General features: G+C 40.9%; 1 protein-coding gene across 3 annotated transcripts; it reads right to left on the minus strand.

Annotated features, from left to right (window-relative positions):
* Window positions 1-5,993: 5,993 nt before the first annotated feature.
* On the minus strand, window positions 5,994-53,612 carry ets1 (ETS proto-oncogene 1, transcription factor). 3 transcript variants are annotated; one of them, XM_084717211.1, is made up of 10 exons: window positions 53,503-53,612; window positions 51,516-51,710; window positions 46,387-46,534; window positions 17,804-17,923; window positions 16,840-17,040; window positions 16,133-16,210; window positions 15,243-15,488; window positions 13,234-13,494; window positions 7,628-7,746; window positions 5,994-6,674 (listed from the first exon to the last, which is right to left on the minus strand). In XM_084717211.1, the coding sequence occupies exons 2-10, from the start codon at window positions 51,582-51,584 to the stop codon at window positions 6,459-6,461; spliced, it is 1,458 nt and encodes a 485-aa protein (XP_084573337.1). In that variant the 5' UTR covers window positions 51,585-51,710; window positions 53,503-53,612; the 3' UTR covers window positions 5,994-6,458. The 3 variants fall into 3 exon arrangements, with proteins under 3 accessions (XP_084573337.1, XP_084573338.1, XP_084573339.1); XM_084717212.1 differs by having other exon boundaries at window positions 51,516-51,617; window positions 53,503-53,520; XM_084717213.1 differs by lacking the exons at window positions 46,387-46,534; window positions 51,516-51,710; window positions 53,503-53,612 and adding an exon at window positions 33,787-34,152.
* Window positions 53,613-61,446: the final 7,834 nt, after the last annotated feature.

Below are 61,446 nucleotides of genomic sequence, written 5' to 3' on the forward strand. Positions count from 1 at the left end.
ACCAATCCAACAATCAAGTTGCAGGAGAGAACCTTGACAAACCAACGCTACATTACTGAGCACCGGCAGGAAAAAATGATACCAAAAATAATTTTGTACAAAACTGTGTACCAAGTTTTAGTATTTATGTTACCTTCATTTAAAAATAAATAATGATGTACAAAAACTATGAGGTGGTCAACAAAAAACAGTTTATTTAAAATGTGTGAGTCAGAGATTAGGCTGGAGACGAAGACGCAACAGCGTTCAGCTTCGTTTGACATTTGCACAAAGCACAATAAGTCATGAGTAATAGTTAGCAAATGAATGATTATCTAACTTTAGCTTGACAGCTAAGTAACTTTTTAATAAATCAATGAGGGTGGAAACTCACTGTTACTATATGACTACTTTGGGACTTGAACTCTAAGTTCAGGAGTTGAGACTTGCCTGTCTTGACTTAGGACTTGCAACTTGAGTGCAACAATTGAGCCTTGGTGCATACACATGCTCCTCAGATGGTTCCACTTCCTGCGATGGAGAGTTATCACTTTGACTTCGGTGTGCTCATGTGTTCTTAAGTTGTAAAAGAAAAACAACACGGATGCTACTGGTTAAATGATAGGTGTTATAGTCCCTGAAGTTTCAGCACTATTGTTAGGTTTTTCTTGGAGGTGACCACCATATGAAGCTGCCAGTACAACACCGCATCAGTTGTGGACCTTTAGTTATGGATTCAGCATAAAACATACTAAGGTATGTTATATGCTAAATCTGTTTATTAGCTACATGATTTGTTACCAGGGATAATGCTGATAAATAACATGTCTAGCTATTTTTGGTCACTCTATATGGACAGCAATGAACAATTGCAGCCTAATTATATGTGACAAATTATGTCAAAAATAATAATTAATAAAAATAGATATGCTGTATGTAAATTCATAAAAAGTTATCAACATTTACTTTCATGTTCCATATTTCTTCTTTCCTGGGTGTTGGTCCTGAGGGGGTATTCACATGAATTTTCCCAGTTGGGACTTAATTTTTTTTAGATTATTCTGATGGCTCATGAATGCAACATTTCAATGCAGGATTATGAAATGTATTTCCCAACCTGTCCTGTAATGATACCATAAACTCCATAGAACTCTATACCTTCGAGAACTGGTATAGCTTTAGATTGGCACTAGAGAAGTAAGTATGAAAAGGAAATGGCTAAAAAAAAAGCATACGCAGTATTATATAGGCTACCCTGCACGCACTGTTCATGTGCAAATGAGTTCTGCTTGTGTGCCAGTGGTGAGAACCTTGACAAACATATGCACACTAAACACAGTCAGTATCATCTGAATGCATTAAATCCTGTACTAGCAAACACATCTTTCCATGTAGCAGACTGGTAAGATGAACCAAGCGGGCAGCTGTGATGACTCACTGATTTCACCTAATAAATTTACTTAAGTTTTTATTGTAATTGTGACCCAAACATGGCCAGTATTTCCAAACTTGATGGTTAAACCAATCTCCCTCCCTGTCTTCCTCACTCATGTTAAGACTACATGCAGGAGACAGATGTAGCTTGGTAAGACCCTTTAGATAAATATTTAGGTTTAAAATCTGACAAACGGGCTGCATTCCAGTGTCAAGAGAGCTGTAAGCTGCTGGCGACAGGAGGTGATACTTTTTGTCAGCAGAGGCAGAAATCATCCGACATCTTTCTGCGACTGCCAGGTGTGACAGTTCTCACTTTTCTGCATAGACTTCCTCTTCTCTTTATGTCTCTCTCCACCGTCTTTCACTTTTAAACACTGCTTTAAATCAGTGGAAGCTTTTTTTTGAATGAGGCACGGAGGGGGAAAAAAAGATGTAAAAGTGTGTCTGCGTAGGCCAGCTTTGTGTCTGGGTTTGGACGTGGAATAAGCAGGTATGAGTGGTATCATAATGGTTTGGATTTTCTTGCAGGTCTGTTGGAACGTGTGCTGGCAGGGCAAGTATTTCAAAACCTGCCTTGCAATCACGTCTGGTCTGTATCATCAGCCCGGTCAGAGCAAGGGAGGTGGAACAGGAGAAGAACCACCTGCGTAACCTCAGCCTGCCCTCTGCCAAGAACACCACCAACAGGTCCAATGCGAGAATATGGGTCTGATTTTGACAGAAGACAGCTTCATTGTGTTTGGATTGACATGTGAAGTAAAATCAGTCATGTATGTATATTCTGTTTCATGTGATTTATACTGTAAGTGTATCTTATAAGATTAGAATCATTGTCATTTTCACATTGCTTTGTACATTATAAAACATTGCATTTGTGGTTATTTAAGTTTCTCCCAAACTCTGTACTTTTCGTGTACATTGCCTTTTATTTCTACATTCAGATTGCAATATTCCTAAACCAAAAAACATCCCACTGGATCTGTATTTTGGCCCTATTGCCAGACTGCTGCAGCAGGGCCAAACAGCTGTGCTGCTCGGGGCTGCAGGCCATGGCCCTGTATGTTTTCTATCTACAGTGGAATTTATATGAGCCTGGAGTTACAAGCACATGAATGGGCCCCAGTGTGCTGGTTCTGTTTTGACGTCACCTCATCAGTGTGCATGGGACACACTTGTTAAAAGTGGGACACACTATGGCCTGCATGTATTTCAAAGGGAACCGAGGCTCCCTTTGAAGGACCAGAGTGGTGATTTGAACAATACACAGATTGGTTTGACTCATTTGTGCCACTGTGAGTTAGGATCTATCAATCTCTCCATCAATCTATCCATCCATCCATCCATCCATATTCACTATATATACTACACTGAAAAAATCATACAGTAATTTAGTTAATATTTTCTGATCATCTTAACATAAATATACAAGTTTATGTAATTAAATTACACTTAGATTTCTGTTTATTTTCAGAACACTTTAGAACTCACAAACCTACAACTTGAAGTCTTTTAACTTGAAATGATGAGTTGAATGTACTGTACTCATTAAATTAACTTTGTAACCTAAGATTGTCAGTATATAAGCAGATATCCCAGCATGCATTGTTTGAGAGTAAAAACTCTCCTGAGACTCATTGTTTTTATAGTTTAAAGAAAACATGAAAACCTGCTGCCCCCTTAAACTAAAACTTTAATAAATTATGATAAATGTTATAAATGACTATCAATATGACTGAACAGTTCTTGGTTGGTATCTATTTATCTATCTATTAAAAAATAAAATTGAATTAATCATTTCCTGTATCTGTTTTAAGTTTACTCTCATGACTCCTGCTGAATCATATTTAACAGCCAATCAACAATCTTTATAATACTTGTAGTATAGCAAAACTAGAACAGTATAATAATAGCATAGTATATTGGTATATATAGTACTATAATAGCACTATGTCAATGTTATGTCACAAAGTGAAATGTACTACTAGGCCCTGTAGGCCTACATGAATAAAAACAGTAACCACAGACAAATATGAAATCTTTGTTCACATATATTTTATAACATTTTGAAGTACATTAAGTACATTTTAGAAATAGAAGCTACAGTTTATAAAACCTTTCCAGCAGAAATCATTGATGGGCCAGCATCAGCCTTTTTTCCTCGAGCAGACAGGTCTATTTTTCTGTATAAAAAAAGAATAAAAATCAAAAAACAAAACAAAAGAAAATCGCTACATTATTTTGTCCTGCGCTACCTTTAAAATCCCATGAAAGCACCAGCTGTCTGCATCTCTTGTCTTTTATAAAATATAAATTATTGAAAAATATTCAAATGTTTGTGAACTAAATACAATAAAAATGATCTCATAACAAAAATACAGAGACACTATAAAATATACAAAAAAACAACATCCAAAATAAAAAAAGGTTTTCCTTCTGAATCCATTCTGAGATATGCATATGCCACAAACTACTGGTGTGTATACATTTGCCCGACTAAGGTTCATTAATACATAAAACCTGCAGTAGATTGTAATCTGTGACACTGAACAATAGTATATTTTCCTGACAAAATAATTTTCAAAATATTAACATTTTAAGGTAACAGAATGTTTTCTTTAGCACATTAATCTTATGAAGCCAACCATACTAATATCATGACCTTGTGTGGGGAAAAATAAGTTCCAGGGCACCGATAACCGTTACAATTATGTTTAAAACTCTGTAAAGCTTTTTCTAACATAAAACACTGACAACAGAAAAGAGACCTGAACAAAAACAAAAAAAAAACAGTGTTTTGAAACTTTTGACATCAACATGCAGAAAAGATTGAGAGTACAGTGCAAGTTATTACTAATGAATTTCTTGTCTCGGTGGCGAGCATGAGTGAGGATTTGTGAGTCAGTGCTTGTTGATGGCGGACGAGCTTCTGTTACTGATTAAACATTATGAACATATACAGCATCTCTTCTCTACACTAAACCCAGCTCAGAAAAGGCGGTTCTGTTTGTCCTAAAGCTGTGTGCTTGCTTTCCGACACATTAACAAAAAGATGAAAGAAAAATCAACACTTTCCAAAAAGATGTGAGAGAACTCTGGTCCCTGTCTTCCAACGTTGTGGACGATACCCGAAGCACCGGTGGCCAAAGACCTCACATGGGTTTTGGTTATTATTCCTGCTTTGTCTCCTGCTTATTTGTGTAATCTGGGTCTCAATAAAGCATTATGAAATACAATCTGTACAAATAGACATCTCAAAAAGCTATTTTCATCCATATGGGTAACATTCAGCCACTGTAAACAATAACATTGTATTCTAAGATGATATTCCACTTTGGCATTTCCCATAAGGCCAGTGTACAGCCACTGTTCCCACTGTTAGGAGGAAACTGCTGCCAATTTGCTCAAACGTAACCAGTGAATCTTTATGCATGTCTTCTGAACAAACTGCACAAGTAAGGGCGGAATCATACATGAGTTACTCACTATGAACTGAACATTATATTGCTCATAGAGAAGTAAGATAAAAAATTAAATACAAATGTCTGCGACTAGTCCTAAATGTCTTTAAGCTGCGTCCAGCTGCGGTGGAAAACACACAACCTCCAAGCAGTGCCAACTTGCACCATTTCTATCACCTCACAAGTGATCCACAGATTCCTTTCAGTCACCTTCATCCATCCTGCACAACTTCCAATTCTCTCTGGTCAACATTTTTCTATTGCCTGTCCCTTTTTCCGACCGTTACCTACACTCAATGCTGCAGCCGCTTCCTTACCGTGACCAAAATATACTGCATAACAAATGAAAAAAATTTGACATTCTTAGGACTTTGTAAATTTACTCTCTCAACTATTTTATGTGTGATTTTATTGTACAGACAGACGGACAGACAGACAAGACTACTCAAACACTTCTAAAGCAACACAAACATGGACAGTGAACCGACAAATTATGCATCTAATCTGCACATTGAACAACTCTTCTTACCAAAGACTCCTGAATTTCCCCACATAAGATTGTCTACAGTTTGCTAATACTGGTGGTACACTATATGCAAAAATGCATAAGTTTCAGTCACAATATGCGTCTCTCTAACAAGGTGGCAAACATGTAAGTAAAGGTGAAAGCGTCAGTTTCAAAAGCAACGGCTACTTTCAGTTGTCTGTCTATCAGACACTCTTGGTATGAGTAACTTCAGCAGGTCCTCACACCCTACAGAGCACAGGGCCGGCGTCTATAGTGTTGTCTGATAACCAATCAGCACATTTCAGTTAAAGGCTCCTTGAGAACAGAATGGTTCGACTTGGCAGCGAATGTTTGGTTCCACTGTAACACCTTCATTGACAACACAAGACACATTTCCAATATATGCCTGGTAGGTTTACATTGGCTGCTCTGAACATCAATAATTATAATACTGGCACAAGGATACGCTCCTCAAACAACAAATTAGAAACAACACTTTTTGGTCCAAGCTGAAAACTCAGTGAGCATGTATGTAAATAGGACATTATACCTTCCTTTGTTTGGTTTTTACATTTTGGCAACCTTTTTTTTTTTTTTTTCTTAGCAGGAACTTTCTGTCCGCTATCTCTTTACCCCGACAATGAAATAAATCATTTTTATTTTGCTCTTTTACTCGCTTCTCTCAGACTTTCGGTCTTGGTCCTCTTGTCTCCCCACTATGCTACTTAGGCAGGCAGAAGTGAACCTGAACTCTACCCGATGGCGCTCCATCTGCCTCGAGCTGCTAAATAATACCGGCAGATATCACACACACGCACGCTCACACACACACATCTCAAATGCAACAAGGTATGAATACAGGCTTCTTTTGGCTTGTGCCTTCTTTTTAAAACGTGGTCCGCGAGACAGGAGCTTGAAGTTGACAAAAAAGACCACAATTCGTCATTAAAAACATTTTTGGTCCCCAAAAAAACGGTTTACCGACTCTATCAAACAGTTAAGACCACTTTATGATGAGCCACAGTCCATGTGGCTCCTTAACTTTTGTCTTCACTTCCTTGCTTGTTCTTGGTTTTTCACTCGTCTGTATCGGGCTTTACGTCCAACATTGCGTGGAGCTCCTCGGGTGTGTAGCCCAGCAGGCTTTTTAAGTCACAGACAAAACGGTAGACATAGCGTTTCCCTGATGTCTTGTGGATGATATTCTTGTCATAGTAGTAGCGTAGGCCACGGCTCAACTTTTCATAGTTCATCTTGGGCTTATTTTTCCTCTTGCCCCACCTCCGTGCAACCTGAAACAACACAGGGAAGAAACCAGTCAAGATGATTCATAAACAGGAGAAATATGTGAAAACCTAGCATTCAAAAATGAACACTGCAGCCAAATAGTGAATTGAAGCCATACACGTCATATTTAATATACAATCTATGTGTGAAGTGAGTTGTTTCCACCCCCAGCTCCCTCCTCTCAGTTTCAAAGGTCAGGTCAGATGAGTGGTTGTACAATAACAAGCGATGATGAGTCCTACACTGTACATCTATCAGCTGTTTATAACTTTGTCAGTTGTCTGTCAAGGTAAAATTGAACCGATAACCCACTGCTCTGAAAATACACACTCTGGAGATGGACTTCAGCGACAGCCTCCTTACGGCCTGCCAGACCCCATTAACATATTGCTCAATTTAATAGTTAAAAAAAAAAAATATATTATAAAATAATTTCTTATGACTCATAAACAAGCATTTACTCATTCAGCGAACATTAGCGAGCATTAATTTTAACTCCAATAGACATGAAACAGGCAAAAGACAGTTGTTCTGACACAGAAGAGAAATTTCACATAACATGCTGTCTGTACCGTTGCTGTGGAAATATATATAACTTTGCATGTTTCCTTAATGTCTAGTTATATAGTATCATTCTCATTTTATGATTTTGTACAATAAATAAATGTTTTCTGTCAAATAAATATTTTTTTAAATGAGTAACAAAATAGTGCAGTTGCAAATTAAAACCATTTGTTTAAAATCTGGTAATCATCATGAGAATGTAATCGCCCACATTTTGAAATGAAACACTATTAATGCAAAACCAGCCAAGTTAACATTTCCAAAAAGAATGATGGAGCCAAACATGGCATGCAAATGTTTTTTAACAGAGTCAGGAGACATCTTGTTCATCTGGCTAACTACTTAGGACCTCCCAGCACGTGTACCAGTGACCAGCGGGGTCACGACCTCTCACCTCATCTGGGTCAGAAAGCTTGAACTCCCAGCCGTCGCCTGTCCAGCTGATGAAGGACTGGCAAGACTTGTCGGTCAGCAGCTCCAGAAGAAACTGCCACAGCTGGATGGGGCCGCTGCCTGTTGAACAGATGGGAGAGAAGGTGTTAATAAAAAAAAAAAAAAAACTATTTACTGAGAGGACACAATGTTGGTTGTGTAGACACTGCACAGTGTGTGGATTTAATTCAGTTTGTGTGAGCGTGGTTCAAAATAAAGTTCTGCAGTTCTATTATTAGTTGAATGTCACTATGTGCTGTCTTAAATATAATATATTCCATCTATGGTATGCTGATGCTAAATGAAACCCAGCAGTGGTAAAACACATTTCTGGGAAGAGGAAAATCGCCAAAATAAGACAAAAGTGAGACACATTGTACATAAAATCTATATACTGTCAATGCACTGCAGGGTTTCTGTATCCTTTATCAAGTTCATTTTAAGATGTTAAGACCTTTTTAAGACCATTATGAATGCAATGTAATATGAAAATACTGGTTCTGTTAGTTTCATTTTGTAGTTGCTACGGTGTGAGCAATATAATTTTTTTCCTAAAATATTTAAAAGCAAGACTTAAGTTAATGCAACATTATATCTAATGTTAAATTCATAATCCATTCAATTTTTGAGGCCTGTCAAAATTATAGTGAAGACATTCTACAAGATTTTAAAGCCTAAAACTCAGACTATTAGAATTTAGACTTTTTAAGGATCCATGGACACTCTCACACAGGCTCTGAAAGTCTCTGAATAGTGAGAGAAGTACAATCCAGGTCAAAAAGAGGAGTATTTTGTATATTTCTGCTATGTATGAAAAGTGTTGAATATTCATAGCAATTATTCACTTCTGTCTGAAGAGGGACAAAGTAAACCTTCTAATCTGGGTCAGACTGAAGTACAGCAGTGGAACTAAATGTCCTCCTAAATACAACAGTCCCATTCATCATGTATTCCCTTGTCTGCCAGTTGCCCTGTGCAGTATGTGAATCTAGAGTCTGTGTCTGTATGAGTTCCATACTGATGAAATCACTAGTTTAAAATAAGAGGCGCTGCCTTTAGGCTTCACCAGCACGTCTTAGAGGCTTGAATACAGACTGTGTGTGTGTGTGTGAGAAAGACAGCGGTTGCTAAGTCATCTGTAATGTTATAATGGATTGCATTTTTTATGAATAAAGAGTAATACAATAACCTGTTAAAACCAAACTCCAACGCTATAACAACAGCTTATTACATGTCGTGGAAAAAAACGAGGGAAAACAGAACAAAGACAGCCAAAAAAAGGCTGGTCTTGTCTCTGAACTAGATTCACTGCAGCACACTTTGATCTTGTGGTTTTTCGGCACATACACGAACCCACCCACTTTTGAGGCTCGCATGTAGAAATCACACCTGCCTATGCAGCACACCGCCTCAGCAAAACTGAAGCTAAGCAAAAGTCACCTCTCTCGAGTGCCTCTGAAAACCAAATGTACCCTTATACAACACAAACAAAAGCTTTCAGGGAAACAGACGTGTGGGTTGAGCGCTTGAAATGGTGCTTGCGAGCCCTCTTTTTGCTCCCGCTAGGATTGGAGAAGGTGCATGACAACAGCCACCCCGACTTTGGAAAATAGTGCAACACTGGGTCTCTTTCAGACAGAAAGCTTTGACTCACATTCCAAAAAGTCTGCTACTGTAACAGCGAGCCCACATAAGGGTGATACAGTGCCCGTTTACCAGCCCCCTGTGCTCTCACGCCAGAATGCAGGCGACCCTTTGACAAAAAAAAATTTCCAAAAATATGTTACAAGTCTCCGTGCACAATGGGCCTCATTGAAAAAGCATACAGTGTGGCAAAAGGGTGGGTGGGGTGGGGGCTTGCATTCACAGCAGAGTTAAGTGTCTGACCCTCGGCACGCTACATGAGTCTTGAGCATGTGCAGCTATAGCAAGGAAGCTGGGTGGTGGTTGTGGCTGTAGCTGAAGATTCATTTCTAATGATAATTACACCAAAAGTAAATAATCACAACTCAAATATATTTGGATCAGGATTGTAATATTTGAAAAGGTGGAACCAGCTAATATGTAATGTTTTAACTCAGTAACATGACAAAAACAGAGGTGGCAAATATACACACATTCTTTACTCTAGTAGAAGTACAGATACTTAAAAAAGACTGGAAAAGTAAAAGAAGTACTGATTCCACTTCCTTGCTTGAGTTAAAGTTAAAAAGTACAAGCTCTGCAATGTGTTCAGAGTACGAGAGTAACAGGGAGGCCTGTGAAGGACAATTTTACAGCCTATTCCTGTTCCTGAAAAGCTAACTGAACTTCCTACAATTCAAAGACTATTAAAGCATTCTAACTTCAAATAAAATGTGAATAAAATCTTGCTGAGTTGTGTACCTGTCTCTAAATGTTTCCAACAATATTAAACACAGAGAAATCCATAATTCATTCAAGGTAATGGTGCGTTTGTTGCTAGCTTGTTGCTGGATGCTATGACTTCTGGGAAAACATAGGATATGAGGGAGAAAGGAAGACCGTGAACATGACTAAACCTGCTAGAAACTAGCTAGCAGAAAATGCTTTGAATAAATTACGGATTTCTTTGCATTTGAACACTGTTGAAAACATTTGGAATAATGTAAATACAGAACTCTTAAACTCGAATACTTAAGTAATTAAGTATTTGTACTTAGTTACTTGCCACCTCTGGATATAAACAAAGTATCATCAATACAGCTAATTTTTTACACTTGACTAAATCTAGTGGGGATGCAAATAAAGCACCTCTGTGTGCATTTGTACACACAGAGTATAAGAGTATCAGAGATTAAAGGTTCACCATGTTGTCAGGCTGCCTGATGATAATGTAGACAGAAGTGTAAATGGCAAATTGTCACAGGAAACCACAGACATGACAACTGGAGCCTCACTTATCTCTCTGCAGCCTTATCAGGCTCCCTGTCCTCGCTACAAGTGTCACCTGTCACCTTGTGACTGCTGCAAGCTGTCATAAACATCGATTTGGAATTTTTCAAAAGTCTGTCTCTTTATTTTGAGGTTTGATTTTTTTTTTTTTGGGTTGAGGTTTCTCTCTCTCTCTCTTTTGCACTCCCTGTCTTCATCCACCCACACACATATGCACATGGGCATGCACACAAATGCATGCACAAAAAATGCTTCCATCTCTGAAGGACTACACTCTCCTTACGCTGCTCCAAATAACAGCTAGGACCAGAGCCGGCTGCTTGACATTTTTCCCTTTCAGGAAAATGGGGGTATTTTAGCATGATTTTTTTTTCCATCTTGCCCTTTTCCCATTGTGTAAAAACTCCGAGGAGCACACTCTCCTCAGTGAGAAGACATTACTATGCATTAGGCAGGAAACACTCGGCAGGCTTTCACACATGAGCTCTTTGGACTCGTCTATCCTGCTGTAACAACTGATACATGTCAGACATCGAGAGTGAAGCGGTAAATTGAGTCAGAATGTTGCAAAGATATTTCCACATGCTTAGTTTTACATTTTGATTTAGTCTGGATTTTTGTCAAAGCATACTTCAGAAAAATGTAGATTCAGCCATAAAACTCCTGCCTCAAACTAAAACTTGCATGAATCTGAGAAGATGTAAAAATACTTATTCTATTTACATCAGCGTATGCATCATATTTATTTTCATCCATTTATTTTTAGTTTCTTGGGTCAGTCCACTTTTCCTCAAATGCAGTGCAGGGAGCAACACAGCGTCTAATGGTTACTAGAGGGGCTTTCAGACCGTCTTGCTCCTCATTATTTGATTATACGTACATTATGACATCTTTCCAGCATCATTACGAATGAATGACTCATTGTTCTATAAGCGGCTTTTGAACTAATAACCATACGGATGACCAATTAACTTGTGCATACCAACTTTGGGGCAGTCTGTTGATATCTGATGTATGCATTGTTAATGACGTTGAGAAATTTGCTTGGATTTCCCCTTTTCCAATGCTGGCAATCGAGTAGCCTTGTGACTATAATTTAAACATGACTGAAAAAGTCCCAAACACTTTTGTGTTAAGAGGCAATCCAGTGTCTAACAATCCAGTTTTGAAAAGGAAATGTACGTCAAAAAGACTCAACTCAAACTAAACGCTCTCCTCATGACTACATAGGTTTAAAATGTATTTTGCTATGCAACACATGAGTTAGACAGTACCATTTTCATGTATTAATGCAACATTATGAGGTTTAAGTTTCCTATGTTCCTAGGTTAATTTAATTATAGACACAGCATTTAAGACTGTGTCAACATACATATTCTGGTAAACTGTTTAAAGTAGCAACAGTGGTAGTTTTTTATGCACCGTTTTTAGACCAAAAGCCATGACAGATGCTAAAATAGTGCATATGCTTTAGAAGAGCTTGCAGATATCTCCACATCTTATCGAACCTGGAGAACATACATAAACCAGCTCTTTGAGCTTGTATGGGTATGAAGATGCCTCATGAGATGAGAAGATAATTTTACTCTAGTGTTATATGCAGGGGCAGACAGAATTTCTATATTTCACCAGCGTTGCTAGGACGACCTGGAAAAAAATAGGTTGAGATGCGGGCTGGAGATAACAAGGAGGTAGATGAGAAGTGAAGACAGAACAAAAGAGTATGAGAGATATAGAGAGAGAAAACAAGAGGAGAAGAAGAAGGTACGAGTGAAATCTATTCTGTTTCCTGTAATGTGCATGACTCGGGTTGCTGGGGTAAAAAGGTGTCGTTTTTTTGTTTTGTGTTTTTTCTTTTGGTCTAAAAGTGGTGCATTAAGGCACCTCCACATCTGGAGCTTTTGCAGAGCATAAACAAGTGTGTTGCTGCACTGAATTTTTTTTTCCTATAGAAAGGGTGGCAGGAACAATTCTGCACCCTTTGAGAATATTTTAGACAATATACAAGAAAGAACAAATACTATTTTTACTACAAATACTAGTTCTATTTGCACAAATGCATTCTATGAAATTCTATGGATTATTGAAATGAATTCTGCAGTCTATTAAGTCTTCAAGACCATGGGATTTTTTTCCCCACAATGTAGAGAAGTGAATGTCAACAAACAGGATATTAAAGATTTGACTTCTTACCTCGTTTGAGCTCACTTGCATATTCATAATTGTATTCAACATTGATTGTTGATTGTTATTCAAAGTTAAAACAAAACAAATAAGATAATAAATAATAAATAAGATTGAAATAAAACATTATTTTCTGATTGTTTCACAGTGGTTACGTTCTACAGCACAAATAAACGTGCGTGTGTATCTGTGTGTGTGTAAATCTCTTTCTGCAGCTCTCACAGACGGAGAACACAGGAATGACGCAGAGAATGTGATGTAATCTTTGTTGGCTACATTTCTACAGTTTATAAATGAAATAAAATACATTTACATTTTGTCACTGGCACACCTTAATGGAACAGAGCGATGATTAATGTTGCTTTGACATTTTTAAGAAAATCTGCTGTGAAAAAGGTCTCTAAAATGCTTTTCAGGGTGGGACTCTCTACAATATTATAATATATAAACCATGACTTCTGGACATCGTACCTGTGTATCCTGCCAGTGCTGCTGCTGGGATGACGGGTTTATCCTTGCTGAGGTCTGAGCGCTCCCTCACATAGTCTTTGAAAGTGCCCTTGGGCTTGTGGCCATGCAAGGCGGTGGGATAGTCTTCAGAGTCAAAGCTGTCGTATGAAGGTACCCGCTGCAGGCTGCTGAATGAAGACTGGCTGCTCCATGACTGGGTCAATCGGTCGCAGCTCTCGAAGCTCTCGATGCTCTCGAAGGAGTCCTGGCCACCGAGCTTACCTGTGAGGGACGGACGAAGAGAAATGGGGAGAGAGAGAAAGAAAGTTGTTACAAAATCACAAAATTTTATAGCATATTGTATTTTAATTTTCGAATAAAGCCTGAATTTGTATCATGTCTGACTCTGACTGTCTGTAACACTTTATCATAACTGTCAAAGTAAATGGTAAAGTGATAGTGGATTAAACTTAATAGTTTATTTTATTTATTATATATGCTTTATAAACCATTTATTAAGCAACTGTAGTTTTAAAAACATCTAATGCAACTTTGTAAAGGCCTTGTAAATAATATTTATAGATGCACAACACAGTCTTTATTAATCATTTAATAATTAATCAATTAATTAAGTTTTGTTAACATCAGTTGCAACCATCCAGATAGACAACACATTCTCTCTATGTGATTTTTTCTTAAAGGTTTACAAATCATTTAGTTATCTTTAACAAATTCTCAATATTGTTTGATAACAGGAAAATAACAATTAACTATAATTTAATTAACTATCAATTTACAATTTATTTATTATAAAGCATTAAATGACTCTGATTTTCCTTTAAAAAAAACATACCTAAGATTGGATGTGCACCTATTTTTCAATGTGATATTTCAATGCATAAGAATGTTAATTGTTATTATAAGAGCAATGTTTACAAAAGTGGCATGAACAACACCTTAGCAGTAAACTATGTTCCTGCTCACTAAGCTATATTGTCCTGTATGGTGCCACGTCTCTCTCCATTTCACACCTCATTTCCCTTTTACAACCACCATTTGGACTTGATTTTAAATGGAAGACAATCACACAAATTGCCTTGCTATTTTTGACCTTGGGAAAGATAAGAGGAGGCTTTCAATGGTGAGCCATTATCAAATGACAGATAATGCAGCGCCTCCATTGATGCTGAAATCTTCAACTGCTGAAATTGAAGCCACATGTGGATATCAGTCGTGCTACGAAATACTTTCCCACGTTGGGGAGAGCACAACACAACCCTCACAAGCTTGGTATGTTGTCATGCATGGGGATTGGACCTCATACCTTACAGGCAAATGCTTAAAGCACTGGGAGGGAGGCTTGTATAGTGTACATGACACATGCTATTCATTTATACAGCTGTGGATTTGTGAGAAGAAAATCCTGGCTTTATGGCTATAAATGTAAACCATGCTGCTAATTCCTCTGTAAACTATCACTGGGAGAGAAAACAAGCCTGCGCATTCAGAAAAGCAAACAGTTTCATGAGAAAACCCGACGCTCGCTAACCAAGGATGACACCTCTATCTCCTTACCCAGAAAGTTGAGTTGAGGAAAAAAAAATTCTTGAAGGTTACACCACTTGAACTGTTTTACATAAAGGCCGGGCGGCAAGAGAACACGTTGTGGCTTTGGTTCGTGTATCACTCTGACAAAAACAATAGAGTTTTCTTTTTTTTTCCCAACACAGTCTAGAGTGTACGAGACGGGTTTGTTTGAACCGCAAACCAGCCAGAGAGCCTGCTTTTCTTCTCTTCTAATACATGCACGCTGATGTGGCATGACAAGATTCTGGTAGCTTCAGCACAATCACACACACACACACATGCACACACCCACGCAAACACTCAACGTTTCACATGCACTCACACATGCATGCACATGTGGACACACTTATCTAACGATCCAAACAAACTGTTGATTAAAAAAGAAGTGCAGCACTTTCATCACTGCGGTGCTTAAATCTCATATCCAGCGTGTGACCCCTCACCTCTGCTGAGGCGTCCCACACACATGTTGTCAGGGGATACCACCTCCTGCTTGACAGAGAAGTAGTCCCCCTGCAGCGGGTTGAGGGGCGTGTCTCGCAGGATGACAGCAGGGTATTCACTCTCATACTTGAGCGTCAGCAATTCCTCTGAGCTGATGGGATGAAGCGTCTGGTAGGACTCTGTGATAAAGCCGGGCTCTGAGTATTCAGAAGGAGGGACACACTGAGCATGCTCAACACCGTAGCCTGGAGACACAAAAGGACAATGAGTGGAGATGGAAAGCAGAGAAGGAGAGCAAGGAGCAAAGCAGAAAAGAAAGATCAATCTTAGAAGAGCAGAGTCATTATCGGTCGTGTGCTGAAGTGTTGCCCAATTGCTTAGTGTGACAATAGTCCAGAAAAAAAAACACACACACAGTGCTGACTGCATAAGATGAATGTTGTAGATTTGAGGCAGAAGTATTGATCAGACATGTGGCTAACTTTAGCAAAACTTACAGTGATGTCCTATTCTCTTCTATGATATGAGGTCAATATAGACCCATAGCTCCAGGTTTCTTCCTGGCATCCATATCCAAAACGTTAACAGTCAACAACAAGTTTTTTTTTAGGTGGACCTTTCTTAAGCGTCCCATCCCAAGCAGTACATTGCTTAGGTTCTATGCTGGTGCCTCTCATGACTGGGGGCGTGCCGGCTGCCATTTACTATAGCTAATACACTGATGATCAATAAATGTCTCATACAACTCCACTCCAAATGATTCAAACTATCCCTTCAATCTTTTATTCACAACATTAAACCACTCCCCCTTTATCATTTCCATTCATATCTTAGGCACGCATCCCATGCCATTACACAGAATGATGACTTGAGTGTGATGAGTACTTACTGACAAAGTAGTCTGAGGTATAACGTGATTCCTGGAAGTTGGAGGTCAGTCCATTGATGGGGTAATGCTTTGTATCCTCTTCATGAAAAATAGATAGAGAATGAGCATCAGTGACCTCGTCATTGATTTCATGTATCATGTAACTGCATCCAGCATTATCAAAAATTAATGACCTGAGCTAAATTGTGTCTTCCTGTTTGGTTCCTGTTACTATAACAAATGCCAGCAGGGTCCTACATTGGTGCAAGCAGTGATTTCACTCTGTATGGTGAGTATTTCTCACATACTGTATGTGAGATAAAGAGTCTCTGAGACTGGGTTGCACTAACAATTGCATTAATGAAGATAAATTTAATCTAAAATTAGTTCTAAAGAGAGTTCAGCAAAACTAGATTTGAATTGAGTCAATCCAGATTTGAAATTAAGCAGAGCTCAGTTAAAAGCTAATCTCAGTGTGACGTTCATTCATGTAAACCAACATTAAATAGTTTAATCAATATGGAAATAAATAAATGAGTAAATAAAATAAATTTGAGCGCTCTCAGGACCTGGTAAGTATAAAAGATGGGGGCAAACCATTAACTTTTAGCTGCTCTAAAGGCAGCCATTTCAAAAGCTAATACTGGATCATAGTTTAAACTAGAGTTTGATGCAACATAATTTAAATCATTATTTAATGAATCAGAAAACCCGTATGGCGGGCTTACCTTTCTGAAGCATCTCTAAATGCTCCCACAGGATGTCGCCCACGAAGTCAGGTGCTAAGTCGAGGAAACGATCCTTCCCCATCGCACACAGGGTGGCTCCATTCATGCAGAATTTGTCAAAGTCAACATTCTTCAGGCTGAACTCATTCACTGTCCATGTTAGCCACTCAGCCACATGGTTTTCTGTCCACTGTCTGGGATCTGAAGAGGATCACGATTGTTACACGCAATATTTATAAAAACAGATGTGCATTCAGACTGAGATGCACATAAAACACACACAGAGTCACTCAAACATTAATCCTAACCTGTGACTGATATGACAATACAGATCACTGTCATACAGACAGTGAACTGCAGCACATTCTGTATTATGTTTTCACTGTGAGAAAACTAACTCTAGCTCTTCCGTTATGCTGCCAGCTATCACACCGACACTGTGGTAAATATATCTGCCCATAACAAGTCAATCAACAACAAACAGGGAGGGAGGCAGCGGTGGATGTAAACAGCAGTGGTAATGACAAGCCAAAACCAGAGTTTGCAGATATAGTATGATTACACAGACACATACCGAAAGTCCTGCTGTTTCCAAACAGCATGAAGAGGCTCTGCGGTCATCCTCCATTTAGGAAGCTAACTCATTATTTCACTGTCTGTCTCTGTGTCTACATTCTCTGGATGCTGCAGTCAGTCAGTCTGCCTGGAGTGACATGCATGTAATGTAGAGTCACTGCTGGAATAACTGGGTGTCTCCTGGTTTTTTTTCTGAACCCTTCAAAGAGATGCCTTCCCTGGATGATCTACAGCAGGCTATGATGTGCTGTGATCTAATGAACGTGCATGCCTGATGTGTGACACGTCGAGGTGGTTTTGAGGGCCCATGCTTTGCTGACAAGACTTCATTTGCCAGATGAAAATGTTAACAGGGACCAATAAGAACACAAGTAGCTGACAGTCTTACCTTTGGGAATACCGAGTCGCTGCTGTTCCTTTGTGAAGCCACTGAAGGTGGCCTTCAGAGCCTGGGACATCATCTCTTTACTTCCTGGAGTTAGCAGGGGGACATCTCCACACTCCGGATCTGCCAATCACAAATTACATCGATCATGATATTATTTTGTGTAACATCAATGTCTATTTCTTTTGGGACTGCAATTACTAATATGCTAATATTATATACCGCTTTAATTATTATCGACAACACAAGCTACAACAATGCATCCTGTATTGTGTTTCATGCCGATGAAGCTTCCTGAATGGAAAATTGAATTGAGACAGAGAGAGGGCGGGAAAGAGACTTGTGAATGTGGTTCAGTTAGATATCCCCACACACACACACACACACACACACACACAAACAAAATCAACAGTTGTATCTGACCGTGATCAACAACATGGCTCAACAATTACAACCCGTCTAGACAGACACTGTCTCCGTATCAGAGCCAATTTAAAGAAGAGCTGTCACACCGTCCCACCTCAATTGTTTAAAAACAGAGGTGGCACTGACTGCATGTGGATTTTTTCTGCAGAGTGATACACGTTTCAGTGGGCTGAATAGGGCATAGTGGAAATGATTATTGGCAGTCTATAAATTACTCAGAATTAGTCAGAAATGTAATACAAGCACATTTTCACCATATCTACAGTTTCTGCTATTTCAGGCAGGGTCTTGGTACAACCAGTACTGGAGTTCTGAGAGTAACTCTGATACTGGTATACAATACAATTCCAAAAGAGTTGCTGTACAAAACACACGTTAAAACACAAGTTAAAATTGATTTGCAAATCCTTTTCAATTTATATGCAATTGAGTACAACACAAAGACATAAGAAATAAAGATATTTAATGCTCAAACTGATGAACTTAATTGTTTTTTGAAAATACACACTGAACTTGATGACTGCCACAGGGGACAGGGGAATGTTTACCACTGTGACACATCACATTTTCATTTAACACTCAAAAAGCTTTGAGAATTGAGGAAAGTCATGAAAGTGAAATTGTTTCTCATTCTTGCTTGATATACAACTTCAGTGGCTCAGCGGTCCAGGGTCTCTGTTGTCGTATTTTTTGCTTCGTAATGTGCCACACATTTTCAGTGGGAGACAAGTCTGTACTGCAGGCAGGTCAGTATAGTATCTGCACACTTCTACCATGAAGCCACGCTTTAGTAACATGTGCAGAATGTGTCTTGGCACTGACTTGCTGAAATAAGCAGGGACATCCCTGAAAAAGAGCTTGTCTGGATGTCAGCATATGTCGCTACAAAACCTGTATGCGCCTCTCAGCATTAATGGGGCCTTCACAGATGTGACAGTTAGCCACGATAGCATGAGCACTAACACATGCCCATACCATCACAGATGCTGGCTTCTGAAGTTAGCCCTCTTTAGCCCTGCTACTGATTTGGGATCAGTGTTGTGAATCATCTGATATTCTTTATACAATAATTCTTTATAATGTAAAATACAGAATATCTATCTCTAAATGACACACATTTTTTTTTTTTTTTGCAATTATTCCAAGTGATTAACTATTGTGTTTTGGAGGCAGGATTTTGTAGCTTAACGCTGGTATTTTAAGAATTATAAATACTATAAAGAAAACTATATGTATATATCAAACCTGAATTAAGAAAAAAGAGTTATTATACATAAAATGCTGCTATAAAGCTAACAAAAACAAAGAAAAAAAGTTTTCATGTAGGTGCACGTTGCACAACTACATGCCGATACAGTTATAGAGTGGTATCTGTCGGGCTCTAGGCTCTCTTTAGGCATATCCAACTCATCTGGCACTGCATTAAAATAAACACACAAGTTTATTTGCACATACCACAAACACTAACCTCTCTCCTGCCTGCACATTCTAGGTGGGAGAGCAGCGCCTGGTGCCCATCACTGACACCATGACCCCTGCTAGCCCTCCTACCATGCTGCCCCTGCACAGTGGGCCTACTGTCACCGGACCAAGCATGGGGTCAACCATTCTGAGAGGTCAGGGGTCGGGGGATGAGGTGATGATGTCACCGTGGCTACTGGCGGGTGGCTTGGAGAGTCAGGGGGTGGGCTGTCTCGAGGGTCCCGGTCACACACTGGGGTTACTGTTCTCTGCTCACAGCCAGTGGGCACCCAGTGTGGAACAGAGCTCCCTTTGATGGCTTTAAACAGTGCCTGATGACTCGCACTCATCTAATTAGATTGACCAGGCTGCAGAAGTATGGGATGAAGGGGGAAAGCAAGGGCGATGACAGGGGGAGAAGGGGAAAGACCCCCAGGCCACAAACACTAGAACAGACTGCTGAAGATTATACCAGCCAAGACTCAACAAATGACTTGTAAATAGACACAAAAAGGCCCTGCAGAGTTCCAATTAACTGACGTGCCTTTATCATTCAATCTGCAAAACACCCACACCCATTTACACAACAAAGACAGACATATATCATGATCGGGTAGAGACTGCAGTATGAGATAACTGTATGGTCTTGTCTGATCAACCTGGGGGGTTAAGTGTGTGAGGCAAAACTTCAGTAGACCACAACAGGGCATCTTGAGGCTTTGACAGGGTATGGTGCACACAAAAATCATTTTTTTTGTTTGCCACAGTGAAAACTGTTTTATTTATTAGTGGTTATGAAATAAGCAAAGAAAGTTAAAGCTACGCCTCTATATGACCTACATAAGCAAACAAGACCATCAGATTTTTTGTATTTCTATATAGTTACTCTTAATGCCTGCCACTGGTTCAGATTCTCTTTGAAATCAGATAAGTTGTGTTTACATTTTATCAGGCAAAGTTATAGTGAGTTGTACATTAGACAGCTAAAAAAAGTGGTGGAGATATTTGTGTACCTGATTTTATTTTTGATGTTACATTTTGTGGAGATGCTGTTGTTCACAGGGGAATCCAAAATCAACAAAATGTGAAAGTTCTAGCTTTAAATGCCATGTTTAATCTAGGGCTGCAACACCTATAAAATGTCAGGAAATAGTGGAAAATGTGCATCTTAGTTTGTCAAAGTCCAAGATGATGTCTTTAATTGTGTCACTTTGATAGTCTAAACTCCAAATATATTCAGTTTAATACGACAGAAATGTCTGTACTTGAACGTCTCACAGCATTTTCAGCCATCTTTGCATCAATTAGGGTAGAAAATGTTTAGTGTTACCAAACATAAGTAACTTGACTTTTCGGTTCAAACAGGACTTGCAGATGTTACTCATCTGCAATAATCAAAATAGTTAAATGGTTTGATTCTTTTTGCTAGATTTATTGTCCCAGTATGGCATTTAACTTGCTTCGGGCAAGCAGGCAATCCTTATTGTTGAGCCCTGGACTTTTTCTCTCTCTCTTTAGCTCATCCTGGTTGTCTGTCTCCATTGCATGTCAATTAAAATGGTCAAAAACCAGATCACAAAAGGCTTGAAGGCAAGCTAGCGCTGAGGAAAAGTAGTGTCACTCCTCTCACAGCACCGCCATTCGTTGAACCCAGATGTTCTGGCATCTCCTCTGGCTGGTGGTTTCATCTGCCAGCAGTACACTGGGGCAACATACAGTTCATGCTTGTTTTCACCACTCGCTGATGTCTCGACCTCGTCTGGAATGCACAGCAGCTGTCCCTCCTTCGCCCATGTAACCAGTGTCTGTCTGGCTGTTTGTAAAATTAGGTCTTCCAGTTTCTTTTTTCTGTCTTTGGCTCATTTTTTTCTCCCCCTCTAAAGAAAGAAACCTCGCAATGGGCCCTAGACAGAAGACAGACAAGAGCTCTTTGCTTCTTCACATAATTCAATTAGGCCTGTAATAATATATTGGTCTCCGTTACACTGGTGAACAAACAGAAAGTTATTCATTCAAGTCAAAAGTAAAAGCAAGGTAGAGGAGCTGAGAATAAACCCTGTTTTACTGTCTCACAGTTAAACTATTGTCAGACGCAACTCACATCAAAATAAACTGTGCAGTTTCACAATGAAAATACGACCCGGGGGTGAGCGAGCCGTCTCTGTGTACATGTTATCCCGGACAGTGAGGTTGCCTGGGCCTCTGCTGAGCCCTTTTTTTTTCTTCCAAGCAGCGTTGGTAGTGCAAAAACGTATGTGTTGCAAACGGCTGCAAACTGAGATGGGACTGGGGCTCAGACAGTCTGCGCTTTGATGTGAAGGCAAGGGGCGAAATGTGGCAGTTTATTTAAGCTGGATCGAGTGGAGTTTGTCTGCCCTTTCGAACCGTTTACGCCCCTCCCTCCCCATCTCCATCGCTTTTATCAGCCCAGCCCCAGCCTGTATTTGCCCACACAGACTTGAACCCACTTAAGCACTAAATCCTGCATCAAAGACACTCAACACCATCATGCATGAGAACTACCATTAGACGCTCTGAAGAGAGAAATATGTGAGCCATGATTATAGAGCAAATAAAAATGTGAACTGCAATTTGTGTGATTTCTTTTGTTTTGATTTTGAATACCCCTGTTTAAAATGAGTTTGAAGTGGGGAATTTGTTTACTGTCTTGCAGCAATTCAAAGCACAACAAGTGTCTGCTAAGTAAATTGCTCTCTCAGCAAAAGATTTTACTTTCTTAAAGGAGAACTCTGTGCTGTAAGTTAACATAAAATGACCAGGATATGCCATCAGAGATTGAGGAAACCTGCTAAATTGAAATACTCACTTCTCTGACAACAACACAGCTGTGGTGTCCTTTGTAATTTCTAATCTGGGCCCAAATAGCTGTTTTTAGCCTGTATGTTTCATGTTAATTACAGTTAAAAATAATGTTCAGCGGAAGAGTAAGTGTCCATTTATGAGTCATAAAAAATCATTCATAATCTTGCAGAAAGCACTGGTATTTATAAAGGTTAAAGAGGGCAAAATGAGTTTGGCAGGCAGTAAGACAGGCAGTCACTGAACTCCAACTCTGGAGTGTGCATTTTCAGAGCAGAAGGCTTTTGTTTTCAGCATAACATTCTTAACTTCACATTGACAGACAACTGACAGTTAAAAACAGCTGGTCAACTTACAGTGTAGGATACATCATCGCTTGTTATATTTGTAATGTCGCGCTCATCTTGCGCTTATGCAGTGTTCCTATCGCCTGCCTGAGCTTCATCGAGTCTGGGGAGGAGTCGGCAGAGGAAAACAACTCGCTTCATCCATACATTGTATATTAAATAGAGATTCAAGATTTAATATAACGTCTGTGGCTCCAACTTGCTATTTGGACTGAAGCACTAATTTTTGAACACACTATTGGTATGGTTTATGTATTTGGTGTAGTCTGAAGTTACATAAAACAACAATATTAGGCTTTCTTGGCTCAACTGTGGCGTGTCTATGAAATCAAATAATATAATCATGATACCATAGACATCCAGGAACTAAGCAAAACTAAACAAGTAAACTAAGCAAAGGCCCATTCTTAAAAACATGAAGCAGAACACACTGCAAGGTTGAAGGCAAACAACAGACCTAAAAGTGCACTGATAATAGAGCAGGCTCCATGGTAGATGATCCATATGAAAGTTATCTGCGGCAGAGCTAATGTACAGTGCGCATCCATTAGTGTGAGAGGCGAGCTCAGATCTAGACAATCTCTAGTAAATGATGAAGTCCTGATAGGATTTCAATGCCTGCGAGTCCCATTAGATGCAGTATGGTCAGTATGTACTGAGAGTTAGAGCATCCACAAGTCATCACTTTCCACATTAGATGGTGTGGGTCTATCCGCAAAATGAGTCCCATCCACTTAGCTCACGATATGTGGGAGTGGGTGTAAATCACAGGCAACATTATGGCATTTCACTAACAAGACAGAGTAAAAAGAGCATCTGGAGTGAAAAGTATGGAATGAAACTAACTTCTTCTAATGACGCAGAAGAATAATAAGTCAATTTATTCTAAGAATCATTTGGTGAAGTGAGACTGATGTTTTGTACAGTAAAAAGGTATTGATTAGCCACTCCCTTCTTACCATGATATGAGTAATGGACAGGCTGCTGAGTGTGACAATAATATCTTCCCCCAGGGATTCTCACTGACAGGCTGTGTGCACCTTTGCTGCCCTGCCCTTGCGACCAAGCCCCAACCCAACCTTAGACGGAGGGTCTGTTAAGCTGACACACATAAACACACACACACACACATGAACTAAATTAGCAGCCTTCTTCGCCTGTGCGCCGGAGCGAGGGCGTGAAATTGGGATTTTTGCGACTTGGGCCAAAGTCTGCGGGGCTGGAACAGGCAGGGCTGGGCAGGGCAGGACAGGGCTGGGGAAGATAGCAAGGGAGCATCTCGGGTGGGTGAGGGGAGGCTGAGCAGGGGGGTCGATGAGTCACCAGCCTGTAATATGAGCCCATCACAGGACAAGTGAACCGGGGGTGGGCACAGCAGAGAGAGAAGAATGAATGGGAGGTCTCATAAAGCTCCCTCTCTTCTCCTTGTCTCTGGAGTGACATCACAGTGGGATCAGTGCCATCTCCCAGTCTCTGGCGGAGACTCAGTTCATTCATAAAGCCTGGACTCCTGCCTCCACTCAGAATGATGCAACGATACAAGCAGAGCAGGCAACCAGACCCAACAAATAAGGGACAATATGCTTTCTATCATGCTATCGAGCTATAAATAGCCCTATAGAGTTCATCCAATGAGTGGGTGTGTGTTGGGGCGAGGAAAAGAGAGTCGGCTAAGAGAAAAAAAGTGAGGATGACATCTAAAAGGCTATTCAAAGCTGGGCTTTTGAAAAATGAAATAAGTTAGGGTCAAAGAGGCATTTATTTATATCAGTGTCAAAGCATGTGGTAATCCATGTCTCCCTCTCTATGGCCTTCTGTAGCTAAGTGTATGCATGGTGGGCTTTTTTTAAATCAGCAAAAGAGTCAATTTCCTGTGGCTAAGTTGCCACTTCCTGTGGGAAGTGAGGTGAGATGTGGGTTCAGGTGAGGGTCAAACATTTCAGAGCTACCACCACGGCCTCACACCTTTCCTGAATATCCCTACATGCATACAGGTATGTATCAGCGGGGTCAGGACATGGCGCAGGGAAAAATAGATGAGGTCTTGGCTACTTGCCAAGGGGCTTATAATCGGCTCTTTAAGGCAGACCAGTCTGCCCACAGCAGACCAGAGGTGACACTGGTATCTGAGAGAGCCTTTGATGGAGATCAGTATCTAGACCCCTGGTCTGAGAACGCGGGGTCATAAACTCGACCGACATGAAGGGGGCCCATTCAGCGCCACAGGGTGATAAAGTGGTGGCTGAGGGCTGCAGTGGAGCGAGAGGAGGAGGACGGGTGGCAGTCTGGTTTTGAGAGGGCTGCTTGTTCAGCCAGCCACTCCGCTGTTTAGATTTCCATCTCAATGCCAAGCACCAGGAATAGAAGTGTAGGCCTGGTGCCTCAAGCCAGAGTGAAGAAGCCAGACCAGACCTAGAACAGTGTTAACCTAAAGAGATCCAGCGCACAAACCAGCACCATTCCACCATCATGGACAGCAGTGCTGAAACACTACTTTTATTCTTAGTTCTCCACCACTGGCTTCTGGCTGCCCTCTGGAAGCACAAGCCTGTGGTGGTGTAAAGCAGCTGTATGGGACGAGGCCACTACTGCTGACATCTGTCTTTGGCCATGAAACTAGAGTTGTCCAGGATCATCATCACCACCACAGACATACCGGCTACTGAAGCAGACTGTAAGTGAGACTAATACCCCATAGCAGCCTTGCTGCCTTTCTTTCTTCGACTCACTCCATCTCTGAAATCATATTAGCTCATGATGTGAAAGTGCATTAACTCTACTGTTTATGCCAAAGTCTCAGCGCTTGATACGACATTACCTCTGAGCTTGAAATGATACGCGCCATCGCCAACAGACGCTAAACATATTTTTGCTAAAACCTTGATGGTTCCAGAAAAACGAGGGGAACAGAGACAAGGCGCTCTGAGCATGATTTGGCACTGTGTTGCTTATTTAACTGGCTACAAGTTTTGTTGTTCTGTGATCTCCAACAGCATGTAAAGGCCTGGTTTTTAGGTATGCCTCAAGTATTAGAGGTTGAGCAACCATTATGTACTTCTCTCAACAGCCTGTTGCACAACCTCCAAGTTCTCTGTTACTTTGAAAGGGCAGGCAAATAATATTGGGAAGAAGTTAAAGCCCAAACTACACAAACAGAAGAGATCTGACAAATCTCACAGAACTCGAAGGTTTTCCGTGACCTCTATATGTGTTAAATATTTAGAATGAAAGCACTACTTAGTCTATAACGATTTGGCGGTCTTGTTTTATCCATCAGTGCTAGGAATAGTGGCGAGGAAAGGGAACTGACAGGCGAGCGCTGAACTGAAGAGTCCAGGTGGTGCTAGCCTAGCCGTATCCATGCTAGCTGCCCTCCCAGGCTCCATCCCTGTTGTAAACAGACAGGGGATGCTCTGGGGGAACTGTTTAGGCGTTAAACCAAACACACGACATATCTGACAAACAGTTTACTCTCCGTGTTGCATTTTTTCCACAAAACATGGTGCCTGCCCCATTTTTAGTCCAAACTGATACATTCCACAATCAGGTTCCTGATATAAGCGTGAATTATGTGGGACAGCACACAGACATATATTCACACACGTCGATGGATTTGTTTGCGACTCAAGCGTTCTTTCGGGCACGTACGTACATACGCATGTAAGCGTTGTAGTGGCTGGGTCTAATTATACATCACACATAATATATAAAAGCTTGTTGCTTGTTTGAAGGCAAGCTATGGGCGACAGATGGATACTTGATAAATAAATTCCCCCCAGACCGCAGTGTTTTCATGTTGCGTGCCTCACATTCCACCTCTGTTTTACAATCGCTAATGTGCTTCTCACAGCTTTCTTGTTTTCCTCTAATGTGACCAAAAAATGACTTGTGGTCCAAGTGGCAAAATGGTTTCAGCTCAAGATGATGAATTACCCTTCTATTTTAAGCCCAGTGTAGGCTCCATGGCTAATAGCAGCATAAAACATCAAACATCTGGCCACATCTCTCTTCCTTTATCTTATTTAAGATATGTGAGTTATTTTTCATGACGATGTGAAACACCTCAGCTTCGGATGGCTGGCTCGGCTGATTAGAAGATGGAAACCACAATTTGATAACTGGAAAGTTACAACTCAGGGTTTTGCAAGAGATGGAAGTGATTTCCAACACATGCGTATATCATTGCAAATGTGTAAACTCATGCTTACCTCTTCTTTATCTCTCTCTCTCTCTCTCTCTCTCTCTCTCTCTCTCTTAGGCACATGCGTGCGTGTGCGCGCGCACACACACACACACACACACACGCACACACACAGGCCATGACTCATTCCATCAAAGAATGACTGGACTTCAGGGGATATCGTGCCTGTTCACTTGACAGTGTGACTGGTCATGATGAAAGCAGTGACCGTATCTTGTAAAATTCCTGCTTAATGACTCAGACTTTGTCACTCTTAGTTGAAAATGCATAAAACAAACACATGTTTAGGAGAGCAAACAGAGACTCTCAAATGAGAATTTTTGACAAAATCATTTCATCAAAAGACTCATTCAGGCATTACTGAAACCAAATATTGTCAAAGTCAAGTTCTCATTATGTTCTGGATGTGTGGACAGCAGACATGCCAGGACAGGCCAGTGGTTTTCAAACTGGGGTCCAAGGACCAACACGTGGGTGGAGGGGATCCCCAGCAAAAGGAAGAACAGAGTATTTTAACTCTTATCACATTTTTAGAAGTTTAGAAGAATTAGCATTAGCTGTTTTGATAGACTGATTGACTTATAGTGTTCCTAGTTTTATGATTTTTTGAATATGAAGACTTTCTTATCTTCAAGTCCTGGGTGCAATTAAGTTTTTGGTCCACCAGCCAAATGCCTCATGAATGTTAAAATGTTAACCAGCCACTCAATGGATTACCATTGTTTTTTTTTTACTGGTGATTAAAGGTTTACCCAGAGGGGAAAACAAAATTCTCTCTTCTCTTCTTAACGTGAATAAATCTGGGAGTCCCTGTTCTAGGCAGACGAAGAGATTCAGTTGCTTTTACCTTCATAGCTTAACTCCAAAGGTAGTCGAAAAACATACATGAGTCCCATTCCTCGACCTCCTCCTTGGCTGCCAGGTTACACATGTGCCTCCCATTTGACTGCGTCACTGAGGCCATCTCATCATGAACACCAGAGTCACTCCTACACAGCGGAGCAGCCAGCCACCCACGCAAACACACCCATCTTTATCATTCTTTGTGTTGGCAGACCAACCAGTCAACACAACTCTGATGCTGTAGGTCTGATGCACACAATGTCTGCGGCTGTACCCCATTTGTTCACCTGATTACAAAAGCAGCATGCAATGCGTGTTGACTCCAAAAACAGGTGGCGTGCAGCAAATGTAGACAAAGGAGAAAACAAGGGAAGAAAATCTGGAACATGCGCTGAACAAAATGAGCGACATGGCCTCGTTGAGGACAGCCAAACATCCGTGGTGGAACAGACACACTGCTTTTCAGGACAGTGGACTGATTCTCAAAGCAGGCGTGTTTCTAAACTAGCCCAGTTTCCATTCCATTATAGGAAACATGGCTCCTAAATGTGGAACTATAAAACAGAAACAGCACCAAAGCAAGAGGACAAAAAAAATTATATAGCACTCAGTACGATGCTGAGATGAGTGGGTGGTTGTGGAGCCATTTTGGGGCAGTGTCAGGCCAGTTAGGGTTCACATCGAACTGTTGATGTAGGGAGGAGAAAGGCCTGTGGTAGCAGAGCCAAGCAGACACACAGTCGGACAGCCAGTGGCGTGTGGTGCAGGAGGCGTCTATTGCCATGACTCAGGGATTACAAGCAAGGAATGACTGGGGATGGTACAAAGTGCACTCACCAGGAACTCACTATACACCACATCAAGGCGTCATGAGAGAAACTCATGTGGCTGACAGAAAGACATTGGAAACAAGAGGAAGAAAGGGAAAGGAGGGGGAGGAACACTTAAGGAGGAATTGTACGAGTGGGTGGGTGATTGAAAAGAGCCGTCTGTTACAAAAAAAGCTCGTCAGTGCTTTATTTTCCCAGCCAAGGAACATATTTTCCTTTGTTTTGGTTGTTGGCTTTTTGTAGAATGTGAGTAAAACAAGAAGCTGTTGAAGATTGATTGCACCATAATCATTTTGATCTCATATTATATTTTAGCATAGTGACAATTCACAACAATTCACTATCATCATATCAACCACACCTCAGAAGGTTTCTCTTTCTCCATCCCTCGAACAACCCCCCACCCCCCTCTTTCACCATATGCTTACTATTTAACAGACTGTATCTGGTGCTAACACGCCTTACTTTATGACTAAGCTTTATAAGCAAAGATTAAGGCGTGTAGTCACCAGGGAAGCGCAGAGATAGGACCTACAGAGTATAATGGTTTCATATTTATATGGGCAAAACAGCACATGATGAGCTGAATAAACAAGCAATAAATGAAACGTCGACTTAATGGGGGGAATAACCCATTTTATGTAACGCAAACAAGAAAGACTAGGTCACTGTGGGAACTCACAGACAGCTACTTCACTAGTGTCCATGACGGCTGTGACGATACCAGAATTTTAAACCTTGATACAATACTAATTAAAAGGTACTCAATGCCTCTTTCAATACTACAGAAAAAAGTCCTGGACTTTTCTGTATCCTGCACACAGTCCTGATACAAAAAAATGTTTGCCTGGTTTTGATAAGATACATGCAAAATTTCAGGTAGAGAATGAACCGAAATTAGGTCTTGAATGAACGTTTGCATAATTTTTTTTTATACCTTCAGTACTTTTGACACTATCAAATGTTAGAATTGTATTGTTTTAAAACATTTGGTGATGCAAAAGTATTAACCTGCTGACTGACAACTTTGACAACCTTAGAATCCACCCAGTTTGTTGGCAAGTATGACCAGTACAGGCAGGCCCATTGAGAAAGCTGGTATCTGTTACCCTCTAGGCACAGACATGGTCTAGTCAAACACCACCTAATGACATATCGGTGATGCTCCAAAGTGGACTGACTAATCAAGTCTCGATCAGGAAAACCATATTGTCCTCAGTTTGACATGGCCCACATTAGATGAAAAAAAAAACAAAAAAAAAAAACGGGCCGGTTTGCTCTGTTTGGCCCAATTCATTGACAGACCACATCAAGAGAAGCCTGGATCACCCAAACAGTGTTTGCACAGCTGCCAGGCAGCCACGCACACTCAAACATTGGCATATATTACAGTGCGCTACTGAAGGAGTGCTGACACAAACACACCGAAGCAAAAAACCTGAGGCTTATGTAACACCTTCTGTTCTAACACAAACTACCCCTCTCCGTGCCATACCAACGTGAGAGGCACCTTAGAAACGAAAGCCAGTGAGGCCTTTCTAAGAGTCATTTGTGTGGCATGGCTTGTGTGTGCTTGTGTGCGCTTAGTACTGTATGTGGCGGGCGTGGAACGGGATGCCTTATAAGGGCTCACAGCAGAAGCATCAGGCATGCCAGTTACAACAAACAACAGCGTTTTGATCAGATAAAAGTGGGCCTCCCACTCATGCTCGCTCTATGCCTCCATGCATGCCACCCAGCAGGGCATGCTCACAAACATTCCTGTCAGTCACTGAACCCTGACAGGGAAGGAAAGTAAAAGAGGGTCGACTTACTCAGGTCTAAAACAGACAACTCTGTGTTGTAAATGATTGACAACTCTTGAGTTTTACATGTATACTTTTGCGCATTTCCACTGCAGGAACTTTTCCCAGGTTCTAGGAACCTTTGAAGGAACTCCATGTTTCCACCACAAGGACCAGGATTTAAATTATGTTCCAGGAACAATATTTTACCCCCCCCCGAAAAGTCACTTACCCATTGGGTAGTTCTTTCCAAATGTACAACAACTGATTGGTCAACTACTCACAGCCTTTAATTTGAGCCATCTTTTTTTTAAGAAATGGAGCCACAAACCAGTTTGTTTTTTGTTCATTGTGCTTTGACACATCAACATGAATTTATACGAGAAAGTATGTAACAGATGGATCAATTTCAAAGTCCAGACCTTACTCATTATTTAGGCTGAAAATTAAATCAAGTGGGAACTATAAACAGCAACCTGTAATTATAAGGTTTACACTGCTTTATATGGCATCATCGTGGCTGTTTAGTCGTAAAAAAAAGTCAGGCTAATTTGCCTAGTCTTCACAGAATTTAGACAGTGGTGGAAAAGTAGGGAAAAATCAGCTAACTAAACCTTTTAGTTCCTTGAAAAGAAGTTCCTAAGAACATACGTTCTAGGTAAGATGGGTGGAAACAAGGCTTTTGATAACACAGCGCAATGTTATGAACTTCAACAAGAAGAACAAGAGTAAAATAAACATGAGCCACTTGTCTTTTGATGTCTGTAATTTCACAATCCAAGACAAGCAACGCCCTCCCCTATCTTTCAAACCCATCTCTGTAGAGCTGACAGTTTTGTTATGGTTACATGATGCTTTCAGTAATAAGCTACCACGATCTATATTTCACTGAAGTAACTGTACCATGTCAGGAATTGGCTACTATAACTGAACAGAGGAATAAAAGCTTTGTGGAACCTTAGATGCCTTGTTTGGGTGCACCTCTGACCCTGGCAGTGTGTGAGCACTTTAAGAGGAATTACCTCCACTGGAGAGCGCGGGATAGAGAGGACAGGCCTTGGGAAAGCTGACACTAGCCTCACTTCTGTCTCAAAGAAAAACAAACGATATAGTAAGGTGGGCTGTGGACCACTTAAGCGTGTTAGTGGGGTATGTATGTATGTACAGTATGTAGCTGCAGGTGTTTGGAGCATCTGTAGCTCTCACAATGCCATAGCCTTGTCCACTGGGACAGCTGCTACTTTCACAATGCACCAAATCAACAAATGTATTCAGGCTTTGTATGGAGCACTTATCTCTATCAGCGAGTTGCCTGTCGTGATGCTTTTACATGCCTGTAACACAGAACATTGCTGTTATGTCTTCTTAGGATCAAGAACAGTCTTGGAACTTGCTGGTACATTTACCTCGTAAGCATGAGAGCACTGAGGAATAAAGAGAACGGTGTGCGTCTGAGAGCCGTGGAGAAAAGACGTGTTTGTGTGAAGTTGTGAACTGCTCCTTGGCAGCCTCAGCTTGACCCGAGTGCACCCAAGTGAGCGTAAGCAGGAGCGAGCATTGCGAAACGGTTTTGCAAGATAGCGCTACGCTTTGGCAACTTAACTGCAGCTGTCAGCACTTTTTCTTGTGCTTTTGTGAGATGTGTATGTGTGAATCTATGCTCTGCAGGTATTGACAGTGAGGAGAAGGCGGTTAATGTGGTGATTCACAGCCCCGTAGTGGGTCAACACTAGCAATTAGTATCAAATTTCCATGATGCATCAATGCTGCTGCTAACAGGCTCAACGCCACCTGAGCTGCAAAAGCACAGGGGGATTAGTTTGTGTAAAAACCTGCTAAATGCAAATGATCCTAACATGCCACCATGTGTAACATCATTCTGTGCAAAAAGGGAGAAGTGAAACCACACAAAAGCCAAACACAAACACAGCTCACAGTCATGGGCTTCCCTCTATGTGCCCTGGACTACCCCTGGAGCACGCCAAGTCTTCCAGGCAGCGGGGTCAGAGAGGCAAGCCTCAGCACTGCAGATTCATCACCTCAGCCTGCCTCTCCTTCCCTCTGGAAAGTCAGTCTCAACCACTGCGGAGGAGGGGGGCAAAGTAGAGAAGAAGGGAAGGGAGGGAGGTGGAGGAGACAGTGGGGCTGCTGGTGGGGAGGGGAGTGATTAGGCACTACTGCCTGTCTCCCATGCTGGCTGGGCAGAATGCCCTGGCTCTCCCAGTGTGGCACTGGATGTAGGGTCAGAGATGGGTGCTTAGATGGAAGAAAAAGAGGAGATGGAGACAGATCCCCGGTGAGATCAAAGCAGGATGAAAGAGAGGGGTGTCACTTGTACATCAGAGCTACAACGCATGTATTAATGTGAGCAACACAGATCCAAAACAAAACGGGATAACATTACACACAGATACATGTAAAAGCAAAAAGTAATTAGTTATGACCAAGGCTACAAAACTCATTATAGTTCATGGGCTGAAGTGGTCTGGACCAGTAAAACCATTGCATAATAACCTATAAATAACAATAACTCCAATTTTCCCTCTTTTTGGTATAAAGTACCATTTCAGCAATATAAGTCAGGGATAGCAGTGCATTGTATTGAAAAATCTCTGCAACTGTCAGACTTTGCAACGTCATGTAGTGGGATGAACTGGAACCATTGGCGGCTGGTTCTGGCCCACGGGCCATATGTTTGACAGCCCTGGTTAGATTACTTGAAAACATGCCTTGTGTCTGGAAGTGTCAGCAATACAAAATAATAGCATGACACTAGAAATGTAACAGTAACGTCTGTATGAGCTAAAACACTGTGCAACTACACTGTGTGACAATTTATTTTGCCTACATTACGTCTTGTTTTGTTAAATTTGAGTCCACATGTGTAAGGAATAACTTTTTCATAATGGTACTTATTTCACAAACAACATTATGCTGTAGATTACACAAAGACACACAAGTCAGAGCCTCATTCATTCAATCAAAATAAGTAACACACTGGTTGTACATCTTATCATGAGTTTATAGCCTCCGGCGTGATTCCATTTGTCTCAAGTGTTGCGTGTTGTCCACTATTGAGCAACCAACAGTGGTTTTACACTGAAACACGCTCAGGACGTTTTGTCCCTCTCAGCGCATCTAATTACCGAGAATGATCAGTGTCTGTGGTTAACATCAACGCTATGTACCAGCTGCTGGTTACGTTACAAGGAAACGTTTAGCAGTAACATTAGTCTCGTGTTAGCTGTCACAGAAGAGTTGTAGTATTACTCACCGTCCATCTTTTCAGCCTTTATGATTGTTAACGTCGGTTTCATATCGACAGCTGCCGTCATGATCATCAGATCAGCGTGACTTAATAACGCCGCGTCCCCCTTTTTATTCTAACAGCTCCAAAAACACAAAATATAAGGGGAAAATCTTCTTTTCCTCTGGCGCCCCGCTCAGTTCTTCTGACCGATTTTTACCTCTTCTCTCACTCTAATGAAAAAAAAAAAAATCAGTTTCTTTTACTCCTAACTTATCTTTGTCTTTCTCCCTCTCCGGGTACATGTACACACACTCCCTCTTTTCCTCGTTCTTTCTTACTCACTCATACACTCACTCACTCCTTCCTCTCTATCTCTGGCTGACTATGGGCGTTGCATTGCACGGAGCCGGAGCGCGACGACAGCTGAAGGGGGCGGTGTTTGGGCTGACTTGCCAGTTGATTCACAATTCAATTACAATGCCCCCCCTCCCACACACACACACACACACACACACGCACGCTTTACTACCAGCTCCCCTGTGAGAACCCACTTCGTACTAAGACCCTTCACGTCATCAGACGCAGTTGGGAATCAACATGTTCCCGCAAATTACTCGAGTTTTACAGGGATGGGAAACACTCTGGAGATGTGAGAGCTGAGTGGACCCAGAACGAACTGAATGGTGCTGGACCCCAATTCAAACAGTTCATATAACAACTCTGCAATATCATCTTTCATGACAAAAACCAAAAAAAAGAACAAGTTTTAACAATTTTCTAAAATTACAAATGAATCCATTTGGGTCCCTATGGACTTGTATGGTGATGTTACAGGCATAATAAAGGGGACAAAAACATGGAGTGTAGGGGAACACCAGGTTGGTTGTAACCAGGCACTTTTCCACCACATAAGCTCTGGTTCTTTAGCAGTTCCATTAAATACTCTCTGACCCTTAGTGCTATATAGTGAACCAGGATCTTGCACAATGCACAATGACTTGTATAATATGACACACCCATTTCGGTTCCCAATGAAAATGAGCTATTTTTTTGGCTCCAGCTTGGAACCAAAATTAGGTGTTTGAACCAGAACAGGGCCGGTTCCATGTTGGTGGAAAAGGCCTAATTCTGTCACTTTGACCAATCAGAAAAGAGCTGCTGCAAAGTCATCGATCTCGTTCACTCCCATCTCCTTTTTGAACTCACAGGAGGAGTGGCATGTCTCATGTCTCATGATGGAAAAAATGATTTTCAGATAAGAAAGTAAAATTTTTTTATCAAGATTAATTTTGCCTGTTGTTCTTTTTATGCTTTGCATTCACCTGCAGGTCCATATGCTAAAATATATAGCTATATCATGGCTGGTGGGAGTGGGAACAGTTAGCAGTTCATTAACATTTTGAAGATTTCTGCATGGTGTGCATAGAACACTTCACAATTCAAGACCGAAAAAAGTATGTGTCAAGTCTGTACACTGTCAATTCTGGGCCCACAAAGCCTGCATCCCAGGGATAACTATCTTCATTTGCCACAACTGTGACAATGTGACCATCCAGAAGTATAGACAACGAATACATATAAAGTGTCCCTTTGTCACTTAAATCATCCACTTTATTCAAAACAGTTTATTCCTCTCTAAAGTTATTTCATATATTGGATAATGTGCCTCTTAATTTAGCAAATTACCTCTCATTGTTACATCTGTCCCCAGTGTTACAACTTACCCATGCAGTAGGAATAAGCTGTAACAACAGAACTGCTTGTAATTGACTTTAACTCACATTATCTGTGATTATGTAGTAAACACAGTAGTCCAAGTGAGTTTTTGTTTGTGACAGACAAATATCGGTGCCATGTATGAAAGTTTGAGAGATTTAGCATGAACACTCACTGACTTACTAATGCTTGAACAGAAAGTGTTACTACAATCCCGGGTCTCCCCCACTGGAATGTTACAGGCACACTAAAGGAGACAAAAACAGCATGGAGCACAATATAGTTGCCATATTTGACACACTGTAAGCCCTTATAGGAACATATTAGCCACAGTATTGTCATACATGAGTGTAAGTTATTAAACAATCTGTCTTTGGAGATGGTTTTAGATCCTAAAATAGCTGTATAACACATTTTGCTGTGGTTAATGTGTGAAGACCCGTAAACTGAGCTAATAGGAGAGTCAGGGACTGTCTGCATCCTATATTCTGCAGGTCCAGGCTACCTCATAACTTGTAGCTCACCCTCATAAACACCTCAGAGTATTTCCTGTTCACCTTGTGCTGATCAATAAAAAAAACAACCATGTCTTTTTTTTTCTTCTCAGCTGCATCAGGAAGGTACATCTTTGCAAATAGGTCAGGGCTGGGCAATATGCCACTATTATACCAATACAGAGATATGAGACTATATACAGATTTTGGACATTGTTATATTGTGATATGGCATAGATGTTGTCTTTCCCTAGTTTTAAAGGTTTTAATTGATAAAATGTTCTGCATTCATCAGACTTTTGTAGCTGTTTTATTATTTGCCTTTAGCCACTTAGTCATAATACCCACATTACTGATAATTATTTGTCAAAAGTTTTATCGTTCATTCATTCATTCATTCATTGTGTTAATATTCTGTGAAAACCCCAACAGTCATCCCCACAATATTGTTGCAATATGGATATTGGTATTTTGTCAAACATATTGTGGTATTTGATTTTGTCCACATCATCCCACCATGCATCATCATCTATACAATCATCTCCATTTGAGAATTTATGATCTGTCATTTTCTATAAGCTATATCACCAGCTTTACAATATGAACGATATTATCTAGACAAATGAAAATCAATCACTGGTTCTTCTATCACCAAGACCATCAATGAAAACTCAGTTTGAACAGGGCAAACTGCCAATTCTAATTCCCAGTTTGCATTGCTTTTTTTGTGCTTTCTTATCTGCAGTAATCAGGAACAATGACCATGCCTTACTGGAAATTTAATCAAGAATTTGTTCTGCCACTGGAAAAGAACAAAGACAGAAGTACCCAGCCACAGTAAGGCTCCACTCTGAACAAACCACTGCCATTAGGGAACACCTCCCATGGCAACGGAAACAGTAATAACAGATTATAATAAGTAAAAGTGATTCTCACACAAATTCCACTGGAACCTATTGCTTTTAACAAAAGTGAGAAAATTAAGCTCCTACAAGGACAATTAAGAATTATTTTATTCACAAATTAAACATTGTAAAAGGTTTTGTAAAATACTTCAGCCCTCCTTTCTATACATCCAACCTCATCATGAGCAACCTTGTTAGAGTGAGTCATATGGCACAACCTACGACGCACGTCAATATGATACTTGTGCATGTACTGTATGCACGTGTGTATGGAGGCAGGGGAGCCAGGGATATTGATCACACATGGATTTTCAAACCGGTGGTACTTCACCGGCTCCATTAGCCACCCCCGGATCAGGTTTCATTGGCCTGATAGGAGCCTCGTCTGGGAAGAGTGCTGGTGGGTTCTGCGGTGAGAGGAGCTGCCTCACCAGGGGCAAAGTGGAGGGGGTGATGGAGGAGAAGAATGGAAGAGGGGGGGAACAGTACCTCTCACTTCATCTTAGTCAGTCAGTCTCTCAATCTCTGTGACTGGACCTCTTTGTTTTCTGTTAATGAACTCCCTCGTATCTGTTCTTAAAAGGACAGCGCGGGTCCTTTCGTGCCTGAGGGCGGTCATTAGGGCTTTAATGGTGTTGCTGACTAATATCTGGGCTGGCGTCACTGTAGCTTATTGCAATTTGGGTTTTCTTCTGCCTGTCTTCACTTCTTTACATCAGATTTTTAAGTACTATGAAAAAGCATTTCGATTGTATTATCTATTAGTTTTCAGAATGTATACTAAAACTGATATGATGTATGATGTAAGATGTAGTTTGATGACATCGTGCAGTAGTGTAGGGTCATGAGAGTTGTTAAAATCACTATTTAATTCATCTTATGCTTAGTCACGCTCACCGATTTCCTTCTTCACTCTCTGATGTATCCAACACAGCCCATGTTTTCCCAGAAGTTCTAGCAACTATCTAGCGATGACTAGCAGCAAACTGGATTTTCTTACATTGGAATGTCAGTACACAACTCAACAAAATATATTTCAAAACATATTTCTTTCATTTTCAGATATTTTAACGTAGAAATGTGGGACACTATAGCTTTAAAGTGAAATTGTAACAGAGAACAAGTAAACAAGCAGTTTGTTGACAAAGTGAATACAAAAAGCATTGTTGCTTTAAATTCCTGTTGCTGGGAAACATCTGAACATATTTCTATCCTTGTATCTCACAACAGTATGTTAAGGATCTGTTTCTCAGAGCAATGACCATTTCTATTGCTTAGACAGCCTGCTGTACAATGACCCTGAAGACAGACAAACACATTTTTATGAACAGCACATGACATGAGGAATTATTTCCATAAAAAAGCAACGGTTAAACACTAAACATTTGGTTAATCTGGATAGAGATCTCTATATCAACTGAACTGCTTGTGTCAAAGTTTTGCACAATATGAAATGAAAAAAGCAGCTATTGTTGAAACAAAGTGTGTAATTTCCTATTTACACAGAGGGATTGTTAATTGTCTCACACTCATGAAACAGCCAGGCAGTGTATGTAATGTACCAGTACACTTGAGGACACATGTCCCAGATCAAACAAGTTTTGGTTTCAGAGTCTCTTTTTCTTCACCTGGCAAATGCTGTTGCCATGGTTTTGACAGTTAGCCGGCTTCACTCATTTGCGTCGCAGTATAGCAGCACCCCTAGCTAAAGCAGCTTTCTCTCTCCTGCCCGCCGTCTGTCTCGCGCTGGCACATCTGTGCTGCCTGCCTGTCTATAATCCTTAGATGTAACCGTTGCACCTGCTACTTTTCACAGAGTTAACTGAAAGGTTATTCGATTTGGAGCAATCCATACAGCTGTCAAGAGATATTTGTCTGCAGCAAGTCACAAGAGTTTTTATATTTCCAATGCTACACTTTCTTTCACATTTACAGACAAATCATCTGAAATGATGAGCTCAGACAATGGATGTGGCCTGACAGGTTTGGTATGTTGTGTGAATGGATGCATTTAGCATGTAATCAATCAGCCACTCATTCACAGACACACAGACATAGAGAGCAGGCAGTAAAACAGTGGGGTCCTTGTGGCCTCTGTCTAGTAGCACAGTCTCAGCTCTATCTGTGGTGGATACTGTCTGAAGGTGCCACAGGCTGGATGCACTCCTGCTGAGATCAGAGGGTTAGCTGGGACAGGAGCACTGTATCTGTGTGTCTGTGTGTGTGTCTCTGTGTGTGTGTGTGTACATCTTTCTCTTGTGCCTCACATTCCAAAATCTCCTCTGAGAGCGTGTGTGTGTGTGTGTGTGTGCCTGCGAGTGCGTGTGTGTCTGTGTGTGTGTGCCCTGCTAAATCGTGTGCATGTAAGTGCACTGGGAAAGTAGCAGGGCCTCCCTGAACAAAGGCTCAGCTCTTTTCTGAACAATTAGCTTCGCTAAAAAGGACATCTCTTCCTCCATTAGCGGCACCACGTGCCCCCCATCACTCCATTGTGCAGATAATTCAATTATCCCCACCCCCCTCCGAGTCTCTTTGCCTCCCAGACCTCCCTCTTCTCGTCTTGCCCTCCCTCCTCTCTGTTACCACCGCACGAACAGATAAAGCTCCGCTATAGTCCACAAAGCTAAAGGGAAAATACATCAGTCTGTGGTTTTAATTTGTTTCTCATCGAATAAACGAAGGATGTATATTCCTATAAGTACTGGAGCAACACTCAACACTTTTACCATCACCGGTGTACACTCATTGTAGTTAACAGTCTGTGAATATTGCTAGGATCATGATATAAACATTAAAACAATGGGAGGTCTCTCTCAGGGGTCATTAAAGCGCCACCTTTCCTGATGAGCTGGCATCTGTTGCATCATCACCCGTCAGTGATTGCATGCGTTTCAGAACTGCATGTTCTCCAACTGAAGTGGTTTGTAATTAGTCACCGCGCTATCAAGAGGAACTTACCACAGTAACACTTCCTAGAAATAAAACTTGTACAACTCTGGGAAAGAGAAGTTTAAAAAACTAGATGCTTGGCTGATGCTTTAGAGCTGGGGTCCTCAACCTACTGGAACTTAAAGGGATAGTTCACCCCAAAATTAAAATTCAGTCATTATCTACTCACCCGCATGCAAGATCAAGGTCGAGTTTAGTTTTTTAGTCCATAACACTGCTGGAGTTCCACAGGAAAACAGCGTTGCAGAACCTCCCATACAATTTGAGTGAATGGTGACCAGCTTTCAAATGTAAAAAAAACAACTGGGGAAAAAAAGAAAACACAAAAATGCCTCCATACTACTCGTCTGGCATAATCGGCATAATCCAAGACACATGCATGTACATGTGAACATGGCTCCAAGTTAAGGATCTACAGTGAATATTTAGGCTAAAAACACGGTGTAAATTATGTCTTTCAAGTCAACTTGGCATGTCAAGGCTTTAGGAGACTTGGATTTCACCAGACAAGCAGTATGGAGACATTTTATCTGTTTTTGTTGTTGTTGTTGTTGCTGTTGTTTTTTTTACATTTGAAAACTGGTCAGCATTCACTTAAATTGTTTTGGAGATTCTGCCATGCTGCTTTCCTGTTACTCCAGCAGTGTTTTGTGGCCTAAAAAAAATAAATTCGACCTTCAGCCAGCATGAGTGTGAGTAGATAATGACTGAATTTTCAATTTTCTCTTTAAGCCTACCCTCTAACATTTCTGATGGCCATGAAAATTATGAAAATTAAAACTGTGGAAAGTATGCATTTTAACTGGACACTTTTGATTTTTGTGAATTCTTGAGCACATTTGGATATAAAAATAAAAAGGTTTAGAAATTACCAAGGAGCTCTTGTTCATTTCAGTCTAACCATTTGGTAGTGCCACTGCCTCTGGGGCCCACGAGATGGCGTCCTGAAGCCCACCAGTGGGCAGCAGCCCAGTGGTTGAAAATGGCTACTTTAGAGCAGAGCATCTCTTTGAAATGCAAACAGGACAGTGGACAAAAAACATTAACACTGTGTATCATCTGGCTTTAGTCATCAGTGGGAAAGGGTGCAATTGGCATTTACTCTCAGGTCAAATGACTGCAGTGGTCGCAGATATTTATCGACTCCTGCTCCGATCAGCAGTGATGTAAACATGACATCCAGGTGGACGTGCACATTTTCATACCTTTTCCAGCAGCAATGGAGGCTTGTTGCCACCTCTGTGACTCTTTTGGCTCTTGTACATACATGCTGGCATAACTTGACCTGGTTTGACAGTGCATTTTTTAAATGGTATGCACTCATCTTTACTCAAGCAACTGTAAAACGGCAGATGAACACATTTCATTTCCTATAAATTCTTCATAATAAAGGTCTATTTTGTTTCCTAAAAGTTTTTAATTATGAAGCAGTAAAAAAAAGTATATGTTGGGGTTTCATCAGCAGTGACAGCTCCTATGAAACAGGAAAATAAGGCAGATATATGAAAGTAAAACCAGGGAACAGAAGAGAAACTACACTTCAAACCACAGAGATTCGATTAGAAGCTACAAAAGTACCAAGAGCTGAACATACAGACACTTTCTCTCTGGTCTCCTCCACAGACGTGCTGAAAATCAGATTTCGAGGGAAAAAAAGAAGGAAAAAAAACAGAAAGGCAAACTTGTCAACTGGCAATGGGAAAGGAGGCAATCTCCTATTTTTAGCAGGTTTAACCTTGTTTTTAAAAAATGCTTGTACACACTCATTTTGATATAATAACAGATTAAGAGGTCTTTCTTTAAGAAGGGGGCATGGCAGGGCCAATAGATTTTAGTGCAGGACAGAGAAAGACATTTCTTAAGGTCAAGAGTTTTTATTTAGAGAAACACTCACATTAATGGCCTCTCAAAATAAAAAGTATATTCACCAGAAATTATTCTTTGTGATGGTTTCCTTGTAGTTCATCAAAGCAGTACTTTGAGTTATGGGGTAGAAATTCCAGAGAGACTTTCCTGTTAATGCCTGATTTTCAATGCACAATGTAACCACTTCTCAGAAGTCTAATGTGGAAACTCAAATAATTCAGGTTTCGTATTCTCTTTGAAAACTTCAAAACCTACAAATGTACAGTGTAGAAGTAACATATTGCTTCTTTCCTCAGAACTATCATCACACTATACAGTTCCAGTCTAGGACCATGGCAACAGCATAGCCCATTCCTCCACAGTTGTCTGTCGCTTTTCCGTGTTTCCACTCTTGTTTTGTTTTATTGTTGGAGGGGGAAGTGTGTGCCGGCCTGATTAGCATCACTGTTTCCTCCTTTCCCATAACCCCCCAGACCCCCGCAGGCTGCCTGTTTACTTTTAGAAATAAAAAATGGGCCTGCGCCCGTGAGGACGTGCCCCTCATCAGAGGCGAAAGCCCCCCTGTCTCCCCCCCTCATCTTAGATCCTCCTCCCCTCATCTCCTCTCCTCCAACCAACACCAGTCCCAGTCCTGTGACTTATCCCTCTCCTTATCCGTCTTCTCTCCTCAAACTGTATTCCGCCCACTCTCCTTTGCTTTCCACCCCGATCCCCTCCTCTTCCAACTGTCCAGCTGTCAAATCACATCAAATAAAACAGGCCAATGGTCCCTGAGTGCCAGATCACAGCTGTGTCTGCGTGTACTAAATGGGAGGGCATGTTTAAATGTACAGTGAACTCATGAGTGCCTGGGAGTGGATCTGTGTGTGTGCGCGTGTGTGTGTGTGTACGTGTGTGTGTGTGTCTACTTTACTGAATGGGAGGATGCAGTAATACAATACACACCAGAGTGCAGGGTGTGAATTTAATGAATGAATATGTGGAGTGTGCATCACTGCAGGATGTTGGTGGAGTGTGTATGCGTGTGTGAGATATCTGTGCCTGGATTTCAATGAGATCCCACAGAAGTACGCACTCACACATTTTTTCTACGCACTCACACACACAAACACACACACAGTGAATTTCCACAATGGGAATTTACAGCAGGCCCTCTGGTGTGAGGGTTGGATAGTGAAGAGTAGAGCTGGGTTAGTGTAAACATCACCATGGCATGGCTGTTGTCAGGAAGCAGTGTGTGTGACATTGGGCTCCGGGCCAAACATGCGATGGTCCTTTAACATCCAACATCCCCGCCTCACATCTGCTCTGTACTCTTTCTTTCTCACACTCACACATTTCATTTTAACAGCACCCAATCCATTCACAAAGACGTGACTCGAGCTCAGTAACTTTCAAAGTTAAATAAGATATATGACAGTGGGTTTAGTTTGTGAGATAGTTAGGAATGTTGTCAACTAAGGACTTACCTTGAACTACTGCATCAGCAAATTATTTTGAAATGGCTGATTTATCTTTTGAGAATTTCAATCTAGTTTCAACATTTTCAACATTCAAATGTAGAGAGATGCAGAATTTATTCAAGGTAACAAGTTCAACTTTATCTGCTGTTCTCAAGTGGTCAAAAAGTAATTTAGTAAGTGTACTACTGGAATAAAATAATGTACTGTTGCTAATGACACTTTTACACACCTGAATCAAACAGAATAAACTCATTACTCTCCAGAGAATCTTCAGTTAATCCTGATTAAACAACCAGTGTGTAGGATTTAGTGGCATTTAGTGGTGAGCTTGCAGATTGCAAAAGCCTCATCTAACTCCCCACTGACACAATTGTGTTACCTGATTAAGTGGACAGTCACTTTATGCAACAGACATTTATCAAAATCTTTATTACTTTAAATAAAAACTTTGTTACTGTTAATGTGGTTAAAAGGATGAATGTTATGCAACATGACTTCAAAGTAGAAATCTCTGAGGTGCCAAATCACAGGAAGGTGAAGTCAGTTGTACTGTACCACCATTTCTAATTATACAACTCCAGACTAATTGAATAAGAAGGTTTTGAAATAGGAAGTGAAAAAAAAGAGGTGACCGTATTTTCAGTTTGAGAGAAATGAGAAATGAGTCAAAGCAACGGCTGCAGGGTGTGGAGTCTGTCAGAGGTTACTGAACTGCTTTTGAGGTTAGCACAGACTCATAACACCATATGCTGATAGCACAAAACCTTCAGCAGCTCTTTATGACACCACCAACAAGAGCTAAAATGACTGTAACAACATCTCCAGGTGGCTCTGATACTCTTAGACCTGTGCTCTACATAGTGTAAGATTTAGGAGAAGGATGAGAAGAAAAAAAAAGGTCAGTGCTCGGTCATTTTTTTCCACTCAACAATGTTTATGTCAACGGTTTAGCGCTGGGAGCAATGAAGTGAGGGCTCCAAAGGAGTGTGTCTCTGGCAACAAACATCAGCAAATCCCATCAAATCCTGACTCCCTCTCGTACACACAGACACACAGATACACACACACATGCACACTCAGCCCCCCTCCACCTCTCCAGAGACCAAACCAGAGGCTTGGGAAAAAGATGGCCGCCCTTTGGCCCCCTGCCTTGCCCCCTGCATCCAGCTCAGGGAGGTGACGGAAGAAAGCTTGTGCCCCCCAGCACCCCTACCCTACTCCCGTGGCGTGCGTCCCAGTCCACCGGTATCAATCACTTTTGAGGACGAGTGAAGGCCAGAGTCAAACGCAGGCAAATGCACTGGAAAGAATGTTCCAGTTTAAAATAAGACTCATTGAAAAAAAAAAAAAAAAGAAACAGAGAAAAAACAAGAGGAAAGAGGAATGGAAGCAACAAAATGCAGGGCATCTGGTTATCCCCAGAAGAAAAGACAGAGAGAGATGGAGAGTAAAAGAGAGAGGGAGGTGGGGTATCTGGTAGAGCCATTGCCCTCAGGGTCAACATCACCAACATCAGCCAACGGGCCAAGCCAAAAATGTGTGTGTGTCTCTTCTAAAAACTAAATGAGGGAGTTTAAATGTGTGTGTCAAGATCACAGACAACATGTGTGCCAGAGTGTGATTGAATGCCCATTTAGCATTCCAGTTAACACAAAGTCTTTTGTTTGCTCAAAGTCGTTTATTCACAATGAACTGTTAATTAATTCTTCATCATTATGAAACAGTTTGAGTAAAAAATAAGGTGAAGCTGGGCATACACTGTATGATTTTATTAATCTTATTGTCTAATTCCAACTCCTACTCTAAAAGTAAATCATCTGCAATGTATGTGCTCATGCTCATCTGGTATCCGTTCCAAAACATCTAAAAACTAGAATCGCCGCCCTTTAGTGGTATACTGCCACAAACCACTCAAGTTCCAGTTTACATCCATGTTTGTCTAGACACATATGAAGATTCTGAAGGAATTTAATTAAATGTATTAAGTTTATTTTTTTGGCCGAATGGAAGTTATGACTATTTTGACATGTGTGATGCCAGTGAATAATTTCCAGTGAGAAACATGCTGTCTTCACTAGAGACTGTTTCTACAGAGAAATACAGAGGACTGACAGAGAGCTGAACACAAGAATGTCACAGTGAAGTTCACCTTTGATCATTCAGATCTAAAATGTCATTGTTTCATAATGTTATCCTGTAAGATATTTGTGTGAAATTATGTCAAAATAGCACATGAATCGTTGAGTTATTTCCAAAAGCATATTTTGTGAGGTCACAAGGACATTGACCTTTGACCTCTTTGATCAATCATCACTCCCCCCCTGTACACTGCATGGCAAAAGACACCTGACAAAGTGGAAATTTACACTGACTCTAAAATGAGTCATGCAGCTCAAAAGTTGCGTCAGAACGAACAGTGTATGCCCAGCTTAAAGCTATAACAAGGAGCTTTTAACAACTAATGTTGATAACAAACAACTATCTATTTAGCCTGAAATCACCAGGAATTTGTCAGCTCTTTTTCCACCCCTGAACCTACAACCAATCAGAGCAATGAAATGTCTGAGGTAGCGCTGAGCAACTCATGCAGGCAGCAATTTGCCATTATAACATCTAGTCTGAAGAAGAAGAAGAACAATCTATGCAAGATGGGGTGGTGCCTGGTCTGTATTCAAGTAGGAAATAATGGCAGTGTGATCACAACAGTACACTAAAATTTGTTTCTGCTACCAATTGAGGCAGGAAATAGGCAAGGCAGTCACATAATCTTGATTTTATCAGCACTGCCTAGTTTGACAGCTTTATCTGAGATTCTTCAGCCTGGTGCATTGCACCTGGAAACATGTGACTTTGCAGATGTGGGCCAGTGATGCTCCTCCGCCAGCCATCAAATGAAACTTGCCCCATATTAAATAAATGGTTGTGACTGGCCTGAAACAAGTCAGAGAGATTGGAAATCAGTTTGAACAGGAGGGTGGCCAGACATATCGGCTAGAGGAAATGAAACATAAGCAGATTTGTCTGGTTCCCAGGGTGCTATCTATTAGGACTGATGAAAAATGATTTATCATTAAATTTAATCCAAAAATACCATTACATTTCAATGTGTTGTACAGTTATGGGTGATCAAAATCAACTAACAAATACAGTATACTTGTAAAATTTGAGCATGACTGAATGTGCATTTCTTCTTCTAGTACCATGTTTAAGGTCAGACTGTCCATTTCTTACCTGTTGGGCACATGTCATGTCCGTTGGGTACCTCCTGCAAGGGTATATCCTGGATGTAAAGGGGCTGTGATGGGTAGTACTGCTGCTGAGGGTGTACCACACCTGGGAACTGGGCGTGAGGGCCTACTGCCACCCCTCCACTCTGCCTCTGGAGACAAATAAAATACAGAATACTTCAGCTACAGTTAACTGAGAAAGACAATCCAGTTGATTTATTTCTGTACGGTTAGAGGTGCGGCTGAAGAGCACCTCATAGATATGAAGCTAAAATGCGAACTTGAATTAAAACACTTTAGCCTTGAATAGGGATCTGTTATAGGGGAGACTTGGAAAGGTTGCAACACTTTTTGCATTTCTCTCAATAACTCAGAGACTATTTGTATTAGACCAACCACATTTCTATACATTAAACTTAACTCTATCTGCTAATTTCCCATACCATGATTGCATCTGGCATATCAGTTGCAATATTTATTTGAAAGGAAGAATTCAGATGTTCCAACTCACCCCAACCCTGGTGACAGTTGCTACACAATAAGGGGATGTTTGCTACATATTAAAATACATTAAATTTCACTAATTAACTAACATTTGCTTTTTGTCTTAATAGGTATTGTGTCCTGAAAATATACGTTTTACTGTAATATTATATTATTTATTTATTTTGTAATATTTATCATATAACAGCTATTGTTTTATGATAGAATAGGTCTAGGGTGAACTATGCTTTCATCTTGCTCATGATGACTTCTTGAAAAATACTGTTGTGCGGTGTGTTTTGGTATGGCTGCTTAGCTTGGGGACAACATGACCAAAACACATGCTGTACAAGACACTTGAAAGTCAAAAACATAATGTTAACAACTAAGTAAGTTTTCATGAATTCATACAAAAGGTCAGTCCCCAGTGTGTCCCCAGCTATTAGCTCAGTAAAAGGTTTATATCTTTATATATAAAAGTTTACATAATGTAACAAATAAGTTTAACCAGAGTTTTATTTGTTAACCACTGAAAAAAACATTATTCGTGTGCCTGATGTAGAGAAAGATCAAGCTGGAAACAACTGGCTTGGACCAACAGGGTAACCTTGGGTTTTGAAAACAATTTTTTCATTGTTTTCCTGCACAGATAACCCTTGCAGCTAAATTTGACTCATTCAGTTTATCTTTGCTGTGTTGTTTTATCCTGCTTATCACAGAAATGTTCACGTAAGAGGCTGCACTGGGGGGAAGTCTAAAGTCAGCACTTGACATGGGAGCTAAGAGAGATACGAAATTCTATGTGGATACAAGAGATAGTAGGGAAGAAGATAGCCACTTGGCCATTTTTAGCATATCAAAACCTCCATTTGACAACAAACAAAAAGCTCAATAGATATTGTTGAACATTTCTGTTTAGACGTGATGTGAACGGGGAAAGAGAATTTTCTCACAAGAATGAGTCTAACTAGATTAAATACAGAGTATTATCTTCATTTCAGAAAAGATTTGTCATTACAGGAATTGATCATTTCATATTTGTAACACACAGAAAGAGATTTAGAAGCAATGTATCAGTTAGTGTAAACTACAATAAGAGGGGTGTTAGACTGTCATAATGTTATACAGTATATCATATGTAACTGACAGACTGTCTGACAGAGTGACTGCCCATCTGATAAGCAGGCCCTCTTTAAGCACAGCAGCATTTATCAGTAGCCTGCCAGCTTTATGGATGGCAAACATGACCAGAGGATCAGGGAGGCAAGTTTATGAGGTCCTTCAGAGGTTTGAGTGGGACGCTGCCTTCTCCTATCAGTCCCCTCAGCAAGGGGGGGGGAAAGTTAGATAGGCATGGATTATTTATGGATTAGACAGACAGACTGCTGTAGATAACAGCAGACACTATACCATCAACACTGTCATATTCTTCGATCAGTTCAAGTGTAGAATAACTTTCGGTGCGAGGTCAGTCTACAATTTGGAAAACGAACATGGAAATCTGACAACAAGCTTGAAGGAGCCTCATATGCTTTTCTAATTTAAACTAATTAACACTGACTACTGTAGCATACATTTTCATATGTATCTCCAGTCCCCAAATTAACATCTTAAAGTTTGTATGTACATCAGTTACAAGTCATGCGAAAATTAAAATCTGACCCTCACCTGTCGCATCCTGACCAGGGCCGTGTATGTTATTTGATTTTATTGGCCTGCTTTTTTTCTTTTCTTGTTGTTTGTGTGTTTCTATATCCTGTAGTGTCAGAGCAAAAAAAACTTATAACACTATATCACAAAAAGACTTTGCAAACATACACACGATGATTAGAGGGGAAAATGTCCTGCAGGCCAAACATTGGTGACAAGTGCATAGTGTGAACAAACACAGAATAAGACTAACTGCCACCAAAATCTCAGATGTAAATTTTCACTCCTGTGACTGACAGCACGCACGCATTTTTCTCAGTGTGGTGATCCAGTCCTCTCTTGTGCAAGTTCAAATGACTGACTGATCTGAGCATGTATAAACAGATCTGTGTATTTGATGTTGTGGCTCCTGCCAGAGCTTTTAAAGCCTTTTTGAGAATTGAGTGCCGTAATAGATTTGCTAGTTTGTGCACGGTTGATTGTTAACATGTTTTTCGTCACCCCCACTTAACCCATGGAAAAGTTGAACATATATGTCCAAGGGTCATTTCATTTTTGTCACAATTCTGACATTTGTGGTTGTATACTGTACAGTACTTAAAACATAGTAATTACTTCATTAATTCCCTCATTATCACGTGTGTCTGCCTCCCAGTGGTTCTAAGAGGGAACTGCAGTTAACAGACGCTCCTGCATGCTAACAAGAAAGCACTGATAATAGATGGCAATAACTAGCAGAGCACCTTCCGCCAAGGCCAATCGTCCAGTCATTTATGACAGGGGTTTTCAAAGTCTTAGACTGTGGGCCTTGGAAAAAAGGTGACCCAATTTTGTTTACTTGCTTAGTTTCACTCAATTTCTGGATGTCTGCGGGATCATGATGTTATTTGACAGCCAGTCAACAATTGTGCCGAGATAGCCTAATGCTGTAGTTTCACATAATTTCAGACCACACGAAATACATAAAAAAAAAGGTCTGTCCAAATGCATTTATTAGTTTCCTTGTTGAAGTGTCATTACCTCAGCTGTAGTGTATCCATCATGTTTCATGACAATCACACCTGTACAAATTCCTGCTGACAAACACTCTGAACTGAAAACATAACCTCCTTGGGGGACGTAATATTAGAAGTGCATGTTGGCCCACTAAAGCAGTTTACAATCTTCATGTAATTGAGTTGGCATTAATGGTATTAGTGATTTCTGGAGATCATCATCTAACACACTATATCCACTATCTAGTATTTTATTATATGCAAATTCTGAGTGTGAGGTTTACGCACCATACAGTGCACTCGAAAATTCACACAAAAAGAAGTGCTGATTCCATGAACATTACTTTCTGCTACAAATGCAATGTGTCAGATTTTATAGATGCAAAAATTACAGTCACAACAACAGTCAGTGATGACTTCATGAATGTCTCTCTCAAATCAAACGTACATATTTTTAGTCTAACCTGTAGTGCTGTTTATTTGCCGAGGTTGTTTTGGTGTGAGTTACATGAAACTACTCACAACGGGTTGTAGATTATCGTGAGTAACCGGGTCATGATTTCTGGAAAGAGACATTGCTGTTGAACTGTTTTTATGTTTCTTTTTAGGCACTTTGTGCCCCACAAGCTGCTATCTAGTCCATTATATTGGAGAGAAGTCAGACATCTCTATGGTTTATGTCTCCATAACTCTGCAACTCACACCAAAACTGACCAGCACTACAAATAAGAGGGAAAACACACATTTTTGATTTTGGGGGGAATGGTACCTTTAAAATGTCTATATTGTAAAGAATGATGAATCAGTGAACAAAGGACTGATTTGAACTATTTTTGTGGAGAAAACTAAATCAGAAGGTCGACTGCACAAAGAAGAGAGCTAGAAGTGTTGCTTATGTTACATGCACAACAAGCTTCACACTTTTTTATAAACTAAGTGCAGTGTAGTGAGGTGACTTCTGGCATTTTCTAATTGCTACTGGCTGCTTGGAAGCCCAAATTTTTTCCATTGTTCTCTGCACACAGTCTTTGTGAAGCATATAAAACACTGACAGTCACTAAAGTGTAAACACATCAGACCCTACTGCTTTTTGCTGATAATTCATGTAAATTTGAGAGAATAGAGCCACCGAGGTGACCCAGGTTCACCTTTTGACCAAGTCTGCCCTGGTATACAGTAGTCTCAATTTCAAAGGCAAGCCCCACCACCTGAGCCAATTAGGAGCAGGGGAGCTGTATCCTTCTACGTTTTGTATCAGGCCAGGGTGGGGTTGCCATTTGCATATAACCTCAGTCTCTTATCCTAATGTGCCGGCGCTCTGCATACAAATGGAGGCATTTATTTTGCCGCTCCTTGGCCTTCACCCTTCAAATGCTCATCTGACAGGAATCCCAATGTTCCTGGCTGCCACTGTCTCTGACTCTGTATTCAGCTCTCTCATTTGGAAAGCGTTAAGAGCCTTGGTGTTCTTGCAAACAGACTGCTGCAAAGCACTGTGAGGCTAGCTGAGAAAAGTGTTATTCAGTAGTGATGGTCTGACTCTAATTTGATTGGTTAGTGGCAAGGTTGGAGGCCCACAGGTCTCAATATTTACAACATTACTTGCTAAAGAGAAGTGCATCTCGGCGCAGGGTGGTTGTGCAACACAGAGGGGTTCATAAAAGCAGTTTCGCAGCCTTGTAAAAAATCTTCTTGTTCAACAGCTCTGTTTCCTAACTTTTGACGAAATCATGAGGAACAGCATGTACACACACACGATTAGTACAACTACGGTGGACTAAAATGGACAGGAAAACTGTTAAGATAGAGTGTGTTCCTGTGAAGTGATGGGATCCAGAGTTGCTCACACACATACGCGCCTCCTGCACACATTCCTGTGCTGCCATGTGGCTAAACAGCTAACACACACGTATACACACACTCAGACCCTCACACTCCTGGCCGGCTGTGTGGCAGGTAGCTGAGGCAGCCTTAACACTGAGATAATTTACGAGGGAGGTCTTACCATTGCGCCCAGACGGTCACAGGGGTGAAGGGCCGGGTAGGAAGAAACTGGATCCATGTAGTAACTCATCACGGACGCTGTGGACAGGAGGAGCAGGGCCTGCTGAAGGGATCAACACACAAACAGACGAGGCAGGGTGGAGTGACCTATCTATCACTCGCTGTTTACGCTCTGTGTGCAAGAGTGCGGTATATGCTGTGTATGTGTGTGGGTGTGGGTGTGTGTGTGTGTGTGTGCGTGTGTGTGTATGTAGGTGTGTGGGAGAGGAGGGAGAGAGGGAGTGAGAGGGAAAGGGGTTACAAAAAAGAGAAAAAAGAGGGAAGAGTAAGAAATTTGAGCTGGGTTTCAATAACCTGCAACTACAACCCGACTAATTTATCAGTCAGGGGATATACTGGCCTGATTTGAGCCTATTACATACATATCAGCATCAGCGTATATGTTTACTGATATGTACTGATATGAAAACTTTTTTTAACATATACGCAGAAAATGATGCTTGAGGTGATTTAGATTTAGCACACTGGGCAACATTTATGAGGACAAGAGAAGCTGGCAGGTGTAGATACTGACTAAATACTTCAAATATTCAGAAACTCACTGATACTGAACAGCACTGATGTTTATTTAGGTATTTATTTTATTTTTATTTATTCTTTATTTCTTAGTGACCCTTTCTGGTTGAACAGTTGTTAGATTATTTAAACCGTTGCATAGTCGGTGTAAAATCAGTGCACAATCTACATAGAAATGTCTATTTTTATTCCAGCTCAGAATTTCACTATGTATCGGCCGTCATAGCAGTAATCTGCAAATTTTTGCCGTCTAAAATCGATATCATCTCAAAAATCCCATATCGGCCGGGCTCTACCTGCAACGTCATCTCCACAGTTAAACCAGTGGTTTGTGACATTTTACACACAATATCACATTCAGTCTTTGTTTTAATTAGGTTATTGGGCTCATGGGAGTGGCTTGATGCATTTCTTTCAAAGTAAACACTTGTTTTCATCTGGAAAAAAAAGCATTTCACCTAAAGCAACCCATCCATCCAGAAGCTTGTCAACCTAACATTTCCATCGCTTCTCTCTATCACTCTCTTCTCCTTCTCTCTCCCCTCATCTGCCTCACCTCTTCCTCCTCCTCTTTCTCCTCCTTCTCCTCTTCTCCTTCCTCTTCCTCCCCTCCTGCACACTTTGCTTATCACTTAACATTGTTTACTTGAAGCAGCATCAACAAAAGAGGCTGCAAACTGAGCTGAAGGGTTACATTAGAGGAGGAATGGTGTATATGGGCAGTGGCAGGTCCCATCCTCCTCACATTCATATGTTAAGCAATTTGGCATATCTAGTTTGTGGCAGCTGCTGACAGACTGAGGGAAGATGCGCCACTGCTCAATGCTTGCAGATGTTCAGATTCAGATGCTCTTGTTTCAGAGAAAAAGTACCCATACACAAAGTGAATAATGTGCAAATCAACTCTGTCATTCAGATGCATGCACCACCTTTAGGCTTTTACTTAAATGTGATTTAATGGGGCAAAAACAGGAAATAAAAGAAATTATTCATATAGCTCTAATTATACATTTTGTATAGACATAGATCCTGTTTATGCATTGTGTATTTTGATGGCTCTATTTCAGTTTCAAGCCCACAGAGTGAAGAAAAATGAAGGTGAAGTTCATTTCAAAAAGAGGAAAAATGTGCATGCAACTTTATTTTGCTTTTTTTTAATATGACGTTTTGAACGCTGCGGAAAGGTCGCAAAAATAAGCAGAGATGAAACAGGTCGAAAGAAGCGCATCTCAATTAAAAAAGCGCGCTGCACGCTTTATGAGAATTCCTGACGGGAAAAGAAGTACAAAGTTTAAAGCCAACACTTTCACCCTGATGCATCAAAGCAGCGCCGAGCAGCGATAATATCACACGCCCTCTCATCCTATCAACGGATTTCTAGTTAATTTGGTACAATAAAACTTTACACTTACCGACTGTCTGCGGTGGGAGAAGTTTCCTGTAAACTGGGAGCGCTGGGCAGCTGAGTGTGACAGCTGAGCGGTGGACTGCACAGATGCTGTACCTGCTTGCAGCGAGTCCCACAGAGGAAGAAGGAATATTATGCACACTTTTAGTCCCTCCCTCCCTCAATCACACGGTGATCCTCTCCAAAAAATCTGCTTTCCTTTGTGTGTAGACTTTGGACTTCACATGCAGCCACAGCACAGGTGTAAACTTGCAGAGAGCCTGTGGTAGCCAATAATGGATTTAGTGTGACCTAACTTTTCCAGTCTAATATCCCTCTAATATCCACTGTACTGCAAAATTATTAAATCCTGTGGATGAATTATATTCATCCAACATCAAGTCAGGTAGGAAGTTTTTTAATGTTTTGCAGGAAAGTCAAACAATGAAGTTCAGATGAGAACTGATGTGTCATTTTAGACTCATTCCTTAAAAAAAAACAAAAAAAAAAACAGTTCTCTATTCTGTCCTAGTTTTGTCAATGAGATGATCTGTTTTAAATCAAGCTGAATTTGAGTGAAGTTTGGTTTATTTGTTTGTTTGTTTTCGTCTCACAGAAAGCCAGAAGTCTTACTGGGGAAAATAGCAGGAAAGAGGCAGGAAAACATCACAGGGAGTGGGGGTGTGATGATAATGACAATGGCTGATCTTCCTGTGATGTTGTCATCTGGAAAAAAAAACAACAAAAAAAAACGTGTATGTGTGAGGTTTGTTTAAAATGGCAATCTGCCATTTTTTTTTACTTTTGTGTCCCTTTTTCAATCAAACTTTAAGCAGCAATATATTGCTGCCCAAAACAGATAACTGCGATCAAAGATGGTGTATTAAATGAATCCCTATTTAATACACAATCTATGGTTGAAGTAAGTTGTTTCCCCCTGCTCCCTCCTCCCCAGACTTCAAACTCAGATAGGTTGCCTGCAGGCTGCAGGGACACTGAACTTACAAGCAAAATTACGCATTGACAGTGACAAGCAATAACAAATTGATCAGCTGCAACTCTTAATTTTCTGTCAATGTAAAGCTGAAAACAAAAGTCCACTGATATTAAAATACATGGATTGCCAGACTCATTAACACATTGCCTAATTTAACCATTATAAACATCTGCTCCCTCTAAAAGATTGTTAATGATTTCTTAACACTGGTTAAGAAATGGTCAAACAAATACAGAATATAAATTTCAAATGAGAACATACTGGCTGTAATCAAGTTTCTGTAATCTCTGATGATATCATGATCATGTTATCATTTAATACAGTAAATATATTACATATTTCTCTTTTAATATTTTTTAAATTTGCTGTTAAATATCTCCTGGCATACAGTTGTATTGTCCTGCACGGTGAACCTCTAAAATCTGGCATCAAACAAGTCTACAACAACCGATCTGAAGGGGTGTCACCATCAAATCAATTTGTTTCTGGTCTTGCCAGAATGAACCTGAGAAGCATCTTCTTCTTGAATATTTATTTACTGTACATCACTGACTATCATATCATCCTCCACCTCGCACCTCCTAAGCCCAACCAGGAGCATGTGGGACGCTGATTAAAGCTATGACAGAAACGTTGACCACTCTTCTGCGAAATGAGAAGTTACAAGATCTACATCCACCCGCTCTGATAGAGGTTAGTGATAACCAGGTAAGAGTGAAGAGCTTTATCTATTTGCTTATTTATCGCTTTATTTGTTTATTTATTTTCACGCTGCAAGGTCACAAGCTTTCCACTGCATTGCTACCTAATAGCATAGAGTGCAGTCTCTCTCTTTCTCTCTATCAGCTTAACACTCAACACTTGCAAGTCATCTGAAACACCTTGTGACTCCATGATAATTCCGTGACCCTGGTGCAGCATTTGTTTGAATTAGAAAGTGCACGGTTCAAACTTCCTGACAGCCACTGCTCTTAACAGTAAATCTCAAAAGTCTCAGGGTAAGGAGGTGTGTGTGTCTGTGTGTATGTGTGTGTGTGAGTGAAGAGCCGAGGGGTGGGGTCAAGTCCAAGGTGAGAAGCGTGAAGAAGTACCATAAGGGGCTCAGTGGCAGGGAGCCTGCATTTTCTCAAGACCTCGTCTGAATCCCTCTGCTTACTGTGGGCCTCAGCGCCTCAGGGCCCCCAGGGGACACAGATGGGCAACACGTCGAGGGCAAAAGGCGAGGGTATGACTTATTGCCATGTGGAGAGAAAAGGACGGGACGCGCCCCTGTGATGAGACCAAATTGAATAAAAGAGGGATGAATGCGATCCAGATCTTCAGCCGATGCCCCGGCAATGCTGTTTCAATTAGCTGGCTCACCAGTTCAAAGGCGAGGCCCTCGATACACTTCTGCTCCGCATGAAGCCACTATCATCATGTTGCCCCCCTTGCCTCTCGCCTCCCCATTATGGTGCCACCTTTTTCCGATCAGAGCCTCCGTCTATGCGCTGGCTGTGCTCATGTTTTGCATTAAACAGATAGTGAACGCCTTGCCGTCACCGCCAGTAAAAGCTATCATTCAAAAGACCTGTAGGGATTTATGGCCTCAGTAAAGTCTTACAGGGCTCTTGCACCTACATCAGCTGTGAATCAACTGATATAGGTTCATTTCTACCTGAATATCTTTAAATTAGAGATGTTCTGATACCATTTTTTCCTTCCTGATATGGATTCCGATAGCAGAAGTTTACATATCATCCAATACCAAGTACCGAAGCAATACCAATACATTGAAAAATATTATTATTATTATTAATTAACAGGTGTACACTACTAACCCTGTTTGGATTGTAACATGGCCAGGTGCACGTTAAACCCTTTGTAAAACACGAACAAAAATGAAAACCCGAACCCTAGATGACCCTGCTGGGAAGTAGCATGGTCCCGTTTCCGGGTTAATAAATTACGTGGTATCGGATCGTTGCACACACGGAAAAATCCTATTTCAAATAACAATGCTATTTGAAATACTTGCTTGAGTTCATGATCCTCCGTACCTTGTTTTTTCAGAATTGACGGTTTTCAGTGAAACATTCCTCACATGAAACCACCAGGAGATAAAAATCTTGACCCTGTAACATAAACTCTTGAAATGTGACAGAACGGTTTCATGACAGGTTCTTTCACTCTACCTTGAAAGATACAGTATCTGAATTCATGTCAGGGTTTATATTCTTATCCTTACCATCTGTTCAGAAGTGACAGTCCTACCATACTGTATAGTGTGATGCTGAATTTAAACACCATTTGGGGTTACTGTGACATCACTAACACAAAAAGATAAATAATTGAAGGTATAGGTTACTTTAGGTCCAACCAAAATGAGCAGTTTTGCTCCCAGTTTTCATGGATTGAATTAAAAAAAAACCCTAAGACTTAAATTTGTTAAAATCTTTGTTAGTGAGCATGTCTCCTTTTCCAAGAAAATCCAACCACCTGATTAAACAGCAGGATTACTGCACAGATGTGTCTTGGACTGGTCACAGTAGAAGTATACCATCAAATGTGCAGTTTCTCAAAAGAAGACATTGATTAGGCTTTTTTTTTTCCTAGTATGCAGCCCCTTTACTGGTTGGGTTGGATAGGTTTAAGCATGATAAGTGATTTGTTCGGCTTAGGGTAAAAGTATCATGGTAAGCCAACCAGAGGCAGAGTAGGGCAGGTCAGAACTTTGCCCACTTTGAAAAAAATATGGTATCTGCAACCCCATGAAATAGCCATACTTCTTTGCCTAATTAATGTCGTTTTAAAGCTAAACCAGCACATTTTAGAGTGGCCTTTTATTGCTACCAGTCCACACCTGTGCAATAATAATGTTTCTATGCCACCGCGGTCAGGTGTATGGATTATCTTGGCAAAGAAAAAGTGCTTGGATTTCAACAAGTTGTGAAAAACAAAATATGAGAGAAATAAACCATTTGTTTGCAGAAATCCTAGAATTTTTATTTCAATCTAAAAAAAGGGAGGAAAAACAAAAGTGAAATTCCACAAACCTAGTGTTTTGGCAAGGAAAACCAAATGTTTTGTAGATGAAACATGAGTAACAAGAATGGGATTGTCCTGCAGCCCTTGTGTTGTCTTTATCTTGGGAAATTGATGGATTTCTGTCATCTCAATGCTTTTTTTAAATCAGCCCACCAAACCACACTGCTGCCTGTCTTCCACTGGTTCCCTGCATCTTGGTGAGCAGCTCCAGACTGTGAATCCTTTTGTCTCATTTTCTCATTTTGGATCTTCCAAAGATAGCGCTGACAGGTGATATTAATGGTCTTTTATTAGCATCGTCCTGATTGCTACAGATTTTTGGAAGCGAGAGATAGAGGGAAAGAGCAAAAAAAAAAAAAAGAGAGAGAGAGAAAGAGAATATGGAAGTCCTCCGCCCACCACTTCTCACAGGAGATCGCCTCTCTCTTTGATAGCCTGCCCGAATCTGTTCCCCCCATAGAAACTGCCCTGCAGATGTTGTTGCTGTATGCCGACTACAAAGAAGGAGCCCTTTATGAGGAGAACATCTATTTTGGGCCTCAGTGTTTCCGAGCTGTGGTGCTCAGTGAGAAAAGCACAGGCCTAATCTTTCTGCTGCTGAAAACTCTGTTTTATTCCCTGCCCATTATATTTTTAGATAAAAGCCCAGTTCTAATGAATAAAGTGAGGATGTAATATTTTATGACAGTATCAATATGCCATCACCGTGGTGGGCTTGGGCCTGAAAAAGCTTGCGTTGCAATTGGCATCGGCAGAGAGAAAGTTGGGGGGAACTTGGGGCAGTAACCTCGGCGAAATAAAGAACATGGAGAAGCCTTTGTATCAGGCCTGACTAGATTCATTTAGGAGCGTTTGTGGTTAAGACTCTCACCCTCACCCACAGAACAGTGACTTTGTTGCACTGTTGACTGTGAGGCAAAGGTCTTGGGGGCGATATTAGCTCTTGATATTATCTTTAATTAAAGCACCAATCCCTCAGCCAAGTTGTCCAAACAGTCCTAAATAGGCCCTGTAAATCAGACAAACATCCTCAATATTTGATGGGTCGAGAGTGTTCGCTATAGCCTCCAGATGGTTTGTGTTTCTCAAGCGTTTCACAAGGGATGGTACAGGACAGCGATCTTCTGTCCGAGTGTGCCTCTTGACAGAACGAGTTCCTCCAAACCACATGCTGAGTCCTTGGATTTCTGCCTAGGTCGCTCTCCTTCTCCCTTTTCTCCTCTGCCTCCTCTGTGTGTGGGTTTATCTGTAGGCTATGTGTTTGCAATATACTGCAGCTTTTGTAATTACTGGCATCCCATCGACCAACTGATTCTGCTATTGAAACTTAAAGGGAAAGTTTGAATTATTTGAAGTAAGGTTGTATGAGATACTTATCCATAGTCAGTCTATTAGCTACAGTAGATGGTAGTCGGCACAGCCCTGGTTTGGAGACGCAGAGATTGGTGCTGGCATGGATGCTGAGCAAAGAACTGCTGTCAACAGGGTCAGTAACAAAAGCCACTTGAAAAAATCAACACCAGCTTAAGTGTACACTACATTTAGAATATTTTACAGCTTTACTTTGCTGTCAGACAGCCTTTTCTGATGGGAAACTGACATTATATAAGCCAAATATTGCTTTTTTGAAACTCCATAAGCGAAATCAGCAATTTTATCTTACAGGACTTGGGAGTTGCTGGTCTACCGCTTGCTGTGAACTGTTTGTTTGTATGTGTTATAGTGTGACTCGATGAATCCAAACTATCCTTGTAAAACACCGAAGTCCCACAGTAACACAAACCAATTAACCGATCTCGGCAGCGGTTGACCTGTGCTTTACGAGGTAAAATTACTGCTTTTGCCTGTGGAGTTTGACTGGTTTGGAGAGAGTGATATTTGAGCTATATAACAGCTTTTCCCCATTAGAAAAGTCTGTCTTTTGGCAAAGTAAAGCAGTGAAAACATTCTGAATAGAGGGTACACTTTTCTTGTTGGACCCTGTCCACAGCAGTACATTGCTTAGGTTTCATGTTGGTGCTCCGTTCTGCTTCTCCTAACTGGATACATGGTGACCTCCATCTACTGTAGCTAAAACACTGACTATTGATAAGTACCTCATACAACCCCAGATCAAATAATCTACTATCCCTTTAACAGTGCACTTTTAACATTTTATGCAAAGAGCCAATACAGCACATGGGACAGTGAGCAGTGACAGATCATGGATTTACATGTATTTTACATCATACTTCAAAGACCGAGAGAACAAGTGTGCTTTTCAAATCTCATGCCATCTTTAATGAGTGTAAAGTTAACGTTGCTTGGCAAAATAACGGCAACCACCCCGATCTTTTGTGAGAAAAAAAGAAGATGAGAGTGTAGTTAGATGAAAGGAAAAAGCAAGAAGAGGAGGGAGGGAGAGAACGTGATGCTGAGTCCAACATGCCCCGGTTGATAAGCTGCTGGACTGGCGCCAGAATACTCCCCCCCAGTACACACACATGCACTCAAACACACAAGCAAACACCCCACCCAGTGGCCATCTTGACCCCCCCACCACACACACACACACACACACACACACACACCACCACCACTACTCGAGTGGCGTCTACCGCTTGCTATTCCTCTTCATTAGTGTCCCAGAACGAGATGCTTGTCATGTAATTAGCCGAGGAGGTTTTCTGAATGCCTGTGTAACACACACTCTCATTAGAGAAGTGAGAGAAGGCTAGAGCGAGAGGGGAGAGGTGGAGAGGCAGGCCTGGGAGGCACATATAGGGAGAGCAATCAGAGAGACAGATGGGGAGAGAGCAAGACAGGGGGACAGAGGGAACATGCCAGAAACAAGTGTTGATAGCAGCAAGAAAAAGAGAAACTTACAAGATGAGGGGCGTGATTTTTGACTCGAGGGCGCCAACTAGGGACGTGAGTGACAACTACTTGGTCTGGACAAAATTGCAGTGAAGTTTTGCAGCTCCTTTCAACTCAACTCATGTACACTCTCCACACAGTGCTATTCTCTCTGTAGAGTTATAGATAGAGAAAGCGATCTGATGTTTTCTCTTCCTTTAGGTGGCTGGTTCTCCACAGTGTTAACCCATTTATACACCTTCAACCTGGGATGATTAGATTTCATTAAAGGGATAGTTCTGATTACTTAAAGTGGGGTTGTAAGAGAGACTTTTGGATAGTCAGTGTACTAGCTACAGTAGATTCCTGTCGGCACGACTCCCTGTTCTGGAGAAGTGGAAAGGGGCACCAAAGGATAAAAGTCGTGTTATAGTCTGTGTTTTAAAAGGATAGTTTAGATTCACAAAAGTCACCAAAAATGCAAACTAACAAACCAATCAAAGCAGCTAGAGTCCAGCAACTCCCCTCTTCAGAAAGGTAAAATTACTGATTTTGCCTATGAGGTCTGGTTTTTCAGAGAAAAAATAGCTGGACGCATAAAGGTGGTTTCCCATTAGAAGAAGCTGTCTGATGGCAGAATATGCAGTGAAAATATTCTAAATATGGCATAGATTTAAAATAATATTGATTTATTTTGGTTGGGCCTTTTTTACGTGGCTAAAATACCTTTTGTTGATGACTCTATCCACAGCAGTTAATTGCTAGGCTTTCATCCTGGCACTCCTCTCTGCTTCTTCTAACTGGGGTTGTACTGACCAGCAGTACCTCATGCAATCACACATTAAATAATCCAAACTTTAACCTGACTCCATCTTATGTGAGCAGTAATTAAAGAACTAGTTGAGCCCTTGTAATATTTCAGTATCTCCTGGTCACTGGTCCTGGTGAGAAAGAGGTATCATTAGCTCCACTACATCCCTTTTGTGTTCACACTGATAACAACATCAGTGCCGCTAGTAGACCTGTCGGCTTCGTTCAGTCCATCCAGCCTGTGATGAGGTGTGTGGTTCAGGCTGCACAGGAGGGCTTATCAGGGTGATGAGAGGGAAG

The sequence above is a fragment of the Lutjanus erythropterus genome, chromosome 4, assembly GCF_056507025.1.
Source record: "Lutjanus erythropterus isolate fLutEry1 chromosome 4, fLutEry1.hap2, whole genome shotgun sequence".
Classification (NCBI taxonomy): domain Eukaryota; kingdom Metazoa; phylum Chordata; class Actinopteri; order Lutjaniformes; family Lutjanidae; genus Lutjanus; species Lutjanus erythropterus.

What these genes read in the sequence shown, in the direction of transcription:
- ets1 (XM_084717211.1), bottom strand. Translation starts at nt 51,584, where the DNA reads ATGAGTTACTACATGGATCCAGTTTCTTCCTACCCGGCCCTTCACCCC. An exon ending in GCGACTCGGTATTCCCAAAG is followed by an intron (nt 17,041 to 17,803) that starts GTAAGACTGTCA and finishes GATCCTCTTCAG; the next exon opens with ATCCCAGACAGTGGACAGAA. An exon ending in TACCTCAGACTACTTTGTCA is followed by an intron (nt 15,489 to 16,132) that starts GTAAGTACTCAT and finishes TTGTGTCTCCAG; the next exon opens with GCTACGGTGTTGAGCATGCT.